At 35.9% G+C, this 72089-nt stretch overlaps 1 protein-coding gene across 2 annotated transcripts; it reads left to right on the top strand.

The window, feature by feature from the left end:
- The first annotated feature begins 25770 nt into the window (after positions 1 to 25770).
- LOC129754744 (mucin-2-like) lies at positions 25771 to 48275 on the top strand. Of its 2 annotated transcripts, none has more exons than XM_055750962.1 (2): positions 25771 to 26027; positions 47042 to 48275. In XM_055750962.1, the coding sequence occupies exons 1-2, from the start codon at positions 26025 to 26027 to the stop codon at positions 48152 to 48154; spliced, it is 1116 nt and encodes a 371-aa protein (XP_055606937.1). In that variant the 5' UTR covers positions 25771 to 26024; the 3' UTR covers positions 48155 to 48275. The 2 variants fall into 2 exon arrangements, with proteins under 2 accessions (XP_055606937.1, XP_055606936.1); XM_055750961.1 differs by lacking the exon at positions 47042 to 48275 and adding an exon at positions 39937 to 41261.
- The last annotated feature ends 23814 nt before the right edge of the window (positions 48276 to 72089 follow it).

Here is a 72089-nt window from a genome sequence, read left to right as displayed (position 1 = left end):
TTCGTACGGTTCCTACGGTTCCTACGGCTCTTACGGTTCCTACGGTTCGTAAGGTTCCTACGGTTCCTACGGTTCGAACGGTTCCTACGATTTGTACGGTTCCTACGGTTCGTACGGTTCCTACGGTTCGTACGGTTTCTACGGTTCGTACGGCTCGTACGGTTCAGACGGTTTCTACGGTTCGAACGGTTCCTATGGTTCGCACGGTTCCTACGCTTCGTTCGGTTCCTACGGTTCGAACGGTTCCTTCGGCTCGAACGGTTCCTACGGTTCGTACTGTTCCTACGGTTCCTACGGCTCCTACGGTTCCTACGGTTCGTACGGTTCCTACGGTTCCTACGGTTCGAACGGTTCCTACGATTCGTACGGTTCCTACGGTTCGTACGGTTCCTACGTTTCGAACGGTTCCTACGGCTCGAACGGTTCCTACGGTTCGTACGGTTCCTACGGTTCCTACGGCTCTTACGGTTCCTACGGTTCGTACGGTTCCTTCGGTTCCTACGGTTCGAACGGTTCCTACGATTCGTACGGTTCCTACGGTTCGTACGTTTCCTACGGTTCGTACGGTTCCTACGGTTCGAACGGTTCCTACGGCTCGAACGATTCCTACGTTTCGTACGGTTCCTACGGTTCCTACGGCTTTTACGGTTCCTATGGTTTGTACGGTTCCTACGGTTTCTACGGTTCCTACGGTTCCTACGGTTCGTACGGTTCGAACGGTTCGTACGGTTCGAACGGTTCCTACGGTTCGTACGGTTCCTACGGTTCGAACGGTTCCTACGGTTCCTACGGTTCGAACGGTTCCTACGGTTCTTACGGCTCTTACGGTTCTTACAGTTCGTACGGTTCCTACGGTTCCTACGGTTCGAACGGTTCCTACGGTTCCTACGGTTCGAACGGTTTCTACGGTCCCTACGGTTCGAACGGTTCCTACGGTTCGAACGGTTCCTACGGTTACTACGGTTCGAACGGTTCGTACGGTTCGTACGGATCCTACGGTTCTAAAATTTCCCACGGTTCGTACGGTTCGAACGTTTCCTACGATTCGAACGGTTCCTACAGTTCGTACGGTTCCTACGGTTCGTACGGTTCCTACGGTTCGTATGTTTCGAACGGTTCCTACGGTTCATACGGTTCGGACGGTTCCTACGGTTCGTACGGTTCGTACGGTTCCTACGGTTCGAACGGTTCGTACGGTTCGTACGGTTCCTACGGTTCCTACGGTTCGAACGGTTGATACGGTTCGTACGGTTCGTACGGTTCCTACGGTTCGTACGGTTCCTACGGTTCGTACGGTTCCTACGGTTCGTACGGTTCCTACGGTTCGTACGGTTCCTACGGTTCGAACGGTTCCTACGGTTCGTACGGTTCGAACGGTTCCTACGGTTCGTTCGGTTCCTACGGTACGTACGGTTCCTACGGATCGAACGGTTCCTACGGTTTCTACGGTTCGAAAGGTTCCTACGGTTCGAACGGTTCCTACGGTTCGTACAGTTCGAACGGTTCCTAGAGTTCGAATGGTTCCTACGGTTCGTACGATTCTTATGGTTCGTACGGTTCCTACGCTTCGTTCGGTTCCTACGGTTCGTACGGTTCCTACGGTTCGTACGGTTCGTTCAGTTCCTACGGTTCCTACGGTTCGAAAGGTTCCTACGGTTCGAACGGTTCCTACGGTTCGTACAGTTCGAACGGTTCCTACGGTTCGAATGGTTGCTACGGTTCGTACGGTTCCTATGGTTCGTACGGTTTCTACGCTTCGTTCGGTTCCTACGGTTCGTACGGTTCCTACGGTTCGTAAGGTTCCTACGGTTCGTACGGTTCGAACGGTTCGTACGGTTCCTACGGTTCGCACGGTTCCTACGGTTCGTACGGTTCCTACTGTTCGAACGGTTCCTACGGTTCGTACGGTTCCTACGGTTCGAACGGTTCCTACGGTTCGTACTGTTCCTACGGTTCGTACGGTTCCTACGGTTCGTTCAGTTCCTACGGTTCCTACGGTTCGAAAGGTTCCTACGGTTCGAACGGTTCCTACGGTTCGTACAGTTCGAACGGTTCCTACGGTTCGAATGGTTCCTACGGTTCGTACGGTTCCTATGGTTCGTACGGTTTCTACGCTTCGTTCGGTTCCTACGGTTCGTATGGTTCCTACGGTTCGTTCAGTTCCTACGGTTCCTACGGTTCGAAAGGTTTCACGGTTCGAACGGTTCCTACGGTTCGTACAGTTCGAACGGTTCCTACGGTTCGAATGGTTCCTACGGTTCGTACGGTTCCTATGGTTCGTACGGTTTCTACGCTTCGTTCGGTTCCTACGGTTCGTACGGTTCGTACGGTTCCTACGGTTCGTTCAGTTCCTACGGTTCGTGCGGTTCGAAAGGTTCCTACGGTTCGAACGGTTCCTACGGTTCGTACGGTTCGTACGGTTCCTACGGTTCGTACGGTTCCTACGGTTCGTACGGTTCCTACGGTTCGAACGGTTCCTACGGTTCGTACGGTTCGATCGGTTCCTACGGTTCGTTCGGTTCCTACGGTACGTACGGTTCCTACGGATCGAACGGTTCCTACGGTTCCTACGGTTCGAAAGGTTCCTACGGTTCGAACGGTTCCTACGGTTCGTACAGTTCGAACGGTTCCTAGAGTTCGAATGGTTCCTACGGTTCGTACGTTTCTTATGGTTCGTACGGTTCCTACGCTTCGTTCGGTTCCTACGGTTCGTACGGTTCCTACGGTTCGTACGGTTCGTTCAGTTCCTACGGTTCCTACGGTTCGAAAGGTTCCTACGGTTCGAACGGTTCCTACGGTTCGTACAGTTCGAACGGTTCCTACGGTTCGAATGGTTGCTACGGTTCGTACGGTTCCTATGGTTCGTACGGTTTCTACGCTTCGTTCGGTTCCTACGGTTCGTACGGTTCCTACGGTTCGTAAGGTTCCTACGGTTCGTACGGTTCGAACGGTTCGTACGGTTCCTATGGTTCGCACGGTTCCTACGGTTCGTACGGTTCCTACTGTTCGAACGGTTCCTACGGTTCGTACGGTTCCTACGGTTCGAACGGTTCCTACGGTTCGTACGGTTCCTACGGTTCGTACGGTTCCTACGGTTCGTTCAGTTCCTACGGTTCCTACGGTTCGAAAGGTTCCTACGGTTCGAACGGTTCCTACGGTTCGTACAGTTCGAACGGTTCCTACGGTTCGAATGGTTACTACGGTTCGTACGGTTCCTATGGTTCGTACGGTTTCTACGCTTCGTTCGGTTCCTACGGTTCGTATGGTTCCTACGGTTCGTTCAGTTCCTACGGTTCCTACGGTTCGAAAGGTTTCACGGTTCGAACGGTTCCTACGGTTCGTACAGTTCGAACGGTTCCTACGGTTCGAATGGTTCCTACGGTTCGTACGGTTCTTATGGTTCGTACGGTTTCTACGCTTCGTTCGGTTCCTACGGTTCGTACGGTTCGTACGGTTCCTACGGTTCGTTCAGTTCCTACGGTTCGTACGGTTCGAAAGGTTCCTACGGTTCGAACGGTTCCTACGGTTCGTACAGTTCGAACGGTTCCTACGGTTCGAATGGTTCCTACGGTTCGTACGGTTCCTATGGTTCGTACGGTTTCTACGCTTCGTTCGGTTCCTACGGTTCGTACGGTTCCTACGGTTCGTAAGGTTCCTACGGTTCGTACGGTTCGAACGGTTCGTACGGTTCGAACGGTTCCTTCTGTTCCTACGGTTCATACGGTTCCTACGGTTCGCACGGTTCCTACGGTTCGTACGGTTCCTACTGTTCCTACGGTTCGAACGGTTGCTATGGTTCGTACGGTTCGAACGGTTCCTACGGTTCGTACAGTTCGAACGGTTCCTACGGTTCGAATGGTTCCTACGGTTCGTACGGTTCCTATGGTTCGTACGGTTTCTACGCTTCGTTCGGTTCCTACGGTTCGTACGGTTCCTACGGTTCGTAAGGTTCCTACGGTTCGTACGGTTCGAACGGTTCGTACGGTTCGAACGGTTCCTTCTGTTCCTACGGTTCATACGGTTCCTACGGTTCGCACGGTTCCTACGGTTCGTACGGTTCCTACTGTTCCTACGGTTCGAACGGTTGCTATGGTTCGTACGGTTCGAACGGTTCCTACGGTTCGTACGGTTCCTACGGTTCGTACGGTTCCTACGGTTCGTACGGTTCCTACGGTTCGAACGGTTCGTACGGTTCCTACGGTTCCTACGGTTCGAACGGTTGCTACGGTTCGTACGGTTCCTACGGTTCCTACGGCTCTTACGGTTCCTACGGTTCGTGCGGTTCCTACGGTTCCTACGGTTCGAACGGTTCCTACGGTTCGATCAGTTCCTACGGTTCGTAGGGTTCCTACGGTTCGTAAGGTTCCTACGGTTCGTACGGTTCGAACGGTTCGTACGGTTCCAACGGTTCCTACGGTTCGTACGGTTCATACGGTTCCTACGGTTCGCACGGATCCTACGGTTCGTACGGTTCGTACGGTTCGTACGGTTCGAACGGTTCCTACGGTTCGAACGGTTCCTACGGTTCGAACGGTTCCTACGGTTCGAACGGTTCCTACGGTTCGTACGGTTCCTACGGTTCGAACGGTTCATACGGTTCGTAAGGTTCCTACGGTTCCTTCGGTTCGAACGGTTGCTACGGTTCGAACGGTTCCTTCGGTTCGTGAGGTTCCTACGGTTCGTACGGTTCGTACGGTTCGTCCGGTTCCTATGGCTCCAACGGTTCCTAAGGTTCCTACGGTTCGTACGATTTCTATGGTTTTTGCGGTTCCTACGGTTCGAATGGTTACTACGGTTCCTACGGTTCGAACGTTTTCTACGGTTCCTACTGTTCGAACGATTCCTACGGTTCCTACGGTTTCTACGGTTCGAACGGTTACTACGGTTCGAACGGTTAGTACGGTTCCTACGGTTCGAACGGTTCCTACGGGTCGTACGGTTAAAACGGTTTGTATGGTTCCTACGGTTCCTACTGTTCGTACGGTTCCAACGGTTCGTTTGGTTCGTACAGTTTGTACGATTCGTATGGTTTCTACGGTTCGAACGGTTCCTACGGTTCGTACAGTTCCTACGGTTCCTATGGTTCGTACGGTTCCAACGGTTCGTACGGTTCGTACGATTCCTACGGTTCCTACGGTTCGTACGGTTCCTACGGTTCCTACGGTTCGAACGGTTCCTACGGTTCGTACGGTTCTTACGGTTTCTACGGTTCCTTCGGTTGGTACGTTTCGTATGGTTCCTACGGTTTCTACGGTTTCTATGGTTCGTACGGTTCGTAGGGTTCTTTCGGTTCCTACGGTTCGAACTGTTCCTATGGTTCGTACGGTTCCTACTGTTCGTACAGTTCGTACGGTTCCTACGGTTTGCACGGTTCCTACGTTTTCTACGGTTCGTACGGTTCCTACGGTTCGTACAGTTTCTACGGTTCGTACGGTTCGTACGGTTCGAACGGTTCGTACGGTTCTTATGGTTTCTACGATTCGTACGGTTCCTACGGTTGGTTCGGTTCGAACGGTTCTTATGGTTCCTACGTTTTCTACGCTTCGTACGTCTACTACGGTTCGAATGGTTCGTACACAGCAAATTTTTTTTTTCTGGAATCCAGCAAAATTTTGCTGGTTTTTTTCCCGCTCACCCTTGACTTATGTCTGGTTGCTAGAATATAGACGAAAATAAAAATTATTATATAAGTCTCCAAAATTCGTAAAATAGAGTCTCACCTTTCTTCAGCGTACGAAAACAAACAAACTCCAATGTGACAACTCGATTGCTGATTTTCCAGCAAACTTAATCAATTGCTGGAAAGTCCAGCAAATTGAAAACCGATTGCTGATTTTTCAGCAAAAATGCCAAGAACACAACCGATTGCTGAAAAATCCAGCAATTTGAAAACCGATTGCTGGTTTCCAGCAAAAATTTGGATTGCTGAACGTTTCAAGCAATTTGTTTTGGATCGAGGCAAAAATTTACTGTGTACAGTTCGTACGGTTCCTACGGTTCCTACGGTTTCTACGGTTCCTACGGTTCGTACGGTTCCTACGGTTCGTACGGTTGTACGGTGTCTACGGTTCCTACGGTTCGTACGGTTCCTTCGGTTTGAACGGTTCCAACGGGTCCTACGGTTCTTACGGTTCGTACGGTTCGAACGGTTCCTACAGTTCGTACTGTTCCTACGGTTCGTACGGTTCCTATGCACAGTGGTTTAAAACTCGAAAAACGTGATCATGGGCTTTTTGATGCCTTAGATGTCAAAATAGCTTAATGACATGTTCTACAATGTTTCATTATTTTTAATTGCGCATATTTTGCCATTATTATTTTTCTGATCGATTCACCTAAAAGTGAGATATTTTTTTTTATTTTTTGAATTTGTCATCCAATCAAAATGACGTGTTCAGAAAACTTGTAGACAATACAATTTTAAAAAACTTTGTAAAAGACTTTGAAGTTCTATCTCTCAAAACAACAGATTTATAAACATTTTTCTAAAAACTAACCTCAAAAAACGAAATTTTCGTTTAACTTTTTTCAAAGCGACTTTCGAGTCTTACTTTATATGAGAGAGTTGTAACAATTGTAAAAATACACAACTTTATTGAAGGTGTCAAGTTTCTATCTTGACGTTAAATGGTACTTTTTGTGTAATTACGTTTTAAAATTGCATATTTTCATTGATCCATATCTCTAAAAGTTGCAAACTTATGAAAACATAATTATATGCATTTGAAAGGCACATTCTTGAGCTTTAATGAACATATAATTTCATTTGTATGTATCAGGTTTTACTACTAAAATCATTTATCTGAAAGATGGTAGTTTTGAAGTTTTTGTTAAGCCAACCTGGCAAACTCTTGCTTTTTAGCAAAAGGAAGGATGAAATCTTCTTTTTTTTCTATTCCTAGCGTTGACAAGTGAAGATAGTTCTTAATTGGTTAAGATTGAAGAGTTGGCCCTGTCTAGAAGCGTTAGTTCCATTATAGTTAGTAAATCATTTATCTGAAAGAAGGTAGTTTCGAAATAATGGGCATTTTGCGTATTTTATCAACACACATCTTTAAAAAATGTTGCCCCTTTAACACGAAAGTGGCATAGATGCATGATTTTGTAACCTTTAATTTTCATGGCTATCTTTAAAGTTTTTGACGTAGAATTACGTCTTACGGGAACACTATAGGGGTACAAATTGAAATTCTCGAACGGATCTCGCGTCACGAAAACTTTCCAACTCAAGGACATCTTTTCCGGATAATAATTCGGATCGATTGTGTGTTGGTACACTAATACTAATAAAGCGCAAATAAAAATCGGAGCGCAAAACACCCGAGCAAAAAACCCCGACCGTCGACCCAAACTGCACTAGATCTAAAGTTATAAAAGGGCAAGCATTGCGCCGTCCCGGTTTCATTTGGTTTTTGGGCATTCTCCCGTGTGGTCGGCTAGAGCGACCAAACTGTCGTGAGCGCTGCTGTTTTCTATGTTGATGCTAAGTATGTGCGACCAATCTTGCCGATTGCTACCCATGGGCGCGACTTAAGGTGCTTCTCACACAGTCGAGAACAAGAATCAAAAGGCTCTCACGGAGATAGGGAACCTGGTGCTGGTGGTCAAAAAAAATATGCTGAAGGAGCCCAACGAGTCATGTTGATGTATGACGTTATTTCCAGAATTTTTACTCGTCCCCCGATTCAAGTTTTGACGGGGCCATTTCTTTCATTTAGAAAGCTTTGAAGCCAGCCGATCTACTCTGGGCAAAGAAACCTAGGGGTGTGGTACGGCAAAAGGCCACCACACAAATTTCTAGGCAAAAGGCCACAAAAATTAAAACCAATTCTTCTCAGGACAAGACGAAAAACAAATACAAAAAGCTACAAGTATCATTTTCTTTAGTACATTTTTACCACGGTAAATGGCGACACCAGCTACAGTTTTGTTTTCAAATAATTTCATGACAACTTTGTTCCAATGGGCGATGGAAGCGAAAAGTTATTCTTTCTCTCCTTAAGAAAAACGCCTTTAGAACTGTCAAAAGTTGGGTGAAATTATAGCTGCATCCCACTTGCACTAATGCAAATCCATCACCCAAATTCGTCAGCGCTTCCGTCGCCTATTAAAGCTGGTATTTGTTCCCAAAACTAACCACATGATAGTTATTCTTCTCTAGAATAGTTGGTGTACCTACACTGCCGACCGAAAGTTTGGAAACAAATTTTGCTGGCTATCTCAGCAAATTTATGACACTTGGCATATCGTTTCTTCGTGTGTATTTAGCTAAAATCATATATTAAGCCCAACAGATTTGCAAGAACTTGTAAGTTGACAGAGCTTTAGGCGAAAAAAAATTCCAGGCAATTTTTAAGTCTTGGTAAGAATGATTGGGAAATAATCAATCTTCACTTGAAGTTTTCATGAAGCAGAAAGAATTTAACTGAATCAATATAGGTTTAACAGATTAGCGATATGTTGTTTGATATCAGGGATAAATATGAAATAAAGTAACATATTACACATTACATAGAGACTCTGAAAAATTTGTGATATTTGCATATTTTTTATATACAGATAGATAGATTCCGGGAAATGTTCTCTATCTAAGGGCTTTCATTTTATGTTTAAACAACGAAAATTTCAACATGACACTAAAAGTGTCGAATATTTATGTCCTTCAGCAGCTGTTTTGATAATTTGAAGAAAACTTAACAAATATGTTTTGATTAGTATGTTTTCTCGCTTTAGAGGGGGTGATCCCAAACTTTTGGCCAGCAGTGTACTTTCAATTGATCCAGAAGAAAAACCAATGGATCAAAGCAAGCTTTTGTTCGTCCATACTCGCTCTACCCATTTTCGTTATTATTCTTTAAACTTAACCTTCATTTTGCGTGCGCTAAGATATTTTTGGCATATAAAATAAAAATTTTAGCGAATTCGATTAGTTGCTTAGCAACTTTTGAACTAAACACTTGCAAGTTCAACAAGGGCTTCGCTATATCGCCTTTGCGATAGTGCTTAGGGAGCCGGCGCTAGAGCTGCAGTGTTAAGGGGTTTGGGATGACTGCACTAGCAATAACAAGAAAAATTTAAAAGTCAAATTTATTCAAATTCAACAAATTCGTAATAAAGTTCGTAGAAAGTTTATTAAATTTTTGAGAAATGTTAAAAAAAAAGCCGTAATTCTACGTCAACCTTGTGGTTGTGTCTAATATACAACCTCTTAAACTTTTTCTTTATTTATAAAGTTTTATTTTTGGTTAAATAGTTGTGTAGGAGAGTAAATTAGAATGAAATATTAAAACTAATATTCATGATCTTCTTCTTCTGATTGTTCTAAATCAAGCTTTTTTTTGAATCGGCAACAACAGAAAAATGTGGTCTTGGTTTAGATTTTCTTAGGCTCGTTATAAGAGGGTCCAAAGATTCGAGCATCCGATGCATAAGGTCGATGTTTGTTGCTTGCCTTGAAAATTTTCGAGTGTGATGTTCTCTAAAATTTCAAATATCCTTATTCCTAGACTCTTGATCGTCTTCGGATAATTGCCCAAAGGTTATTAAAAAGTGTATCACGATTTGTGAACTGCTGCGGGTATATATGTAAAACCACGGATACAAATTGACTAGTTTCATGACCGTTTCCTTAGAAAACTTATCGAATTTTTCCACATTTATTTTCTGGCCAAAACTAGCAGAATAGCACCGCATCGTTGGATGACTTCCAAATCTATACCTTAAATATTAAAAGTTAGTACAGAAAAAACAAATCGTACTCTATTAGTACCATTGATTTCTGCAGATTTTTCAGATTCTTGAAAAAAATGCCTTGCTGTATTGCCATCAGGTCTTTCGGATAAATGATTTACTAACTATAATGGAACTAACGCTTCTAGACAGGGCCAACTCTTCAATCTTAACCAATTAAGAACTGTCGTCTTCACTTGTCAACGCTAGGAATAGAAAAAAAGAAGATTTCATCCTTCCTTTTGCTAAAAAGCAAGAGTTTGCCAGGCTGGCTTAACAAAAACTTCAAAACTACCATCTTTCAGATAAATGATTTTAGTAGTAAAACCTGATACATACAAATGAAATTATATGTTCATTAAAGCTCAAGAATGTGCCTTTCAAATGCATATAATTATGTTTTCATAAGTTTGCAACTTTTAGAGATATGGATCAATGAAAATATGCAATTTTAAAACGTAATTACACAAAAAGTACCATTTAACGTCAAGATAGAAACTTGACACCTTCAATAAAGTTGTGTATTTTTACAATTGTTACAACTCTCTCATATAAAGTAAGACTCGAAAGTCGCTTTGAAAAAAGTTAAACGAAAATTTCGTTTTTTGAGGTTAGTTTTTAGAAAAATGTTTATAAATCTGTTGTTTTGAGAGATAGAACTTCAAAGTCTTTTACAAAGTTTTTTAAAATTGTATTGTCTACAAGTTTTCTGAACACGTCATTTTGATTGGATGACAAATTCAAAAAATAAAAAAAATATCTCACTTTTAGGTGAATCGATCAGAAAAATAATAATGGCAAAATATGCGCAATTAAAAATAATGAAACATTGTAGAAAATGTCATTAAGCTATTTTGACATCTAAGGCATCAAAAAGCCCATGATCACGTTTTTCGAGTTTTAAACCACTGTGCTATGGTACGTACGGTTCCTACGGTTCCTACTGTTCACACGGGTCCTACGGATTCTACGGTTCGAACGGTTTCTACGGTTTCTACGCTTCGTATGGTTCCTACGGTTCGTACAGTTCCTACGGTTCCTACGATTTGTACGGTTTTCACGAATTTTAAATTGTTCCGGGAGGCTGGAACACTAAAAACGCAAATGTTTTAATAATTGAACGTTCAATCTCGCAGTACATGTTTTGTAATAAGAATCGTTTGTACCAATTAGAATTGTTAGACCTTCAGGAAAAGATCATTCTCTTAAGAAAAAGAACCAGATCTTGAAAGCCTTGAAAATAAAAATAAAAATTAAAAGATAATATCAAAAATGAACCGATCTGATCGATTTAAGTTTAAGGATGATCCTTGAAATAGCCGATTTTGAAAATGGGATCTTATTTATAGTGCTCTTATTCTAATTTTAGATGATTATTTATTTAAAATTAATTGAAAAAAGGAAAAAAATTAGGTGTTAATTCTTAGAATTTTAGTTTTTTCTTCCAATTCTTATATGCTTCATACTTACTTCGTCCTGTCTCAATCAATTCAGTTCAGTGACTAAACTAGCTTATCATCTTTAGGTTAACGTCCACCTCCAGATATATTGTAGCCACGCTGATAAACTTCTAGTTTCGGAGTTTGTTTTTATTTGAATAAACACCTATTGGGAAACTGACTTCAACTTTGTTCTAATGGCAGTGAATATGTTATCTACTCCAAAAGCTATATGCAAATTAACCTTCGAACTACTGTATTCGCTATAGATAGTGCCAATCCCATTAGTTTTCGGCATAAATCCGTTTTAAATACTAGAACATCCTTTGAATTCGTTTATTTTATTGATTTCCCCTAAAGTAGATCTTTTTTGTTTATTTCTCTGGTTTTTTCTTCTCCAGTGATACATCAGAAACCTCCGAAGCGCCCCAACTTGATAGTCTTCACGCGTCGCGGTTTGTTGTTCGAAAATCCGGGTTCAAATTTATGAAATAAAACAAAATTAAGAGCATGTCTAGATTTAGTTTTAATGACGGTGGAAAAATGTTCCTTTTCCAAACTGAAGATAAGAGACAAACATAAGTTTTCAAGCAAGTATGAAGAAGCGATATCTTCCAAACAGGTTTCACTCTCAGTTTTCTGCGTCTGGATTCTGGCTTATGCTAATTTAGTCGCTCAGATCGATAGGTTTTCTTCAGCTATATTTCAGTTGGCAAAACAATCAACAGAATCAATAACTTTCCACCAAAGTCAGTAAACTAAAGAAAGTGAAGCTATACGATCAACAATTAAAGATTTTTTTTTCTTTTGAAGACTGATTCGATCACAATAAGCATCGAACTGAAAGATTGTTCGTTCTTTTTTATATTACCTAGAAATTGTGATCAAACACCGGCGTCAGAATTTAAGAAAAAATCAATTCAGAAAACCTCCGAAAGATGATTCAACCATTCGGAGCGTCCCGCGTTGGTATTTCGGGGGTGCTTCAGAAAAAAGTCACGTAGGTTTTTTCATTCGAATGCGGAACCGAAATAATCATTGCCCCCTTGACATTTGGCGCAGATTCTTGTCGTTAACGGCGAAAAGATTCACTCGCGTGGACGCAGATTTAGCGGTTTGATCTGACCCCAAATGGGGTGATAATTTTTGAAAGTGGACGTTATTTCCCTGCATTTTGGAGGATTTACGAACGAGGAAGCTCACCGGATTCTAACAGAATTTTAAAATGTCGCTGGAATATTTTGGCGTTTAGGAAAAATGCGGATGCTGATTTTCAATTTAACAACCTTTGGAAGATCAAGAAAAGTAATACGGTATTTTGAAAGTTTTTAAAATAAAAAATAAGTTGCAAAGGGGCAGATGAAAATAAAAAGCTATGTTTCTTTTTTCGGTTCGGTCTTGAGTTATTTATGGTTGAATTGAAATAAATTCTACATAGTTATGTCGTAGAACAAAAAACAAAAAAAAAACTTAGACGCATTTGTTTCATGACTTCAGTAACTTTGACGTTATAAGAAATAATAAGCTACAGACAAAAATCCACAGCGTAAACTAACAAGAAATCTTCTCACATTCGTAACCGGGTGTGTTGAATTCAAAACTTTAGTTACGAGGTTTTGGTTAGAAGTGAGATATTCATACCAGTTTGTCAAGTCCTTACAAGCTATCAAAGTACAATTGCGATTACAATGTTAACGGTTATTCTGACTGATTGCCAAACCCAAGATCATTCCTTCTGACACGAATGCCAAAACGTTGGTATAGTGTCACAAATAAAACGAAAAACAAATACCGTTATCAAGTACATTTAGTATATGCTCTTAAGGGGGGGGGGTAGGGTCTAACACTTTCAAAAAATCGATTTTTTTATTTTTTTATTTTCCTATTGTAAAACATTTCAGGAATGTTGTGTCAAATTTTCAAGTCAATTGAAGCAAAACTGTAGAAGTTATAGACCTTTATCTCCTGCTATCTAATACTGCAAGAAGCAAGAGCAGAAACTTCAAACGCGTTTTTCTCGAAAGCACATTTTTAAAGTCCGTGGACATCGTCATTTGAAAACTACTTATCCGATTCTTTTCAAATTTGGAACATATTTTCTACATATAAAATACCAGACCCCAACGTTTTTCTTTTTTGATTTTTTTTACTTTGGGGAGATTTTACAGGTGAAAAATGGCGGATTTTTTCGTGAAAAATCGTAGTTTTTACTTCAAACAGCCACAAAAATTTCATAAAAATATTTTTTAAGTTAAATAAAAACGTTGGGGTCCAGAAAAACATCTATTAAAAATATTTTGCTCTGATTTTTTGACTTCAGATGATTCTGTGCTGAGATACAGTGTCCACCGCAAATCCTGTTTTCTAAAAGGCATCCTCGAAAGTGCTCCGTCACCGGCTCATTTTTCAATATTTTTCCACGAAAAAATTACTAAATGTTCTTTTAACAATGCTTTGTATAATGCAAAAAATTTGAATACATTTGTTTGAACGATAGCTCTAGAAAAAAATCGAGAAAATGGTGTTTTTTTATAACCGTTAGACCCTACCCCCCCTTAAGATAAATCCTAAAATAAACGACCAACATGAGTTTAGGTTTTTCTTCCAAGTTGGTAGCAATCCGGAATAAGTCAATTTGGACGGACTGGTCAAAATAAACGATCTTTTGAAGGATCTAAATACAAAAATCTAAACAAATCTTAAGTCGAATTTCGCGATAAGACGCCATCTTGAAATCCGAGATGGTGAATTTCGTTGAACCTTAAAATGCTGTAAGTAACTTAAAATCGCATGAAATTCCAACAATATGGGTATTGGCTATAGGGCTAAACCAGAGGAAGTCAAATTTCGCTATACATGTGGGCGTTAAGAACATGATATAAACGGTTCAACAATTTGAAAGAACCAGATTTTTTTTTTATTTTGTCACTTATTTCGGAATTTTGCAAATCATGCCAAACTGCTCTTTGAATTTCGGTTTAAAAATAACCAATTTTCGACTTCTCTGGGATTTGCAATTATGGTTGAAAAATAACCTTATTTGAACTTCACCCGGAGAAGTCATTTTATGGGTTACCGTGGAGAAGTCATAAAAACATAATGCGGGAAAAGGTCGATTATGGATATTTTTGAACTAGAGTGGCTCAGTAAAACGAATTCCACATCGTCAATGGTTGCTACTCCGTGATTGACCGAGTCCATCAATTTTGGTCAATGGTCAAAGGAATGGTGTCTGGGATTGACATCACAATGTCCAAAACTGATGCTCTCTCTTTATACATCAATAACGGTGCCGGCAACGTCCTAGTAGTCAATAGCTTAAGTGAAAAATAAGAGAAAGGGATGACAGATAATAAATTAATGCTTTTCGACCGAGGTTACCTCTGCATCCTAGCAAAATAATTTTGGTGTGGATGGGTAGAAAAAAGATATGATCAGGAAACAGTTTTGACAAGTGTTAAGATCTTAGTTTTGAAACCTATATCCCTATGCTTCTATTATTTACTATCGAGATCCTAAACTTTCTAGAATAATGTAAAAATATTGCTTTGGTTCACATTGGTTTTCAAACTAAACCACATAATGAATTTTCTTAACCAGTTATGTGTAGTGTAGTGTAGTGAGAAAATGTAGGACATCGCCAATAAGGTGCAATATTGGGTAAGTGACATATTATATATTATCAAAACGAATTTAATTTCAAAACTTAATATTGGAAATAATAATTTTAAATTCTCATCCTCAACTCCCACAATCGTTTTCAAATTGCCATGTAGAACATTTTTTTCCGATGTGAGAATTCAAATTCAGAATTTCGAATTTGAAGTTATTGTGTTAGAATTCGAAATTCTTGATTTAAAAATCTGAGTTTGGGATTCAGAAGTGTGTTCCAGGGATGGAAAACAGAATAAAAAAAACAAAAAAAGTGCTCAAATTTCAAATTGATCTGATTAAATCACTGATCATCAAATTTTGTTTCATGAGAATGATTATTCTTAAAACTTTTTTTAAGTCATTGAGAGAGTTTTGCAATGGATAAGTTTACAAGATTCACCAAACTGAGCATGCCTCATCTATGAAACAATAGCTTTGTTGATTTTGTTTGGTACCGGCACGAATTTTTATCATAAATTATTACAAAGATAAGCCCCAACCTAAAAAAATTTCAATCAAAAACACACAAAGAATGCCATTTGAAAAATCCTAGAATATTCCAAAATATAAATCTGCGTATGTTATGGTAAAATACAAATAACCACTCTGCATAAGAATGTGAATTCTGAATCTTAAATCTGAATACGAATTTTGCTTCTAAATAAATTCTAAATCTGAATCTATGAATCTTAAATCTGAATTTAATTCTGAATCTGAATCGGAATTCTGCAATCTGAATCTGAATTGTAAATTTGAATTCTAAATCAGAAATCTAAGTAAAAAATCTGAATTCAACTGAATCTGAAATCTGAAGCTGAATCTCATTTTCAAATCTGAAATCAGAATTTGATACCTGAATCTGAAATCTCAATAATACTGAATCTACGTAATCGTGTAATCAGGTGTAATCAGACACCGAAATCTATATTCGAAATCTGAATCAAAAATCTGATAAAGCTGAATTTTAAATCTAAATCTGAAAACTGAATTTGTAATCTGACTTCTGGATTTGAAATTGGAATCTGAATTCTGGATTTGAAATTTTGAATATAAATCTGAATCTAAATTTTGAAAAATAAATCTGAAATCTGAATCTGAATTCTAAATTTGAAATCTGGCATGGAATCCTTTATCTAAAATTTGAATTTGAAAGCTGAATCTGAACTCTGAATCTGAATTCTAAATCTTAATTCTGAATCTGGATACCTACAATGATATTTGATGTTTTGGTTGTTGGATAGCAAACTCAGTCCTAAAGACCATCTAACAACCAAAACATCAAATAAGAATCACAGTCGATATCTCCGAACAAGAATCTGGATTCTGAATCTGAATCTGAATTAAAATCCTGTATCTGAGTCAAAAGTTTGACATGTAGAAAGTATGAATAAAAATTCCATATTTTTAAGCTTGATTGTATTGTTATGATTATATCTATTTGCATTTTAACAATTCTTAGCCGGGTATTAAAAATACAAGAAGATTTTGAAAAATAAATTTGAAATTTCCAATTTTATAATTTGGAAAAAGGAATATAGTATAAAAAAATAAATTAAACACTGTTGCCCTAAGTTTTCTGAAAACTACGGATTAGATCAGTAAATATAAATTTAATTGTTTTTTTTATATGTATCTGTTTTTGTACGCTGCGGGAAAAAAGTATGAAGCATACAAACGAAAAAAAAAATGCGGGTAACGGTTTCTGAAAGGATAAATCCAATAAAGCATTAATTTGGGAAATTGCGTTTTTATGCCCTTTATCAAATCAACACCACTGTTTAGCGGAAATCATTCGGCAAGCGTTGGCAGATCTGAGCCGAACACACACCACGATAGGAACACTCGAGCGCAATTCGGATCGTGCTCTCTTGGGGCGGGGCATTTCTACTCAGATCTCGTAGCACTCACCCGAGACACGCATATGGTGTGTTCCTCTCTGCCGATGTGATGATGCAAAATCGCCACAGAGATCGTTACCATCCCTCTGGCGATTTGAGTTACCTCTCTGCCGATTCTTTGCTACTGGGCTCTTGCACCGCCCAGTAAACATGAATCGGCAGAGAGGTTACTCAAATCGACAGAGGGATCGTAACGATCTCTCTTGCGATTTTGCATCATCTAATCGGCAGTGAGGAACACACCATACGCGTGCCTTTAGTGAGTGCCAAGATTAATCTAAGACACGCCCTCCAGAGAAACACACGAAAACAATCCGAATCGTGTTTGTTTTTTTTTTTTTTTTTAAATATGTCTTTATTTGTATCAAATCATGATTACACTTATATTACATTATTGCATTAAACTAGGTGTTCAGCTCAATAATGAACTGTTCATAGCCCTATCAGTAACTAGATTATAAAAATTTATTTATAAGATTTAAATTTGCTGAGCGCAATCAAGTTTTTAATGTAGGAGAACATCCTGTAATAGCAAAAATATTTTATACTTAAAACTAAACACTATCTTAAAATTAAACTAAACATAAAGAGAACGAATCTCTGCGATGGAAGACTGCATCGATTTGCCTCTGAAGTTGGAGATGATTTTGTTGGCCATCTCTTCGATAGATTCAATGCCTGCAATCCGATGAAGATCTTCGGTGCTGTGCCAAGGTGGAAGCCGCAAAATCATTTTCAGAACTTTGTTCTGAATCCTCTGGATGACTTTCTTCCTCGTCGCGCAGCAGCTAGACCAAATCGGAACTGCATACATGATCGCTGGTCGGAAAACTTGTTTGTAGATGAGCATCTTATTTCGCAGACACAACCGGGATTTCCTGTTGATGAGAGAATAAAGAGATTTAGTGTATTTATTACATTTAGATTGAATATCTTCAATGTGATTTTTAAAAGTAAGATTCCGATCAAGTGTAAGTCCCAAGTACTTCACGTGATCAGACCATTCTAATGAAACCCCATTAAAAGTTATGGAATGATTTTCATTAGGTTTTAAAAAATTTGCTCTTGGCTTATGGGGAAATAAAATAAGTTGAGTTTTGGAAGCGTTAGGAGAAATTTTCCACATTTTCAAGTAATTCAAAAAGGAATTTAAATTTTGTTGCAATCTACTGCGTACCACCCGTAAATTTCGACCTTTTGCTGAAAGCAAAGTATCATCAGCAAATAATCTTCTACCTTTTCCTGCTGGTACATCAGGAAGATCAGAAGTAAAAATATTGTATAAAATTGGCCCAAGTATACTGCCTTGAGGGACACCAGCTCTAATGGGTGTCCTTTCAGAGCATGAATTTTGATAGCTTACTTGCAAAGTTCGGCTAGTCAAATAATTTTGAATAATTTTGGTGAGATATACAGGAAAATCAAATCGAGCTAATTTAGCTACTAAACCTTTGTGCCAAACACTGTCAAAAGCTTTTTCAATATCAAGAAGAGCAACACCAGTTGAATAACCTTCAGATTTGCTAGCGTTAATCATATTAGTTACACTCAAAAGTTGATGTGTAGTAGAATGTCCATGACGAAAACCAAATTGTTCATCAGGGAAAATGGAATTCTGATTAATGTGAATCATCATTCTATTCAAAATAACTCTCTCAAATAGTTTACTTAAAGATGGAAGCAAACTAATTGGTCGATAACTTGAAGGCTCTGAAGCACTTTTTCCAGGTTTCAAAATTGGAGTTACTTTGGCATTTTTCCATTTATTGGGAAAATAGGCCAAGTGAAAACATTTGTTGAAAATTTTAACTAAAAAATTTAAAGTGCTTTCAGGCAACTTTTTAATAAGAATATAGAAAATCCCATCTTCCCCTGGAGCTTTCATATTTTTAAATTTTTTGAAAATCAATTTAAGTTCATCAATATTTGTCTCACAAGAACTTTCAAACACATTTTGCTTTGAAAGAATATCATCAAATTCTAAGGAAATTTGAGCATCAATTGGACTTACAACGTTTAAATTAAAATCATGAGCAGACTCAAATTGTTGGGCTAATTTTTGAGCTTTTTCTGAATTAGTTAAAAGAAGTTTATCCCCATCTTTCAAAGTAGGAATTGGCTTCTGGGGCTTTTTCAAAATTTTAGTTAATTTCCAAAATGGCTTTGAGTAGGGTTTTATGTCCTCTAGTGCTTTGGCAAAATTTTCATTACGAATGAAATTTAAACGACGTTTGATCTCTTTTTGAAGGTCGCAATAAATAAATTTTAAATAAGGATCCCTAGTACGTTGATATTGGCGTCGACGAATGTTTTTCAGTCGTATCAAAAACTGAAGATCATTAAGGGTTGATTAAATTTATGTTTAACTTTAGGTATTGAAGCGGCTTTAGCATTGACTATTGAAGTTGTCAAATTTTCTATAGCCAAATCAATATCTTCTATTGAATTCAGTGGAACGTTTACATCTAAATTACGTTCAATAAAATTCATATATCGCTCCCAGTTAGCCTTTTGAAAGTTAAAAGTTGATTTTAAAGGGTTTTCAATGGGACTTTGGGATAAAGAAAATGTTACTGGAAGGTGGTCTGAATCGAGGTCCGCATGAGTAACTAATTGACTACAATGCTCGCCTAAATCCGTTAGAACCAAATCAATTGCGGAGGGATTTCTAATTGAAGAAAAACAAGTATGCCCATTAGGATATTCAACAGTATAATAACCTGCAGAGCAGTCATTAAACAAAATATTCCCATTAGAATTTGATGCAATATTATTCCAAGATCGGTGTTTTGCATTAAAGTCACCAATAATAAAAAATTTAGATTTATTTCTGGTGAGTTTTTGTAAATCTCCCTTCAAAAAATTTTTCTGTTCACCGCTGCATTGAAAAGGCAAGTATGCGGCAACAATTATAATTTTCCCCATAGAAGTTTCTAATTCAATTCCAATTGTTTCTAAGACTTTTGTATTGAAAGAAGGAAGAAGTCTAAATTTGAGACGACTATTGATGACAATAGCTACACCCCCACCTTGTCGATCAAGTCGATCATTTCGTAAAATTTTAAAGAAAGCATTACTTTTCAAGTTATTGTCTGGCTTTAAAAAAGTTTCAGTGATGGCAGCAATATGTATGTTTTGAGTTTTCAAAAATAAAAAGAACTCGTCTTGGTTAGCCAGCAAAGATCTAGCGTTCCAATTCATAATATTTAAACATCTATTTGGATCCATGAGGGAATCGTAAAGTCATAATAATTTTGTTAGCATAATTAAAAGAAGTTTGGAAAGCTTCAAACATTGAATTTGCTTTCAACATAAGTTGCATCATTTCCATTAAATTTTGATGCAAAAATTTTAATTTTTCCTCAGTAATCTCACCCAAATCAACAAAATTGTTAGAATCAGTAGAGGAAGGAGAAGAAAAAGTATTTGAATTTCGGGGATTTTCCCAAGCCTTCGCATGAACGTTGAGACTTGGTTTTTTCCCATTTTTATTAGTTAAACCTGAAGAGGGCAACCCATTTTCAACCACCTCTGAGAACGATAAACAACGAGTCTGGGGCGCAGAATCAGCCCAGGTAACATTAAAATCACTTCGGGTATTACCCAGCCGTGATTCCAATGTAGACCGAGGCTGAATGCGAACAGGCAGGTTGTTTGCCGGCCCGACGTGTGAAGACGAAAAAGAGGAAGGAGGAGAAGAAACTTTTCTGGAAACTTTGGGATTTTTCCTAGAAGCAATAATTTTTGCCCTGATGGGACAGTCTAGCGAATTCGAGGAATGATTACCTGCGCAATTTGCACACTTAAAAAATTCTGTTTTTGGCTTATCACCACCAAAAAGGCATTTAGATTTTTCATGATCGAATGAGCCGCAAAACATGCATCTGGCATTCATTCTACAATTTTTAGTGCCATGACAAAAAGCTTGACAACGACGACATTGCGTAATATTTTGAAGAAAATTGGTAGAAGATTTACGAAAAGGTTCGAATTTGACTCGACAATGAAACATAAGACGAGCCTTTTCAAGAATTTGCAAATTATTAACCTGATCCTTTTTAAAATGGATCAAATAAAGTTCAGGAGCAAAACCAACACTACTGATATTATTCGTGTTGGTTCTTTTCATCATTTGAATTACTTGAATTGGAGAAAAACCTAACAAAGAATTTAATTCAGCTGTGATCTCATCCGGTGTCTGATCGCCAGTGAGACCACGAAGTACAACTTTAAATGGACGATCACTTCTAGTGTCGTACGTAAAAAATTGGTGTTTTTTATTATTCAAATAATTTAAAACCTTTTGAAAATCATTAAAAGATTCCGCCAATATACGAGCAGTTCCCCTTCGACCGATCTGAAAAGAAATCTTCACATCCTTGACGGAAGTGACGATTTCTTTTCGAAAGGCATTGAAGTTAGGAATCGTGACCGTTATTGGTGGAATCTTTTCGTTTTTAAGAGTATAAGAAGAAGAAGAAGGTTTCTTAGTACTCTTATCAGAATTAAATATGAATATTTCCTCATCACCGATGTTATGAAGGACATCGAATGAATTGGAAATTTCAACTTTTTTGGCAGATGGCCCTGGATTAGGTTCAGCAATCCGTTTTCTTCCGGCCCTTGAGCCGGCCGAAGACTTCCCCATGCTGGAAAGAAAAGAGAAAATATGAATAAAAGAAAATGAAAATAATTTTAGCACTGAAAAGTGCTGATTGAAATACAGGTAAGGAAAAAATAAATAATGTAAAATGTTCCTGCAGGTACACAGCAACGATACGATGCTCCGGCGTACGTGTTGACGGCTCAACGGTACAGATGGAAGTGAGAATCGTGTTTGTATATTTCCTTTCGATACGCGTGTTTGCCTGCCTGAGAAGTCGACTGCAACGACTGCACCGTACGAGTGTACGATTCAAACTGATTTCGCATGTACGAATTCGTATTCGTTGCCTCTAGGTATCTCAGCAGGACAAACCGAATGAGATTATTTGCGTTCTTGGAGTGTCGCCGAAATTAACCGTTTTATTCTAAGTTCAGTGACTCAACTCTCAATTTTTTACATGCTCTGTCGATTTTTGAGAGGACGCGCTTACCCAGTAAACGCGTCCTCTCAAAAATTGACAGAGAATTCACAAAATTGAGTACTGGGTATCAATGTTCGGAAAATCGCTCAAGAAAAGCAATCAGGATTCGTTTCAGGCAAGAATACTTACACCTCCGAGTGCTGTGATACGCACATGGTGAACGTATACGTTGAATGCTTGTCGAACATCAACACTAACTAGATACATAAAAATATACAATGACCCATCGGCGGCTACAGTTGATATTCGTCACGTGGATTATCAACGGTGATCGACATATTTGATGATAAATTTTGAACGTCGTTCCCACAATCATTCAATATCGCCTATCCTCGCATCATTGTTGATAATGTTCGTTATTGATAGACGATCATGAATGTCTCTGAAGGAAAATCTGAAGAAATACCAGGACCAAATGTTGAAAAAAGTCGTAGCACATGCTGGACAGTTCATTGCGGTTACTCAGTAATGATTTTGTTGTTCTACGCAAAGCGAAAAATTAAAAATCATATTGTAACCTTTACGCATCGCTCAGAACTGAAACATATCAGTTGTGATCCTAGAAGGTTGAAAACCATCAAGTAAGGCAATCACCATCGAGACGTTCGTTGCTGATAGTCTGCGTCAGACTTGTAAACCATCGACATTTTCTCTGACAGTCGCACAGCCTGCTTTTATCAGTTTCATTGTTCGTGCCATCAAACGAATGCGACCGAAAACTTGCCGAACAGTCGACCACCATCAAACGAAACGACATTCATTCTTCTTTGTGTGATTGTCGAACGAAATTTCGTGTCTTGGTACACGAGAGGGATAATATGATGGTCAAACGACCATTATTCCCGACAGTTTACGACATCGCCTATCTCTTTAACGCAGCAGAACTTACAGACTCAATAAGCAAATGCAATCTTTTCTATTCACTCCCTCCTGTTGAAAAAAAATTCGCAACTCTGCAGCGCCGGGTGATGTTTGGATGTGTTGGTCGAGCAATGTGGAACGATTATCTCGATTATCTACGCAAGAGGGATGACAGTCACACGACTAACCACAAAAAAGATCAAAATTTCATTTGACATTTTTTTGCTCTCCGATCAAACGATTGCGCTCTCCACGATTGTCACGAACGATGTGTGATGGTAGTCTCCGGAAAAATTCAAACGATGGTGACCACTTACAAGCCTGGTCTGCGTCCTTCTTTACCACATCATGTTTTGCGGGAATGTTTCAAATACAGAAGCGTCGTTGTCATGCATGATTGTTTATATAATTTGGTTGAAGAAGGAAAAATTGACTGCTTCGATTTTTTGACTCTGAATGCAGTAAAGCATGGCTGATAGAAAATGATTGATTTTCGGAACATTGCTGGGTATCTCGACTTAGGAAAAAACGGTTATTTTTCGGCGACACTCGCGGTGTTGATTTGATAAAGGGCATAAAAACGCAATTTCCCAAATTAATGCTTTATTGGATTAATCCTTTCAGAAACCGTTACCCGCATTTTTTTTCGTTACGATACCTCTGGCGATTTGAGTTACCTCTCTGCCGATTCATGTTTACTGGGTACTGGGCGCCGGCGCAAACCAACACAAACGAACACGAGCCAGTCAGATTCCCAGTACATAAAGTTTGCCTCAAAGGCGTTCTCCTAGGGAGCTACTCCCGCAGAGCGCTCATCTCTCTATTCAGAGCAGAGTAAGAGGCAAAAAGAGCTCCCTAGGAGCATTGCATCTTCGGGCCAAATGGTAACTCCTTCTCATTCCTTCATGGGAGCAGATTTTAGCTTCGTAAGTGTTTGTTCTCAAATGAATCTAATGGGTGTTTGCTCTCAAATGAATCCGAAAATGTTTTACAGTAGGATTCTCCTCTGACTTTCAATACGGGGGGTCCCGTACAAGCTCAATATGAAAAAAAAGTTTTAATGTTCGTCCTCCGATGTTGAATGTTTTTAGTTGCGTGTATTTACAGCAAAAGAACGATTCAGCTTACTGACAACTTAGATCTTTTTTACAAAGAGATTTTATAACCACACACTTGAGATAATCAAAAAAAAATTCTAACCCACTGGGATCCAATATGGAAGTACAGTAGCTACTACAAAGCACACGCATCGTTGTGATGCACCAAAGCTTAGGTAATGTGAAAAATCCTGTACATTTAAAAATTAATTTTCGTGTGCAGCTACCGCATCATTTAACATGTTCGTCAGGGAAGAGTTACATAACACATAAAGACTCTCGCGAAAGTCTGGTTGACAACAAACTTAATCACCACTCCACGTGTTAGTCATATGTTCTATCACAGCAAAGGTATCATATTGATATTCAACTGTTATACGATCTCATAAAACTGTAGGAGCTCCAATTAAAAACTTTTTTTGTTATGACTAGTTATTGATTTTTGTTTTTACTTAAATACAAGCAAACAACATCGAAAATGTTTATGGGAAATTGAATATTTTTCCCCAAACTATTCCAAATCCAATAAAATTGATTCAAATCGAGAGTTTAGCTTTTCAATTCTAAAGAGAGAAAAAAACCAACAAGCCCGGCGTCATTAGTTTCCACTAAAAATAGCGAACCACCACAGCTTCCTCCGCAAATCGAAGGTCGAATTCCAGCGGCGATCGACCAACCCAATATTATCACGGGGAATCCAACGAAATGTGAAGCCAAAAAAAAAATGATTCCGAGACTCGTCTCCCCCGATCCGGATCCATCCAATTGAACTCGATTTGCATTAATAAAAGCGGAAAAATAAATATACATATCGACGACGGCGACGCAAAGACATTGTCACTAACCCCAGCCACGCCACGCGAAACTCCCCGAAAAAAAATTAAAACGGCGATGATCGTTCTTTTTTTTTTGTTTAAATTCTTGGAGAAATCTTACCTCACGAGATCTTGCGATGGGGTCAGATTAAGAATCGATCCGCTGAAGATGTGATCTGGCTGAACCGAATGTTGACCATTTTTCTAGTCTAGTTTTCCGCACACTTCAACGGTGTTTTAAGAATGTTTAGAAGCCGACGACCAATGAACTCTCTTTCTCTGCTTAGGCGTAACTAGTTTTGGATGTTTGTTGGCTGATGTTCTGCCCAAAAGAGGATTCTAGTTTGCTCGTCTTTCGAGGAAGATGTTCCCAAAGGGATCTAAAATTTTGAAAAGGACAAAATTAGCATATTTTTCCGCTCGTGGGTTCGATTCTGGTTTGTCAAGTTTTCGGAGGAAAGCCAAGCCAAGCCAAGAGTGCCGGTGCCGAGTAAATTCTCCGCCATGGAAAAACATTCCATTTCGAGCCTCGTAAATTAGTATCAACCACACTGGTTGGCTTAGAATCTTCCTTCTATCGGATCAGTTTCATTAGAAGGGGGAGCCACTTGTGTTTTTTTGGTTTCCCATCAGCTCTTGGGGAGTTGGGTTTTTAGAGCGAAGGGTGGTTTGGGGGGGATTCGGAGGTTTGGATCTTCATGCGATCTACGGATGGTTCTGAGATCTGAAGCTGTTGGAAGTGGGCGTTCTGGCGAAGTGCGATAATGCGCAGCCAAGAAGTCGAAAGTGATAAGTCCTTTCTGCGTTTACTATTCTTGGTGGCAATGAACATGAACCAGAGCTGTTATCTTGTCGATATTGTAACAATGCCCAGCTGATTAATGGTCATGAGCGGCTACTGACGCCTCAAGAACTCCTCCTCAAGTCTTACTCCGGAATGAATTGTTATCGCTCGACGACGTTCGAGCACATTTGCATATCGCGATGTCAATAGAGATTGACGGTCTTAGAATATCCGAGGCAGGTTCGTTTGGCACTGCTAAGCAAACTGGATCAGTTTATTGCCCAAAATTTCGGTTGATGATCTGAATCGGTTGGCATCTCCGTCTGGTGGCTTAAGCTTCTAGAACGATTAGATATAAATAAGACCGCACCACTTTGGGGAGTTTTAGTATAGATTTGAAAGTTAGTCTCTGGCGTATCGATGGCAAGAACGCCGACGCCGACGCCGTCAACCGCAATCAGAACAACCGCGACATCATCCACGACTCATCGGCGCACCTGAAGGATATCGGGTCCGACCGTAGTGATCTGTTTCTAGACTTTTTGCTCAAGAAAAGGAAAAGTGTGATCCGTGAAAAAGCACCCGCTGTTGGTGTCAGTTGAACAGAACGATTCTAGTGATTGGCGATTAAAGACTGTTGAAATATAGTGTGTTTGCAAAATGGTGAGTGAATTGTAGTATAAAAAATATGCTGAAACATGTGTACTTGTTGGTTGATCTTATATGCTGATATCATTACAAAAATGGATACTGCAAACTGATTCTGCATTTTGCTGACCCAAGGAAATAGATCGAGTCTGGTCAGAAGAGCGCTCAACTGAAGAAGATTATATTCAAATATATGTTTATGTAAATCTGTGTGAACATGTTAAAAAGGTTCAAATGGGACAGTTGAAATAACTCGAAAAATTATTTCAACGAAGTTTGTGATGTTTAGCGATTCAAAAGACTGTGAAAATTTTTTTGAAATATGTGCTACTGAATTCAATTACTGGTGAATGAAGCAGTTAAAATGTCTTCGTGAAAAAAACAATTTTTGGATCATCACCTTAACACATTACGGACCAATAACGAGATTTCTTGTTCTTTCGCTCGGCGTTAGTGCACTGTACTTAACTAAATTTCTAGAAATATAATAATGAAACTAAAATAAACACAGCACTTTTGGTTGGTAACCCAAAGATGCTAAATTAGTACAATTTGGTTCGGAAGTTTCTGAGATATACATACTTTTTGAATTACAGTGTTTCCCTGCTTAGATTTTATCGCAATTCTTAATGTGTTAACACAAGGCACAGGTAAAGAAATCAGTGGAAATAATAAAAGCGTCGATATCGTCTTTTTGATAGTTATACAGTTAAATTTTGTGAATTTTGATTTTGCAATGTTAAAGTAAATTTAACATCCGTAAATTTGAGTTTGATGATTCCATGAATGTATTATATTAAGTAGGGTGAGTGATCCTACTTCGGACCTAGAGCCTACTTTAGTCCTAAAATGCCGAAAAATTAAGAATACTCCTGTGCACACAATGAACTCTTATAATTTCTGAATCCCACCATACCGCTTTTTGCAAAAAAAAAATTTCTGATAAAATTTTCAACATTTTTTGAAAATGTATCTCCTCATCAGAAGTAAATCAGACAGCTAAATTAGTAGCTTGCGTTTTGACAAATATGAATAATATGAAAATCACGATTTTTTACTATCCAAGCCAAAGTTTAAAAGGAAATAACTACCTATTTTTCTTAAAATAAATGAAAATAAATGATACACCCGGAAAATTTGTAAAGGGTCCAAATAAATATAGGAGACTTTCGAATTTGATGTTCCATTTTTAGACTTGACATCACCATAACTTTATTTCAGTACTAACAAATCAACAAAGGTGTGAATTTTTAATTGGGGCATAATTCAGAACGAATATTGGACATTCCTAACATTTTTGTCATCCTTACGCAAATAATCTACAAGTAACTAAACACAGTAAAATTTCAGCTATTTTTCTGCTGATAGAGCTGGCGGGGAGTGAAAGTATTTTAAATATTCAGATCAAAAATTTAAGTGTTTTTCAAATTTTTCAAATATGTTGCAAATCTTTCAATAACGGCGAAACCTGTGTTGAAAACTCTCATAGAAACTTGCAAATAAGATCATGAACTATAAATAAGTTTCCTGAAAGGTATCAACCTCCCGTCCGAACTCGGTAATTTTCGTTTACTGTGTATGTATTAAATTATTCCCATGCTTTGGTATAACATGTGAAACAAAAAGTATAAGTTTTTCCCAAAATCATAAACTTTTATAATTCTTTTAAAAATTTGTCATGAGTGTCAAAATCCATGCAAGTATGATGTTTTTCATCCAAAATTTTAACTAAAGCCGCCGACTGTGGCCTAGAGGATAGCGTTCAAGTCTTTTTAGCCATCGGTCATGAGATCGAATTTTGGTCACGGAAAACGTAGTGCTCCTGGCATATATTGTTCAAAAGATTTTGACGGGTCAAGTTAAAAAGAAAAATAAAATTAATTAGGGAATGCAGTTAAGTTAAACGAAAAGAGTTGCAAGGATACGTAAGCACATAGGGGGGGGGGGGGGGGGGGGGTTGGTGGGTGGGGTTAAACATTTGCTTACGATCTGTTACAAGGGGGTAGGGGGGGTTTCCAAAAATCTTATGTAAGAAATATTATATTAAAAATTCATCACAGCCACAGCCATATTACTCAGGTTTTTTATTCACTACCCATTTGTTGGTTAATTTTGATGTTATGATGTTATTTCTTTTTAAAAGTCTTTGAATTAATAAAAAAAAATTGGAGGTTGCCATCAAAAACACTTAATCTCATTATCAAAAAAGATCGTCGCTTTACGCTTTCCATCTAACGCTAACAATCATTTTAATAAAGAAATTTTTAGAAACAACAAGGAAAATAACGCGTTGTTACACCACGATTTGAATCCATCATATTTCGAAAATGACTTCATCCAGAAAAAAATCTTTAGAAATCAATAAAAGGCGCTTTAAATAATGAATTTTGAGACAGTTTTTTCAATGATAGACATTACCATCTTTAAATTTCCAAAATCGTGCTTACGTAATAAGTGAACGGTCCCTAACATGCTGTTGGTTTAATGACGATTTAGTATCGGTGTTTATCGATTTTTTTTTACTTTGAGTTTTTATTATTTCGATGAATTTATTGGCGCTGTGAAAATTTTGTTTACGCATTCTTTAATGAATGCTTTTCATAGTAGTATGGCCTCGGTTCAGCGCAAACATAATCCACTAATAGAAGTTATTCACTCTTTAGAAAATCTTGTAGGTCCTTTGGAAAATCGTCTTCACGATCGGTTTCTGCTAATGAAAGTTAAGGCCCTTCTGGAAGAAATTCATAACCCATCGGAAACGGAAAAAGTGAAAGAGGAGTTCTGTTAAGTCTACAAGTATTCTTTTGATTATATAAGTTTCTTTGCTTTAAAAGTTGGAACGATACCTACATGCACCCGTAGAAAAACTAGAAGCATTTTCGAGGAAATAATAAAATTGCGATATTTTTTAAGTTAGGGGGACTTGATCCTTTATTGAGGGAGACTTGATCCTTCATTCCGGGGACCCTAGTCCTAAGAAAAACTCAAACAAAATTTCAAAATAGAAAGTCAATTGACTATTTTGGTTATGTATTGTTCTCATCTCATTATTTATAAATGTCAGAAGAAGGAAATTCTAAAACGATTTCTCAATCCTAGCTTTAAGGCGCGATTTTCTAAACTTTAGAGAAGATCAATTTTCTTAGCATTTTTAGCAGACGATTATTGAATAAATATCAGTTATTAGATAAAAAAAAAGCAGTAAGCTCGTTATCAGCTATGATCACGCTATGATACATTTTTGTTATATTTTTTTCATATCAGATACATTTTAAAGTGATTAAAAGATCTTCAAGTCTTATTTAGAGAAATTTTTCAAATAAAGTTCAATAATTCAAATATTTTTGAAGCTATAATTTATTGAGCGTAGAGCATAGTTGTTTTGCTCCATTTGGCATATTTTTCTAGAACATTTGATCCTTGTAAGTCATACCAGTTATAGCTAAGATATAGCTAAGAAATCAAGTATCCCCAGAGATCAAGTATCCTCATTCTCCTCTATGGGGCAATGCGGGGCTTTTTTTGACAAGGGTTTAAAGTTTTTGACTTCTGAAAAATTGTTTTTTCACTCATTTTTATCATAGATTAATTTTGTGTGTAAAAATTTAAAACGGTTCAAATGTAACCTTTTAATATAAGCTTTCATATGATGTACTTAAATAAAAAAAAAAAAGTTTTCCATAGATATGGATGCAATTTAAATTTTTTTCTTCATCTTAAGGAATTTTCAATTTTTCAAAGTTTGATGGCTGTGGTACGTTTAGTATCTAAAATGATGAGTTCAAAAATTGGGGATATCTTTATCAAATTTTAAATTATTAACTAGTAAAAATAAAAAAAGCGATCCGATAAAGTTCAGCTTTTGACTTTTTTGCTGCCTCAATCCCCCTCTGAGAATCATACCGATTTTACGTCAAAACCCAAGTAGCACAGATTAAGCCAATTAGCATTTGAAAGTTTTTTTTATGGTTTTATTATTTATGACATTTTATATGCAGCTAGCTTTAATACCTTTTTTATGGTCATGAAAAATGCTTATATTCTTGATTCAACGATTTTTTTCAGGTAGTTCTGATAACGCTAAAAAGCTTTACTTTAAGTTGCCTTCTTCTTCTTCTTCTTCTTCTTCTTCTTCTTACATCAACATGGCCAAAACATGTAGGCATCCTGGAAAATGAGAGACTTGCGTCTATCATTTTTCTTTTCAGTGTATTACCTGTTACATATTCCTATGCATTGCAGATATTACTACGGCCAGGCCAACCATGTGATAAAAACCGCGAAAGATACAGGATACAGGGGCGGAATGAAGCGTGGAGATCCCTACCAAACGCTTCATATAATATTTTGAATATGGAAAGACCTAAATATGAATTTATGTTATTTGGGAGAGTGTATATGGAATATTGATTCATTAAATGCTATTAAGGAATTAGGAACTTACGATACTTACCAAACATTATACTCACCGCAATAATATTTAGAATATAGAATATTACATTTGAGTTGTTCACACATACTTATCAAAATTATTTAAATTTCAATGCATAGTTTATGAAGCAACTTAAATGCTTATTTTATAACTGCTAGAAGACTGTCGTTCAGTAACGCATTATTTTACTAACAATAACAGCAATCAATACAGTGAGCACACTCAAGCGCACGCAGTCCTCACAAAAGAAATTAAAATGAAAATTGTTATCATTAAAAAAGGTGGTGTGAAATTATGATAAGTTTAAACTCTTAAATGCTTAACTATGTATTTCGGATTTCTGCATTGAGCATTTTTAAGATCAAAGCAATCGATGGCTGTTACGACCACCTGCTGGAAAAAAAAAACCAAAATTCCTCGGTCGTGGAAACCGAACTTCTGACACATCTTGAATAAATTCATTCACCAAATAAAAACAGATACTTATCTTATTGTTCCGAATCAGTCAAGAGTTTCTGGATGTCTTCTAAGAATGGTCCTGGACCGGTCCGGAAAGCGTAGTACCAGCCACTTTGATTCGGCCACTTTCAACAACTTCACAAACCATTACGAAAAGCATTTATTTCACTCCATTTAAGGTTTCAAATTTATAACCCACTTAATATCTATGAATTGAATGACATATATAAAAGACTTTACCGCTGTTTTACTTATTGAAAAATGGTAAAGGAAATATAAATTTAAAGAAATCACGAAGTAAAACGCGACCGCGGAAAAAAATGTGACCGCCTAAAAAGCTTTACTTTAAGTTGTTTAGAAAAAGTTGGGAATGCTCTATTAAAACTCCAATAAGGCTGGAAAAAATTTCAAATCCTTCTTTTGTCTCTCGAAGTTGTAACATCACGAGGGGGGATAGTAAAAATAATGCAAAAAACTTATAAATTGGAATAAATTGCGCGAAAGCATATATGCAACCAAAATGCATACTTATCATTGCACAAAACCTATAATTTGAAAAAAGGAATAGAAAAGGTGATGAAACTCCCACCTTCCACAATTTGTTTTTTGCTCTTGTAATCTTTCGAATATTGGATGAATTTTTCGAAATTTTCATAAAATATCTCAAACTTTCTTTATCCCTCCCCCTTCGGGTTTTTTGGAAGCTGATATTTGTTCCAGCCTAAAACATAAACTGGTGTGTTTTAAGCCTTTTTTGCATGTTTTATAAAGGCACGTAGTGATTGGTTTTAAAGCCATGATATATTATGGTGACTGTTCTCGATCAAGATGTCAAAACAGGACACGCTCAGGCTAGATTGCACATATTTGGAGTTTACAATTTTACACATTTTAGATAAACCATGTGTGTTGTATTTGAGTTAAAAAAAAAAATATTTAAAAATCTTCAAATACTTCAAATCACCGGAAATACTATGAATATCTCTACAATTATTAGTGAAAGAGCCCAACTAGTAGGAGAAAAAATTTGTTTCTTGGCGGAATCAATAATCCAAGATGGCGGCTTCGCATTTTTTTTTGAATGCTTTAAATGATTGACTATCTCATGAAACATCCACAATATGGGTATTGACTCAAAAACCATATTTCGGGGGTTTCATGCGATTTTCAGCCATTTACAACATTTTCAAGAAAATAATTTTGGATTTCAAGATGGCGTAGGATAACGAAATTCGACTTCTACTCGTTAAGCCCTTTCACCAGATATCCATAATGTGGGGGTTTCATGCGATATTAATCCCTTTAGAACATTTTAAAGTTAGGCGAAAATTCAATTTCAACTATCATCAACTATCAAGTATCATTCCACCGGAAATTCACAACCAATCCCTTATTTATTTCATTTAAAAAATCTGTCCTCATTTACTGTACCAATGATTAAGAATTGAAAAATGAGGAACTCATCCTACGCGTGTTATTGGTTTGCTTACAAGAGAAACGTAAAATTTTAGCTCTTATAAACGGTTACTAAACTAATAAGCCATTTATCTGACCATAATAAAGCTATTAAGCATTGAATTGACTAATGCCATGTTGGTTGCAAAATCGAAGGGCACAAAATGACGCCATGTTGATGGATACACCATCTTAAGTATTTCAAAATATTTCCATTCAATATTCCATTATGTTTGCGATATCATTATGTCATGTTTTAAAGTTATATTTATTGAATAATGTTTTTCACGAAAAATTTTTTATAAAGTTTTTCCCATTACAATGAATATTTCATTAAAATTTCTTAATTCTATAGGTTTGAAGAGTCGCATTTATTTTGAGATACTATTTCATACACATTTTAACTAAAATCTTGACTGGCAGTACAACAGATGCTCATAATCATATATTTTTTATATATTAATTTTACCAGATCATATCTCAATAATGCAATTATTATTACCATCATGGTTGCTGAAAAAAAAAACTCGGAGATCTCACGGAATCGAAATAACAAAAAGTGCTTAGATGTTTAACAAAAGCTTTTAGCTTTGGTGATCCTAATTTTACGGCATAATGTTTTGATCGAAGTTTAAAAAATTAGTCATGTAGACCAAATAGTCAGATTTAAGCAATAGCTCTAACGAATTTGTGCTGACCATAATAAAGCTAAAATGGTCACAAGTTTTAGGGTTGACGCAGTCAGAAAAATTGTTAGTTTCACCATTTATTTTAAAACTAGCTGACCCGGAGGGCTTTGCTACACCTTTCAAAATCGAATGATATTTTCAAAATTCACTAAAATTTTTATTGCTTTGTTCGCATTATTTTAAATCAAATTATAACATAGTTCATAAGCAACCGCTATAAAATGAGAGCTGCAGCTGGAGTATCGGATTGCAATCCAAAAATAACTTAAACTAATATTCTGAATCTTGATCTATAAATTTGGGTTAAAGATCTGATAATTTTAATCTGTTTCTTTAAGCTTCGCTCTTAAAAAGGAGGGTCTCAAATAAATCGTACGCAAACAATCCAACTGATAAAATATGGTTGTTTTTGCTTGATATATTCTGGATTTATGCTAAAAAAACTGATAAGAGAGCCCCCCCCTGTCCTTCCCTTCCAACCCTGCTGAATGGTGGGTGATATTTAATAATCATATCATACCCATTTTATTCATTCCCAAAAATCTTCTTGTATCAAATATACATTGGTTGATAAGTTTTTAAGCTTTACAACAAAATTTATATGGAACCCCCTCTTTTCTTCTCCTCTCTACACTGTAAAGCTAGATGGTCTATAACAATCGTAGAAACATATCTCGTAACCAAGTACCTTTCCATGCCATATTTGTTTCCATTTGTTGGCTTCGTTTGCATAAATTGAGAACTAATGCTAACAAAATTGTATATGGCTCACCTCCCTCCTTCTATGTACTAACTCACTGAAAGCAGGATGGTGTGTCAGATAATCATAGAATCATACCAAAATGGTTTTCCATGTTAAGTTTAGTCCATTTCTTGGAAAAAAAAGTTAAGTGTAAGCTTTTCTCTTCCCTTCCTTTATTCCCAATTCTATCATCCCACTGCAAGAAACTAATTGTTTGACATCAAAAAGTTTCTCGTATTAAAATACCAACCCCTGGCAAATTTGGTTTTATTTGCATAGTAAATTCTTGAGTTATGCATAAACTTGAAAGGAAGTACCATCCGCCTTCCGTTCTCCCCATTGAATGGAGGGCTGAGAACTTAATATTCATAAAAGTATTTTTTGTTCTCAAATACTTTTTGATACCAAATTTTATTTCATTTGCTCTATTAATTCTCGAGTTATGCAAAAAAAATGTATGGAAGCCCCCTTTCCCCCTTTATATCTTTCCGTTGAAAAAAGGCGGGGCTTCTATTTATAATAGAAACATTTCTCGTATCCAAATACCCTCACATGCCAAATATGGTTCAATTTGCTCGATCAGCTCTCCAGTTATACTGAAAATTGTAAAGGAGGCCTCTTCTCCCCTTTTTCATCCACCTTTTCGAAGGAGTGAGGTATACGAAATATTCATAGAAGCATTTCTCGTACCCAAATATCATTCCATGCCAAATTTGGTTCCATTTGTTGTTGTAGTTTTTATGCTACGCAATAAAAATTGTATGAAACTTCCCTCCCTCTTTCTATTCTCCCCGCTTGGAGAAGGAAGGGGTCTCAAACAATTATTAGAACATGTCACGTTCCCAAATATCCGCCCATGCCAAATTTGGTTCCATTTGCTTGATTAGTTTTTGAGTTATGTAAAAAATTAAAAAGAGGGCCCCTCTCCCCTTTACATCTCCCTACTGGAAATAGGGAGGGGTCTCAAATAATCATAGAAATAGTTTTCGTATCCAAAAACCTTCCCATGCCAAATTTGGTTCCATTTGCTTTATAAATTTTTGAGGTATGTAAAAATATATGAAGAGGTCCCTCCCCCTTTCAACTGTAAAGAGGGAGGGGTCTCAAATAATCATTGACATATTTTGCGTATCAAAATACCTTCCCATGCCAAATTTGGTTCCAATATCTTGAATAGTTTTCGAGTTATATGAAAAATTGTAAGGTAGCCCCCCTCCTCCCTTCCTATCACCCCACTAAGAGGAGGGAGGGGTACCTTATGTTCATTGAAATATTCCCCGTTCCCAAATACCACCCCATGCCAAATTTGATACCATTTGTTTGATTGGTTCTCGAGTTATGCAAAAAATTGTCTTTTGTTTGGGAAGCCCCTCCCCCCCTTCCTGTTAGGGGGAGGGGTCCCAAACCATAATAGGAACCTTCCCCGGCCTTCAATACCCCCACCTGCCAAGTTTCACGAAAATCGGTTCAGTAGTTTCTGAGTCTATAGGGAACAGACAGAAAGACAGACAGACAGACAGACAGACAGACAGACAGACAGACAGACAGACAGAAATTCATTTTTATATGTATAGATTTACAAAAACATGCGATTTTTAATCTTTTTAGAAAATGGAGCAAGTTGCAACAAGCTTTATTTTGAACTAGCTGATTTTACCCAGTTTTGCTCGGGTTTACATTAAATATAAATAAAAATGAGTCATTGACTTTTTGAAATTTTGAAAGCTTTTTATTTATCATTATAACAAATTGACCATGTTAGGTCATGTAAGTTTTGTAAGTTTTGTTAGCTTTTTCAAAGTTTTTATGCCCAAAATGAAATTTTTAATGGCAAGTTTTATTCAAATATCATGACTTATAACTTGTGACTGGTGTGAATTGAAATACAATCAAAAATCTGCTTATGATGAAAAAAAAAAAATAAATATTTCAAGTGTATTTTTCTTGATTTTTACTGAAAAAACTGGTTTTAGACCAAATTTTCCCGAATAGTGCCTGGATTTAGGGTTGAACATTTTGAAATAAAATATCCGGATTTTTTTCAGGTTTTTTGATAAAATTCCACGGATTTGTCCGGTCCGCATACTTCCGAAAAAAATCTGGCAACCCTATTTTATACCCACCATTTTTTAAGGGGGGGGGGGGTAGGGTCTAACACTTTCAAAAAATCGATTTTTTTATTTTTTTATTTTCTTATTGTAAAACATTTCAAGAATGTTGTGTCAAATTTTCAAGTCAATTGATGCAAAACTGTAGAAGTTATAGGCCTTTATCTCCTCCTATCTAATACTGCAAGAAAGCAAGAGCAGAAACTTCAAACGCGTTTTTCTCGAAAGCACATTTTTAAAGTCCGTGGACATCGCCATTTGAAAACTACTTATCCGATTCTTTTCAAATTTGGAACATATTTTCTACATATAAAATACCAGACCCCAACGTTTTTCTTTTTTGATTTTTTTTACTTTGGGGAGATTTTAGAGGTGAAAAATGGCGGATTTTTAAGTGAAAAATCGTAGTTTTAACTTCAAACAGCCACAAAAATTTCATAAAAATATTTTAAAGTTAAATAAAAACGTTGGGGTCCAGAAAAACATCTATTAAAAATATTTTGCTCTGATTTTTTGACTTCAGATGATTCTGTGCTGAGATACAGTGTCCACCGCAAATCCTGTTTTCTAAAAGGCATCCTCGAAAATGCTCCGTCACCGGCTCATTTTTCAATATTTTTCTACGAAAAAATTACTAAATGTTCTTTTAACAATGCTTTGTATAATGCAAAAAATTTGAATACATTTGTTTGAACGATAGCTCTAGAAAAAAATCGTGAAAATGGTGTTTTTTTTATACCCGTTAGACCCTACCCCCCCCTTAAGGAAGCTTATATACGTTTATCTTATATTTTTATCTTTTCCTAATTTCGTTTTCACTAAATGATAAGTTCAATACATTGTAATAAAATGAAAATTGGATGAGTTTTGTGGTATACGAATGTTTCATCTAACGATCTAACCCTGCTGTCGCATGATGCCCCGTTTAACGGTAACTTTCAGCTTGCTGGAAAGAAACAGCAACCTTTTAATAACCATCTTCAAACCATACACTGTTTGTTTTAAATTAATAACTAATGTATGACTCGCCGTTTTTCTATCGAAACTGATTATTAACATTTTTTGTTGTGACAAAAATGCTGCATCTTCAAAAAAAAAACCCGATTTAATACACTTAACAGTGGATTTGAGCCTTTCTTTCAGATTCAAAACATATTTGTTTTGCGTGTTTTAATCCATAACGGTAGAATGTTAACAAAAATCACTTTTGTAAATGATTTTCGTTAAATGAAGCTCTCAAACGGAATAAACTATAGGGGATGAAAAAAAAACTATAGGAGATAAAATTTGTCAAATTTGTCAAAAATGTCAAATTTGCCAATTTTGTCGATTTAATCAATATTGTCAATTTTATGGATTTTGCTAGTTTTGATAATTTTGTCGATTTTATAAGTTTTGTAATTTTTGTTTATTTGATTCAGTTTTGTCAATTTGTTCAATCTTGTCAATTTTGTCAATTCTGTAAATTTTGTCAAATTTTTCAATTTGATAAATTTTGTCAATTATAATAATTTTGTAAAATTTGTCAATTTGGTCTATTTTGTCAATCTTGTCAATTTTGTCAATTTTGTCAGTTTTGTCAATTTGGTCAAATTTTTCAATTTCGTCGATTCAATCAATATTGTGATTTTGCGATTTCTGTAAATTTTGACGATTTTGTCGATTTAATCAATTTTGTCATTTTTGTCAATTTTAACAATTTCTTCAAATTTGTTCAGATTTGTCAATTTTGCCAATCTTGTCAATGTTTACAATTTTCTAAATTTTGTCAATTTGGTCAATTTTGTCAATCTTCTCAATTTTGACAAACTTGTCAATTTTGTCAATATTGGCAATTTTGCCAATCATGTCAATTTTGTCAATTCTGTCAGTTTTGTAAATTTTGTCAATTGTGTCAATATTGTCGATTTTGTCGAAATAGTCAATCTTGTCAATTTTGTCAGTCTTGTCAATCTTGTTAGTTTTGTCTATTCTGTGAATTTTGTCAATCTTGACAGTTTTGTCAATTTGGTGAATTTTGTCAGTTTTGCTAATTCGGTCAATTTTGTAAATCTTGTCTTTTTTGTCAAATTGGTGAATGTTGTCAGTTTTCACATATTGGTCAATTTTGTCAATTTTGTTAATTTTATCACTTTTTTCAATCTTGTCAATTTTGTAAGTTTGTCAATTAAGTCAATCTTGTGAATGTTGTCAATTTTGTCAATTGTGTCAATATTGTCGATTTTGTCGAAATTGTCGATATTGTCAATTTTGTCAGTTTTGTCAATTTGGTGAAGTTTGTCAGTTTTGTCAATTCGGGCAATTTTGTCATTTTGTCGATTTTGTCAATTTTGTTAATCTTGTCAATTTTGTCAATCTCATCAATTTTGTCAACTTTTTCAGTTTTGGCGATTTTGTCAATCTTGTCAATTTTGTCAGTTTTGTTAATTTTGTCAATTTAGTTAAATTTGTTCTTGGCCAGCCTGGCTAAAATGGTTAATTCGTATTTATGTGCCTTTTCCAAAAAAAAAAATCCGAAATGCTTCAAACACTACTATGGAGGACTTGGTGGCGCCACTGTTTGGATTGACTCCCAAGCCGTTTTCGTCAGACACCAACCCCAACAACAAAACGCAACAATTGCACAGGTTTTTCTATGCGAACGAAAAGCTTTCATTGCGCAACGTTAGATCTGAAGAGAAAAGGGAACGAAAAGGGAATTTGCCCGAGAGCTTAAAGCTCGAGAGGATTGAGTAGCATTTGTCTAATTAGATTTGCTTCCACGGGCGAAATTCTCTCCTGTCGTTCGTGCCTAGGAAGAAGCTTCCTGAGCACGAACGGCACGTGAGAAGATGAGAGGATGTGCATACATCGTCCGCGTACCCGTGTTGTTTTCCCCTTCTCAGAGCAATCTGTTTCTGAATATAATGTTGGCCGAAGTTACTATCGCTTTCGTACCATGCAGTGTGGGCATGACCTACTCATCAACGACTTCATTACTTTGGGGTCGTATTCCTTGGTGAAAACCAATTTTAAGTTTAATATTTCGGAGCTTCGGTTCCGAAATTTTTTGAAATGGTTCGGTTTCAATCTGAACCATTAAAATGAAAAAAATAAAACCATTGGCCGGGAAAATTTGAACTGTCGTCTTCCTCCCACACGGTTTCTGTCACGATGACATCAAACCTGAGTGGGAGTGAAGCCTATTTGTTCTCCCTTCCACACATCGACAGGATCATAGTTTTAGCTAGCAAGCGCGTATCTATGACGTCACGTATAATTTGACGTCATATATACGATAATCTTGATTTTAGTGATTGCTGGTTGTGGCTAGCAAGGCCATTTGACACGTTTTTTGGAGTGATGATTTGATGATAATTACTATGAAAATTTAATTTTCAAACTATTTTGTTATTTTTTCTTTCTTTTATAGACCGAAGAAGAAAAAAAAACAAATTTTTTAAGATAAAAATCATTTTTATTGTACTGCCCAGTTTCGCAAAAAACATGCAAAAAAGTTTACAAAAAATCACACCAATACACACAAATACACAGACATCGTCTGAACTCGACGAGCTGATTCGATAGGTACCTATAAAGGTATATCTAAGATCCATAATTAATCATCTCCCAAATCGACCGATAACTATACCTTTCTGAAAGAAAGGCAAAAAAGGTTTTAGAACAAATCAGTTTTGTTTTCCCCAAGAAGCTTTCTACATCCTTGTGCAAGTTGATGGCAACTCTTAACTATTGCGAAGTGTTTTAACTTGAATAAATTGGTTGTTATTAAAAAATACTTTCTAAGTATATCAAAACAAAATAATTCCAATGTCTTCACTGAAAACATAACGTTTTAGAGTTACTTTTGCTCTGAACTATTTTCCCAATTGTTTTTGCAATGGTACATCATTTGCCCATTGACGTAGACAAGCTTGCAGAAACAAATTCTGGTCAAATAAAAATAATTGAGTTCAAGTTATTACACGAAGCAAATGGTTGTAGTTGCTATTGATTTAAACAAGTATGTAATTTGTTTCTTATCTCTCTTTTGTTCCAGAAACTGTTTTTGCTAACACTTGCCATCTTGGCATCCTCCGCACGAGCAGAGTTTGATGGATATGAATACCCAAAACCAAGCTGCCCCTTCCAATCTTCGATAAGTGTGGTCACCGAGTACTCAACAACGTACAAAACAAGCACCGTTGTTCGAGAACAACCACCAAGAACGCAAACTGTGACTTCATCTCTGGTTGTAACGACTGCAATCCCTCAGCCCGTTCCTGTTATCTCAACAGTCACCAAATTGGTTGAACGAACTGTGACTGTCCAGGCTCCTCCGCCTCGTCCGCAGATTGTCACAACAACCTTGCCTGGTCAAGTTATTGCTACAACTCGAACAACAACCGTCATTCAGCCAACTCCAGTCTACACGACTGTAACAAGCACTGAAGTCAGAAATCCACCACCAGTTACTCTTACCCCGAGAGTAGTCACAGTAACGGCTCCTGGACAAACTGTAACCAGGAAGGACGTCACAACCGTAACCCGAACGAATGCTGTTGTGTCCCGTGCCACCGAATATGTTTCCATTCCTGGACCAACTGTGACACTTCCCCCTCAGACAACTACCGTGATCAGAACGCAGCCTCCAGTTACTCGAACGCAAACTAACGTTCAAACAAAGACCACTCCAGTTGTCCAGTTCGTGACACAAACTGTTCCACCAAAGACTACAACTCTCGCTGTCCGAACCGAAATTCGTACGACAACACTGCCACCAGTCACTGTGACGACGACTTCGACAATCGCCACGCCCACCCCAGTTTACAGTACTGTGGTTCAAGCCACCACAATCAGTGCACCACCACCACCACCAGTGACCAAGTTCATTACTAGCACCGTGACTCAACCTCCGGTGACTCGCACCGTCCCCGTTACCACGACCTTGACCCAACGGGACGTGCAGACCCAGACACGTATCGTAACCAGCACCATTGCTAAACCGGTTTACCAGACGGCCACCACAACCATTCAGCCACCTCCGGTCATTGCCACCGTATGCACTCCGACCAATGCCTACCTACCAATCGAAGCAAGCCGAGCTTACACGGGACCACAACAGTTTGGGCAGCAACAGCAGCAGTACGAGGATTACCAGCTTCGATACAACGACATCTATCCGTACGGCAACTAAACCACCAAACACCATGGGAGAGGTGTCGTAAAGAAAGGGACCTCAAAGTCATCAACGTCGAAATTAGTCAACAACATCAAAAAGTCTCGGCTATTCATACAAAGTGATTGTTCGTTATGATAATGAAGATTGAGCTATTTCCAGCGGGCAGCTAAAGAAAGTGATAGAATAAAAGAACAATTTTTCATAAAGAATACAAGGGTGGACGTGGTTTTGAAAGATTTCCGTGCTTCAGCAGTTGATAAGGAATACGTTTCAACATGACTCTTTTAAGGCAATAATTTAATATTATTGAGTCAAGATCTCAGACGAAAAATTCTTGGAAATAATAGCTCCGAGATCAACCAAACTTTAGAGTGTTTTGCTGAAGAGTTTTGCTCGACAACCTTTTGTAACAAAATAATCTGACTTAATTCTCCACATCTATTTACTGCCTTTAACTTAAAGCACGCTTGCTTTGATACATTCACCTATGTAGATTTTGGGTAAACCAATATTACTTGATAAGAAGTGACCGACTTGTACCAATGCCTATTGCAAAACTCGTCACAATAATCAATTAACTAGGACGATTAAGATGTACATTTGAACGACAACAAATCAACATATTCAAGAGTTGTCGTTTTTGACGCAAAATGGGAACAAATGTGTAGAGATCTGGATTGGTTAAGATTTAATTGCACAATGGAATATCTAAGGTGACCGAAATTCTGTAAGTGTGCACGCACATGCAAAAGGTTCGTATCAAACGGATAAGCTGTTGTCTTCGATGCCAAAAATTTTGAGTGTGTTCAATTGGTTTCAGGGGCATCGTATTTGAGTTAGTTTGAATGTATGAAGTGTGCTTTTCAATTCTGTGCAGCTCGTAAAATTTAAAAGAAAGAAAATGTCTGGAGAAAGGACGTCTGATCACTACAACATGTATTTGCTTTTTTTCTTTCATAACTCGCATATGAGCACTTTCGAAACTTTTTAAAGATTTTTCATGATGAACTTTACAACCCAGGGGATGTGTTTCGGACCACTTTTTTCTTTTGTTCTATAACTTTTAAAGAAAATAAGTCAAAACAAAAATGTCAAATGGTATTGAATTAAATGGGGGAAATCACTTAAATATCTAGTGAATAAACGTTCATTCTGAAAGAGTGATGGAGAGAAGCAGGATGCTGCTCACTGCCCGATTTCCTTCAATTTGATATCATTGAAAAATATTTCAGAATAAAAGATAATTTTTAAACATATTTCCCACTTCCTATTTAAACTTTTTTCCATGCGAGAAAATGTTGATAAAAGATTATTTTCGTATTATATACCAGGAAGATGAAATAAATTTATTTGAGCCCATTAAGGAATCTCTTGTTATAAATGTCATTTTATAAATTAAAATAATGCACTTGTGTTATAAACAAGAAAATTTGAAGAAAAATTTTAACAACTTGCTTCCTGAATTCTGTTCTTGAAATTCTTCATATCAGTTCAAGGTTATTCCTCTCGATTTTTTATAGATTATCATTTTGTAATTAATCGTTCAATACCAAATATTTGAGAAGTTTTTTTACTATAAATGCTATGAACTTAAAACTGATTTTGGAACACTGTAATCCGAAACGAATGAAGATTGATCAATCGTTTGTTGAGGAAAGTAACACAATAGCAACACGGAGGGTATGAATAATTTTTTTTAAAATTCATAATATTAATAATTTTTAAAGCGATTTTTAAAGAAATTATTTTTAAAAAATATGAAAAAATGATCAATTTCTGATACTATAAGGCCACAAAAATCACGTTGAGGAATAAATTTAAGAGCTGTTTGACTGATTCGGGAGTGTTGAAAAATTTGAACATTTTTTTAAACTGTAAAATGTTGCAAAGACATTGCAAGGTTTTGGTTAAAAGATCAACTTTCTCAATGACTGCGAGTAATTTTGACATCTGAAAAAAGTTAGGTAAGCTTTCTTTTTGTTTTTTTTACATTTCTACGGAAATACAGGAATTTGAACAAATTTAGATGGAATTTTAAACCAAAATAAATCTTAGATATTTTTGAAAACAAATCGTTTTGCAGTCTTTCACATAGGTTATAAATATATTAAAAAATTTAATTAAAAAAAATTAAACGCCCTTTTGTTATATTATTTTATTTTCAATTGAATTTCTTGGATTGTAGAATTACATTTTTTTGACGTAGAATTACGTCTTACGGCAACACTATAGGGGTTCAAATTGAAATTCTCAAACGATACTCGCGTCACGAAAAACGCCTCTTTCACGGACATCTTTTCCGAACAATATTTTGTTTCGGCTGTGTGTTGGTACACTAATACCAATGAATTGCTGCTGGAATTGAGCTTGGAAAGTTATAAATAAAACTGCCGAGCTTCATTTGTTAAAATTTCTGTGATGCTGCCGTTCGTGTCTACAGTCCCGGCGCTATAGCTGCCGCTCACCTAACAAACGCCAAGCAACCGGGAGCTCCCTCCGAGGCCCCAGCAAAGTCAGCAGTAAAAAGGTGAAAATGAAAGCTGCAAGATGCATGATTCAGCTGATGAGACTCGCTGTCTGACTGTCTGAGGACAAGCAGCCAAAGCGGCTACGAAAGCTGCTGCTGCTGCTCCTAAGTCAGTTCGTCAGCCAAATGACAACCAAAAATTGTCCTTCTCAGGACTACAAATCAACTTAGAGTTCAAGCATTGAATCGAATTTGTTTCCAAATATTTTCATGACAACTTTAGTTCATTATATCCGGTATACGTTCGTGCACTGCCGGCCAAAAGATTGGGATCTCCTTCCCAAAGCATGAAAATTTTGTTCAGTTTTATCCCAGCCAACTTATGAACATTTCATATCTTTTGATATCATTCAATAGATCATGAGCAAAAAGTATATGTTAAGGCAAACAGATCCTAAACACCTCGTAAGTACAACTCATAAACTTTCAAATAAGTGTACTTTTGATTGACCCGGGAGAAAAACCAACGGATCAAAGCAAGCTTTTGTTCGTAGATACTGTGCGTCACGTGTGTTCCAGCCTTTTTTCGGTATTCTGCTTTGCGCTAAAAAATTTGAGCGAATCCGATTAGTTGCCCAACCACTTTCGAACTAAACACATACAATTTTTACTCGGGCTTGGCTTTATCACTTTTGCGATAGTATAACAATGCTTAGGGGGGTGGCGCTGGAGCTTTTGACTATTTGGTTAACATATTGCAGTGTTAATTGGTTAAGGTTTTCAAACACCGGCTAGTTCACATCTGCGTGAGCCAGAATAAGAATAACTAACAATTTACTTGTTGTTGAACCTTTGAGTTCTCGTTGATACAAACTTTCGGAAATTGTATATGAATGGCAATATTATTCAATAATGACAAATTTGAAATAAAACTATAATCAAATTCTCGCAAAATCCATAGAAAAAAAAGATGTCGTAATTCTACGTAAATCTTGTGGCTGTGTCTAATATACAACCTCTCCAACTTTTCTAACTAAAGCATTGTATGTCTGAAATAAGAAAATCAAGGCAAAATATTGATCCTTGATTAAATGAAGGATACTAAATAGATTTGAAATCAGTCTAAATTCAGCTGTTGTCTTATATATGTTGGTAATAATATTCTTTAATGTAGAGTCTGAATCAATTGCAATTAGAATAATCAACTCTTTTTGTCAAATCTGAAACTGGATCACACCTTTTAATTCTAATTCATTGTGTGAATGACCTGGAAACAATTTTGACGATATGATTGTTGAGGATCTTGAAACTTATTCGAGTTCGGAAACGTTATTCAAAAATGGATTATTTAAATTATGATTAGTGGCATTGTGAATTGTGATATTCAAATTTAAAACCATCACACACATATAAATTTCATGATACCTAGTAATCATTTTCAAGTTTCATAACTAATTGTTCAATAATGGCTAATGAATTCAAAATCTGACTTATGATACTAAAATCAAAATTCTATTCTTTTTTTTAATTCATTCCCTCGCATGTATTCTGAAATCAAAGATTTGTTAACATATTTTGATTTTGATTTTGGATTCATGATATACCTTCAACCATAAAAGTATTGAAAACTACAGAAAGCCGTTTAGACAATATACGATAAAAAAATAAGCAGCAATGATATTTTTTTTAATTGTATGATTTGATTCACTTTATATGTAAGGTACACCAGATCAATCAACGTCAATTGCAATCGAAGTTCTTATTCTCCATCGTCTTTTATTCCCGTTGAATATGAGATATTTTTTTATTCCTTTGAGTGAATTTTTTCGGATGATTTTTTTTTATTCTTTTATTTATTTATTTTTTTGTTTCGATTATCAACGTTACAGTTGGCGGATCGTTATTGAAAAACTTATCCGGTACAACTGTGTTCGATGTTTACTCTTGGCTCAGGAGACAACAGACTTGCCAACTGAGCTATATCACAAACCCATTCTTTTATTTAGTTTTTGGCATTTTGAGAGTATGATGAAATTATGATGAATGTTTAGGACTAGGATTGATCGATCTTAGATCGATCTATGACAGACCGATCTTTTCATCTCAGATTTTTGATTTCGAGGATCTTTTTTTTTTGGCATGAAAAAATCGATTAGATCGGTTCATTTTCGATTCAATCATTCAATCTTTTGGACTCCTTTTTTCACTGAGCTGAGCTTCTTAGATCCAAATTTTAATTACCGATTCAATGTAAAAGAGTGCCGTTTGTTGGGCAAATAGTCGATTTCGATACTTAAAATTAGATTGGCTTTTTTGGAATTTTCATATGAAATTTTCCAAAATATTGAGGACCTCAATTAAAGTGTTTATAAGCGTTTATTTCTACCAAAGATATATGGTATAAAACTTCGTGTTCCTTTTTAACCTTTTTATAAAATACAGTTCAACAAAATGGATAAGATCGATCTATCCGAGATCGATCCTCAAGCCTCATTTTTTTCAGGTGGATCGATCCTACGACCATCCATCTGAATCGATCTTAGATATCAATCTTTTCCTGAAGATCGAACAATCCTAGTCAGGACCCAATCCAGGCATTCCCAGCATTTCTGCAGTTCTTGTTTTTCATTGTTTACGGAAAAATAAATTAAACTTATTTGGAAGTAATTTCTAAAGATTTTGCATTTAATAATTACTTATTTCGTTATATCGCTTATTGAGAGCATACGAATCGTAAATGTTAAATTTGCAGAATTAAAAAAATAAAAAGGGACGCGATGGAACGTCATGACTTCAATCACCCACATATCAATAGCTATTTTATCGAGAGATAAATTTCTAGTATAAAATTGTAATGCTTTATATTTTGAATCTTATTTTTATATCTTTTATTTTAACGCAATTAAAAGAACTTTTGTAAACGATTTACTGAAAAATAATACTGGAAAACGGAAAGAAATCGATTTCCTTAAAAAAAAAACTATAAGCCTTTGGTAGAAAAGATTGAACAAAAAACACATCTAAAGGCGGGTTGTTACCCATGTGATTTTTCAATTTTCGGAGGAAGAAAAATTATACATTATTCCCTAAACGATAAAGTTATTCGTAGAAGTTAAGTGGTAAATATGTAATCATAAGACTAAACCTCTATAATTTTGTAAAGAAAGAAAAAAGGGGTTTAAAAATAATTACTATAGCTATAATGTTATAAGAAAGATAAGAAAGTTATCAGTCATTAGTTTTCTGATTTGAAAACGAACACAAACACATATTGGAAGTGCCCTTAGGTCATGAGTACTTCTCTGTCATAGTTTTGCATAATAATAACGAAACTTCCATGGATATGTTTATAAATGCTGTAGATTTTTAAAAGAATTTAAATTTTGTCTTCTCGTATATTTTTTCTATAATATTTAAACAGATTTCAGCATATTTAAAGAACGAAAAATCAGCAAAGTATAACACCCATTTCTCTTCAAAAGATTATACTTTTTTGATTCACTTTCTCTTTTTCAGAAATTTTTAGTCCTTATAATCGCCGCACTGGCGATCAGCTCGCGAGCTGAAGAGTTCAGTGGCTATGAATATGCCAGACCAGATTGTCCATTTGGATCAGCGATCAGCATCTCCACGACCGTTGCCACTTCATATCAAACGACCACAGTTTACAGAGATGGACCTGTAAGAGTACAAACAACGACAGCTCAGGTTTACGTAACATCCACGGTTGCCCAACCGGTCCCGGTTTATCAGACCGTAGTTGTTCCCGTCGAACGTGTTGTAACCGTCCAAGCTCCTCCTCCACCACCCCAAGTGATAACCACCACTGTGCAAGGTCCTCCGGTGGTTTCCACTCGGGTTTCGACGGTAATCCAACCAACACCGGTCTACAAAACCACAACACTCACGACAACTGTCAACGGACCAGCTGTTACCATTCCACCAAACGTGATCACAACCACCGTTCAAGGACCACCGGTGACAAGGAGAGATGTTTCCACCGTAACCACAACAGTTCCAGTTGTGACTCGTGTAACCGATACTATCACCGTTCCCGGACCAGCTGTCACAATACCACCCCAGATCGTTGTTCAAACAAGAACACAGCCTCCAGAAACCCGTATCAGCACTGCGGTCGTAACTACAACCGTACCCGTTGTTCAAGTCTCCACGACAACTCTTCCTCCGGCAACAATCACCATCACTCCTAGACCAGAAGTTCGAACCACAACTCTGCCACCAGTTACTAGCACCGCTACCTCCATAATCGCTACCCCATCCCCAGTGTACCGTACCATCACCCAAACGACAACTATCTCTCTACCGCCTCCACAACCGGAAACACGAGTGATCTCCACAACCGTCACTAGACCTCCGGAAACCCGCACTGTTCAGGTTACCTCTACGCTAACCTCCCGAGATGTTCAGACCTCTATCCGAACTGTTACAAGCACGGTTGTGAACCCAGTGGTTCAATACACCACCACCACAGTTCGTCTTCCGGCGGTCACTTCAACCGTTTGCACTCCAACTAACGCTTACCTTCCTATCGATCCGGTGCGGACCTATGTGCCCCAGGAGCAAACCGCTGCCAACTATCAGCTGCGGTACAACGATGTGTATGGTTAAATTGTTGGGTGATTTAATAAGCCACTTTTCATAACAACAATTCATTGGCAGTCAGTTTGTTTATAAGGTCGTCCTAAAATAATGAAGAAAAGTGGGTTGTCGGTGGCACCATTTTGCAAAAGTGATAAAGAAAAATAAATACATTGATTAAATTGGGTTGTTGTTTTATTTACGTTTCGGAACAAGTGTAAAAAATAATAAGAGGGCTCACCGAACTAATGTTTACTAAACGGATATAATAATCGACACATTTGGAAACCGTTTACCTGAATATGTAATGGGGTGTAAAAAAATCAATTAATTTATTGGCATACTAGTTGTCCCGTTGTGCGCTACACCTTGTGTTTGGAAATGAAAATAACGAATTCCAACCTTGTGGTTGGAAATGAAAATAACGAATTCAATTTTGATTTGTTAAAACATTATTTTACACTTTAATTTCAACATTTACCCCTTTGAAATAGCACCTTGAGTTTCGAATTGCAATACCAATGAGATAAATTTCAAGTTTTACAATATTTTTTTGTGTTATTATATTTTATGATATTTTTCGGTGAGTGTCGAATCAAATAACAACAATTCTTTTACGTTTCGGCCTACTGGATAATTTCAGCCATCTTCAGAAAAACTGTATTTAGATAAAAAAAATATAAAAAAAACTTTTTTTTTTAAATATTTTTTTTTATCTAAATACAGTTTTTGAATTGATATTATTTAATTCGACACTCACCGAAAAATATCAATTTAAAAAGATAACATCGTTGTTTTATAGAGTAGGTGCAAGATAGGTAGAGAAAAAGGTATTACAATTGAGGTGAAGCAATCGACAGAGCCGTGTAAACGCAGGGTAAAAAATAGTTGTGAAATTTCAAACAGTATGTATTACAATTTATGCAAAATTGAGGGGCCTTATTGTTCAAATAAGTATACAGCCGCATTCTATAAAATAATATGTGTGGCAGTTAGTAAAATCTATGTCCGAATGCTTTCAATATTCTGACAACGAGGCAGTTTTTCTTTGGAAATTTAGCAGGATTTCTGCAAAATATTCGAATTTCGGAAAGCATTTTTTCAAATATAGTTGTAAAAATATGCTTATAAAATGACTTGTTGTCACCTGTAAAGAATGCTACTTTATTTTAGATTCTACAAAAGAAAAAAAACAGTTATAAAGAATTTAACATAAAGCAATTTTTTGTAGCTCAATAAAAAATTCATAATTTCGTTATATTTTGTCAGGGTTTTTTTTTATTCGATAAGGGTAGGCCAAATCTTCAATTGTGAGACATAAAATTTGTTGGTAACTAACTTCAAAATTCTTTTATGCACTCAGTGCAAGTTTGAAATAATCATTTTAAGTTTTAGATTTCGAAAACTAATATGATTTTTAAAGTACATCGATGTCCTCAATTTGGCACTAATTGTTCCTAATTATTAACATACCTATGTGTTCCAAATTATGGACATATAAAGGAAAAGTGTATCGGCGTGCCCAATATAATATTATTTGTTCCCCATTCTGCATATATGTAGTTATGTTTCTTATAAGTTTAATGAGAAAATTCTAAAAACTCACCTTTTATGATAAATTTTATAATATTTTTTGGAATATACACAAAGAAAGCAGGCCTAATGAAATTCTTCACGAAACTCGTTTATGCCCGTTTTGAAGAAAGTAGTGGATGTTGAGCTTATTAAAAATGAAACTTTTCATTTTTCAATGAAAACTTTATAACCTTGTTTTTTTTCTTCTCAACAGTTTTTTTTTTTCATTTAACATGTTTAATATTTAAACAAGTAGAAAATTCAAAGTAATGGATACAAATAAGTTTTTAAATCATTTTATTCAGCCTGTTTTTTCAATTTTCATATCGATTCTGTTGTCTTGAAGAAGCTTGATAGATAACTTTTCTAATTTTTTTGTTAGTCTTTTTTTAAACGTTTGTTTTTTCATAAAGACCTTTTATTTGCTGTAGGTACTTTTAATGTTCAACTGAATGAGAAGCCCAACTTTTTTGTTTTGAGGTTCTATACGGAAAATTTTTAAAGATAAAAGTATTACATCAAGAGTCGTGTTGAACCATATATGATTTTTTTGAATTATTAGTTTGTATATTCATGCAACTCTTTCATTCGTTGTTTTCAAAGCGTATCTATAACCCTCAAAATGCATTGAATAGATTTGTTGTTTTTTCAGCCATTTTATGAAACGGCTATAGGCGCTTTTAAGTCAATAGGCACATACAGGATCACTTTCTCCTACTGTAGTAATTTAAACATCATTATTTGTTATTTCAAAATCAACCGGTTATTCTCTCTAACAAATGGTTCAATAAGTTCCTCATTCGCATAGCAGAGAATGCGTTCATATCAATGTAGTGCATAAAGATTTTCTTTGAACTTTTCTGTAATGCTCATGCCAATCAAGTCATGAATATGAATAAGCTTTTCTTTCTAAATAGGCATATGGCCAGGCTTCCGAAAAGTACTTGCGAACGACAGTATTCTTGCGAAAGTCGCACATGCACCTCGGTGAAAGCTTCCCGAATATTTCTTCCCCGACAGTTTTAAAAGGAGCGGTCGTGCGATGTACAGCGAGGCCTCGTCTTACCCCATGCGAGAGTTTGTTCGTGGGTATGAAAATTTTTTAAGCTTCGTGACAGTTTTGGGAATATCTTCGTGACAGTTTTCAATGCGTTGAATTTCGCATGACAGTACTACTTACTCCGTCCGACTGTAGCCGAGATTCGCTCGGGCCGAGTTAATTTCGAACGAACGTATGAATTTTCCTTTTGCTTGAAGCTACTGCGGGTGGTGATCACCCCAATCACCCTCCCCTTCCCTTTTCGCCTAACCTGCACCGGCACACCACATCGCGTAACGCGCCGATCGTATGCTGCTGCTCGGTGCGAATAGAAGGCTCGTTCGATCTATTCGAAACCGAGCAGCAGCGCATACGATCAGGCATGGGTACGGTATGGGCACGACAGTCACCCGTGACAGTCCTGCCCAAACTGTCACGCCCTGCAGCCGTCAGTTAGGATGAAATTATTTTCGAAACAGGAGGCATGAAGGGATGAAAACCGAACTGTCGGTTGGGTTCGCTACAGCTTAAAGCACAACACTTTCGGCAACGCATGCTTTGAGCAGATTGTTCAGATACAGCCTGGGTTCTCGCACGTGTGCGATGTAGCCGAAGCATTACAATTCGTTACCGACGGTACAGCAGCGAACCGAGTGGTAAGGAAAACCGAGACAGTTTGTTTGGCAAGAAAAAGGCTGTCATAGCAAAGCTGTACTTTTCGGAAGCCTGCATATGGCTGTTATAAAAAGTTCCATAAATTCAATTGTAGCCATGGTTTCTTCAAGCTGTGAAGCTTCAGGTCTTTTACCAGGTTTCATTGAGTTTCTTATATAGCGTTCTATGAAACCTTCAAAAAATATTTTTTTGACATATAGGGGAGATAAGAGCATAATGGCCACCTTAAGGAAAAGGCTTATTTAACCGCTTCACTCGACGAAGTCAGGTTAGTCGTAGATTTATCAAACAAAGCAATAACAAAATAATCTAGGTCTGTTTGTACACGCAGAAAAAAGATTTTTTATTTCAAAGGAAAGTGCCGCAAAAACAAAGGATTTTTTCCTTCGATTTTGGGATAAATAAAAATTCCATTGGTTCAAGGACATTTTCCTTTGATTCAAAGAATTTTTCTTTTGAAAAATCTTTGAGTCAAAATCTTAATGCTTTGAAACAAAAAACAGTTTCATTTGATGCAAAGTTGTTTTCGTTTGCTACAATGTAATTTAGATTTAGATTTAAAAGGATTGGTTCATTGAAATATTTTCCTTTTATTCCAATTGGAAAAAATATTTTCTGTTGTTCAGAAGTTCCAATTAGGAATTTTGAACAATAAAAAGAAACAATTTACATCTTAAATTCATTTTTATTACAAACTTAACACAAACACTGGTTCACTATAATGGAATTAACCGGTCCTAAATTTTGACCTGAGGGCATTCTTCTTGGACCGCTCAATAAACTTCCGGAAGCAACTCCGGTCATCCAACTGGTGATTGCCGCTGAAGATCGGCCCGAAGATAATCAGACCGCTGGATTTTTGGCGGAATCAGCCGTGGTCCTGTAACAATGCAAAAGTTTATATAAAATCTTAAATATTCACTTTTTGACTAATGGATTAACACGCACTTACCATGGTATGCATTCCTCATCCTGAATCCTCCTAAATAGTTATCTCTGATTCACTAGTTTTGATTTTTAACACGACCGGCGAAACTTAATTCGAAATTCGGTACTTGCTCAATCCAAATTATCTTCTAAGTTTGAAGTTTTAACTTAAAGAAATTATTCCTTTCTGTTGAAAACATTTTTCTTTGGTTGAAAGAAAATTCACTTTGTTTTAAAAGACATATGCAATTGAAAAAATGTCTTTTGAATCAAAGAATTTGTTTAAAATCAAATTCCAAAATTATTCGGTTCAAAAAATTAATTCTTTCTTTAAAAAATTATTCATTTGAATCAGAACGAGAATTCATTGATTCAAAGAAAACAGGAGTTTGATTAAAAAAACTGAGTGTTTTGAATCAAAGTCAGTTTTGTTTTGTTTCAAAATCCAAGTTTTCTCTGCGTGTAGAATACAAACAATTCACACGCGCTCATACATTATGTTTCTGGTGCTTTGTTTGACGGATGACGCCACTAGCTGCATAATGTAAAATTAAAAAAAATCGATCATGAATTGTAAATGGAAAAAATTACCTCGAACAAAAATCGAACTCTAGTCTTTTGATTATTTTTCCGACACCTTACCAATAGGCAAAATCGTCGGATGTAAACTAATCAAGTCACGGCTCTATAAATCAATTTTAATTCGCTGCTAGATTCTACGGCAGAGAATGCTCATCGTGCCTCGATCAGTGGTGCTCTATATGCCTCGTGTCAAGAAATTTAAGTAAAACCGTGTTTTAAAATTGATAAAAGTGAAAAATCAAAAATTTTATGATGGTTAAAAATTGAGAAACAATGTGTACATCAGATCGTACATTATAGATCAAGGTTATTTTAAGATCATAAGAGCTTATTTCGTGATGCTCAAAAATTATAATATTTTCGTTACTTGAGAACCTAGCTGATTTTTTTCTAAATATCTCTGTAAAGATGATAAGGAGATTCCTGTTTTTGTGAAAAATTAGTGCTATAGGAAGTACGAAACAAATCCTCGGGAAAATTTATTTAAGAAAATACTTAAATTTGTAGAAAAGAGTAGAGCTTATTATGCCCTGGGTGCTCGTTATGCCCTTATCTCCCCTAGATATAGCTATATATGCTATAACTTCGATACAGTCAAAGTGCTCCAGAGTATGTCCAAAATTAGGAACACACTGAAAAAAGTGTTCCTAATTGTGGGCATAGCATTTTTTAGTTTTTACTCAAAAAAATTGTTTTTACATTGTAATTACAAAAATCATGGTGACAAACAATCCGACAGAAAATTAAAAACAAATTGGTTGAAAATTCAGCTCTTCCATTTCTAAATATATTTTTTAAGAAACATCCCGATGAATTTGGACATACTTTGAAAAAATCCGGTTGTTGCTAAAAATCTTGGGAGTTGGAAAAATAAATTTTATGTATGATTAAAGTTCAGATGATCCGTTATATAATCAATTGTTTTTTAGTTGTGATAAGTCGAAGATAACGTCACAAAGTGTCAAAATCGAACGGTATGTTAACATTATTCTCTCATGCCAAATAAGGAACACCAATCCTACTTATCTGAAATTATAACTCTGTATTTTTTTTATTGATAAGTTCCTATATTCTGCCAGCATACATGTTTAACTTGTAAAGATTTTTTTGTCATTTTACAATTTGCGCCTTGGGTATTTAGATCTTCTCCAAAATGAAAATTTTATTCATTTTTACGACTAAAACATTCATGTATTTTTTTTTTCAGAATTCTAACATTTTTATTTTACATTAACTTTAACTCTGCTATTTTACAACGGAAATTATAAAATAGCTCATCAAAATGCATTGAAATTTTATCAGCTTTCCTAATATGTTAAAAAAATAATAACCTTCAACTTCAACATGAAAAATTCTAAATAAACTTTAAATGGCGTCTAAAAGTACTGTTTGTATCACCGAATTCTTTGCATAAAATACCATTGTACAATGGATTCTTTTTTTTTAAACGATCTTATTTTACACGGTTTTATTTTGAACGATTTTTTTTAAACGATTTTCTCGAAATAAGACGATTTTCGAACATGTCAAAAACAGGTTCTAGACATTCCCGATTTTTTCCAAACTACTCTTGGGCAGGGAAGCAAATCGAACTGATCTGATACTGATAACTGATTTATCCCTTGTGTTACACTTCGCGATAAATATGAGAAAGCGATAACTCCTCATCTGTTTCCATTGACGATCAAGATAACTCGCTACATATTATTTTGTCTCCGACAGTCCACCAACAGATGAAAAAATTTCAAAATGCTCACACTGAAGTAAACCGACTATATCGATTGTCACATCAGCAGTATAGGCTAACTGAAATAGTTAAATACATAGTAAATTTTGGAATTCTCGGGCGAAACGTCTAAAGAAAGCGCTCGTCGCGATGATTATTAAAATCAATTTTTGAGGGTTCTGGTAACTAGTAATAGTTAAAACAAATTAGTGATGATTAACGGCACAAGTACCGCGAGAAGAGATGATTTGCTCCGATTAAGACTTGCGACCCCTCTAGTGAAAGGGTTTAACTTGTAGATGACGAAAAAAAAAGTGTCGCGAGATCGCTAGTACCAGCAAGAAATTAGTTTAGCTCCGATTTCAACTTGCGACCCCTCTAATTAAAGGGTTTGACTTGTCCGGTCAAGTGAAAGGGTTTGACTTGTAGATGACGAAAAATAGTGTCACGAGATCGCTAGTATAAGCTACTAGTGTTAGTACCGCGAGAAATCAGTTTAGCTCCAATTTCAACTTTCGACCGGTCAAGTGAAAGGGTTTGACTTGTAGATGACGGAAAAAAGTGTCGCAAGATCGCTAGTCCAAGCTACTAGTTTCATTACTGGTAGAAATAATCTTCTTCTTCTTATTTTTTCTTCTTCTTCTTCTTCTTACATTAACATGGCCAAAACATGTAGGCATCCTGGAAAATGGAAGACTTGCGTCTTTCATTTTTTTTTCAGCGCATTACCTGTTACATATTCCTATGCATTGCAGATATTACTACGGTCAGGCCAACCATGTAATGAAAACCGCGAAAGATACAGGATACAGGGGCGGAATGAAGCGTGGAGATCCATACCAAACGCTTTATAAAATTTTTTGAATATGAAAAGTAATAAATATGAATTTATGTCATTTGGGAAAGTATATATGGAATATTGATACAATAAATGCTGTTAAGGAGTTAAGAAATTACGATACTTACCAAAATTATACTCACCGCAATAATAATGAGAATATAGAATATTACGTTTGGGTTTCTGTAGATCAGCTATTTTGCCTTCGTATCTATCCGTCTACTGTGTGGATAGTATGGGGGGTTAATATTCATCCATAGATTTCTACCAATCACATCATAGTTTGGCATGTAATTAAAAAAAATACAAAACCCTATGCTAAAGCCAAATTGTTTTAAAATTTTCAATAATTTCTTTTTTCAAATAATATTGTTCCAGGCATGGAATATCGTTGAAGTTTCCTTCCTGTAGTGCTGTTACATATTTTTGAATGATACAGCTTTTAGACTCAAAAGAAATTCTATCAAAATTAAACTTTTATGTACCTTCTCGGCAACTCCGAAATCGAAATTTATTTTTCAGTAATCACTATCGCACAAACTACGCGAAAAACGGGCCAATAATCGCATGATGGCCTCTTACAATCAACACTGCGAAACCATTGACTTTACAATGTCTTGGCAAAAACTCAAACTATATTTTAATCGAAGAAATCTAAACTCTTAAGGAGAAATTGTAGAGCGGACACTGCTTAAACCTATTCTTAAGGAAATGCACATGTATCAAACTAGTCTACGTTACGGTTGACGAAATAAATAAAAAATAAGTAAATTGAACAACACTGGCTTACAAATGAAAAAAGTCGAACCAGCAAAGCCGACTCTCATTTTTCCTTATGGATCCTGACCTTTGAAATTTAATGGTGTTCTCGGATTATGCAGATCACGTCAAGTTTGAAGTCTTGTTTGCGTTTATGTTTTATTCACTTTCCCTTTCGAAATAGCATTTTTAAATATGTTCACCATTTTTAAGTATGGTATAAAACCATAAGTTTAATTTTTTAATGAAAATTCGAGCTTAACACCATTGCATTTCTGAGAACAAAATCCATAAACATAATATAATTTGACTCTGCTTGAAACCTAACGTTGTGATTGATTAGAGTTTAATATAGTGATTTAAGAATGTAAATATTCTATCAAAAAACTAGAACAGGCTCACCAAACCGGGGTAACGGGATTAACTTTCAGCGATGATTCATCTAGTCCGTCATGTCCAATCTAATGGATGACGCTTCGTTTGCCGGGAGCCAGTTCCATAAAACTGCTTAGCGCCATGGATCAAATATTGAAAGCAAGTACACTTTTTTGAGAGAATGTTTTGAAATCTTCATATCCGGATTGATAATATATTTCGGTTTTCGCGAAGCTGTCAAAAACACGACCGGTTACACTTTTTACTCATGGCCAACTCCCATTACTGGTAGAAATAATCTACTTGCACTAAATTGTACAAGCTTGTATCAAGTAACTGCTTAAATAAATTCTCATCAATTTCTACCCTTTTAATAATCGGGTCGCAAATTGAAATCGAGCTAACCTATTTTCTGTCGGTTTTTTAATCTAGTAGCTTGTACTAGCGGATTCACGACACTAGTTGTCGTCCCTACAAGTCAAACCCTTTCACAAGAGGGTTCGCAAGTTGAGATCGGAGCTAAACTGATTTCTTGCGGTACTACCACTAGTAGCTTGTACTAGCGAACTCGCGACACTATTTCTCGTCATTTACAAGTCAAACACTTCCACTTGACCGGTCGAAAGTTGAAATCGGAGTTCAACTAATTTCTCGCGGTACTAACACTAGTAGCTTGTACTAGCGATCTCGTGACACTATTTTTCATCTCCTACAAGTCAAACCCTTTCACTAGAGGGGTTGCAAGTTGAAATCGGAGCTAACCTGATTTCTCGCGGTGCTAGCATTTGTAACTTTTACTAGCGATCTGCTAACACTAATTTTGTCATCTACAAGCAAAACCCTTTCACTAGACTGGTCGCAAGTTACAATCGGAGGTTAAATAAACGAAACCATCTGTTGAATTAAACAAACAAATCTGAATGCAAGAAAGTGACCAATCTTGTTACTACTTGCGAGGAAAGGAGAACTTATCCTTAACGTTACACTTACCGATAAGATTGAATCGGAATGCAAAACTAATCGAGAGCAAATTTGTTAATGATGAGTATGAGTACAGTACACTGCACAGTGGTGCAGAACATCAATCTAGCTGTACGAAATTAATAGCGCCCAGGGATGAAGAGGTAGACATTTGATGTCTTCAGCAGCATTGTTCAGTTTTACAAGGAGCATATTCTAGTATTAAAATTTTTACCGAGGGGTCCACCGATAGCGAGATAAAAATGCTAACTTTTTTGTTTTTCAAATTAGGGCTTTGATGTCTTCGACAAAGTTGTTTATCTGATCAAAATACATAAGTTTGTTGAATATGTCAAAGTCCTATCACATCACCCTCAGGAGTTACAGTCAAAGTAAAAAAAATCTATTGAAAAAACAGTTTTTTGAACCTGACACGTTGTATGTTGGATAAAATTGTTCGCTGTCTTTGAAACAAAGTTGTAACAAGCCACGATCTACATTTGTCTCATACATTATGATGGGTTTAGAAGTTGCTGAAGCTCTATAGAAAGTATTTAGTGTATTTTTTTGGCAATTTTGGAAGGCTCGTCAATCGAAAAGTGCACATTTTCGCAACACCCCCTTTTTTGTGATTATTTTTGATGATAAGTGGAACCATTTCCATTAGAAATTAGTGCGGAAATCGGTGGAACTAGTAGAGTTTTGAATGATTGAAAATAGACATTTTATGAAAAAGTTACCTATTTTATTTATAGAAAAAAAAAACGTTAAGACATTTAATTGATTAATAAAGTGTTGCAGTTTTCTTTTATATAGTTGGTTTGATTAAAGACATTGAAATTTGATTTTTTAAATCATTTAAACCTAAAAAAACAAATGGAACTTATCTGTTAAATTTGGTAGAGCACTAAATTAGTATTTGATATTATTTAAATGAATAATAGAATTTTCTCATTACAATATAACTGCTTCAACTGGTTCCAAGTAACTGTATCCAAGTAACCAATCTTACAAGCAATTCGCTTTTGTCTTTTCGTTGAGTCATAAATTTGAATAGAATTTAAATGCTTTTTAATAAAACAAAACATATTAAAGAAAACTGCAACATATAATTAATCAATTAAATGTTTTAACGTTTTTTTCTATAAGTAAAATAGGTAACTTTTTCATAAAATGCGTATTTTCAATAATTCAAATCTCTATTAGTTCCACCGATTTCCGCACTAATTTCTAATGGAAATGGTTCCACTTATCATCAAAAATAATCACAAAAAAAGGGGGTGTTGCGAAAATGTGCACTTTTCGATGGACGAGCCTTCCAAAATTGCCAATAAAATACACTAAATGCTTTCTATAGAGCTTCAGCAACTTCTAAACCCATCATAATGTATGAGACAAATGTAGATCGTGGCTCGTTACAACTTTGTTTCAAAGACAGCGAACAATTTTATCCAACCTACAACGTGTCAGGTTCAAAAAACTGTTTTTTCAATAGATTTTTTTTACTTTGACTGTAACTCCTGAGGGTGATGTGATAGGACTTTGACATATTCAACAAACTTATGTATTTTGATCAGATAAACAACTTTGTCGAAGACATCAAAGCCCTAATTTGAAAAACAAAAAAGTTAGCATTTTTATCTCGCTATCGGTGGACCCCTCGGTAAAAATTTTAATATTAGAATATGCTCCTTGTAAAACTGAACAATGTTGCTGAAGACATCAAATGTCTACCTCTTCATCCCTGGGCGCTATTAATTTCGTACAGCTAGATTGATGTTCTGCACCACTGTGCACTGGTGGATGAAAATCTCCTTCACGGGTGCTTTCATTCTCAAGTTCTAACGAAAGATAACGATTTTTTGATTCCCTGCTCTTGGGTGGTAAATTGATTCGAACGTTGCTTCTCGACAGGAACATGGGCCGGAATGGCCACTTAGAGACTCTTTTGGAAGTTCCGAAACAATCGTGGCTTAAAACCAAAAACTAATCAATTCTAAACAAATCTTTGAGCTTCCCGATTTCACTCAAATCACCTCAGAATAGACCACCTGGTTTAGAATGATTTTTTTCATCGAAAACAAAGAATTTTTTCTACAAAAATAAAACTCTTTTATTGCATCGAAAACAAACAATAGTCGAACAACTATACTCACATATGGAGGTAGCGCGCACTTCTAACAACATGGAAACAAAAGAACTTATCAAAGCAGGTAAAAAAAACACTATTGTTTCGTGCTTTGTTGAGTGTTTTCAACAAAACTGACTTTTAATTTTTTTTTTCCAATAATATAATAACGTATTCTCTTATACCTAGTTTTGCACCAGGTCACAACCAGTTTTGCACATTTTTCTGTCATGGCAAGATGCGCCACCTTCAATATTTCACTAATAAAAATTTTTTGAACATTTCTGAGAATGCCAGTTTGTGCTATCTACACTTTTATGCGTTCATAAACATTTCAGGATATTTTTAGTTTTTTATAACACGTAAATTTGACAAAAAAAGAAAAAAAAAATTAGGGATTCTTGCCATTTTTCAACTTTTTTCGTAAGAAATAACGTCATCTAAAAGCAAAAAAAACACCTGTCATCTGTTATAATGATCAACACGGGTCTTTACATTCATCAAAAACCAAAATATTTCCTAATTCAATAATTATTTATATAATTTGAGCGATTTAAAATAATAGTCGAGGCGGGGCAAAGCGCACCATGTCCGCTTATCTTTAAGTATGTTTCATATTTGTTTAAACTTATGTACAATTTCTATGTTAAATTGGAAAACATTACTTTAATATAAAAGGAAATATTTGAAATTTCAAGGACAATGTTCCGATAACTGTGATGGGACAAGGTATGTTTTATTGTATCAAGTTGATCGACAAAAATTCAACGGAAACTTTAATCACGTTCGTATCACAGAATTCGAAAAAAATAGATATCTTCTTACTTGAAACGAATCCTAATTGCTTTTCTTCAACAATTTCAGATACATTGGCAAAGGATTTATGCTGTTTGCTGAGTCCACTGATGTTATTTAGAAAAATTGAACTAAATTTTGAACTAAAAAGCAATTTTAGACCTCGTTAGATTTTAGCAACACTCCCGTACATTTTGAGTTGCCAAAATTAAATGTAGCTAACGGTTTTGTTTCTCATCTTTTGTTTTCACTTATTACTACAAAAACTAATTTTTTATTATTATAAACGTTATTTTTAATCAATTTCCGACCATTTTTAGTCAAAAAAAAATTATCATGTTTTTATACATTTAGAACTTTTCTTGTTTTGTTTATTATGTTTGTTTTTTTTTTTGTCATATTTGCTTTTTTACATTACCCATTATTTTTAAGTTTTTTATGATAATTCTATTGATTGTATTTGTTTTCTAGTTTTTTTTTTTTAAATTTAATTTTTTTTTTCACTTTATTGTCATAGTCTTTCGCACGCACGCACGCACGCACGCACTAACTGTGTTTGATTGGAATGAGATGGGAATGTGAATGGAATCTGTTTTCTATTACCGGTTTACATACTCACAGAGCCTTCGGTACATCATTCGACATTATCCTTGCTGGCTTATTGTGTCTTGTGATGGGATATGGGATATGTTTTATTTGGTGTCTTTCGGAAATGCGGTTGCGCTGGAGGGAGAATGCCAGCGACAAGGAAGTTTTTTAGTGCCAGTTCGACATAGAATCTCATGCCGTTAATTCCAACTCAAAGGCAGGTCTTCATTAAAGTAGAGTCTGATTTGTGGGTATAGTTGTTTAAAATCTATAAATATAAAAAAAGGAGAAATCTTTGAAATAATAATTGTTGAATGATAGCAAATATTCCAAATAAGTTACGCTAAAAACTGTATCGAATTTATTTTAAATGTTAAATAATAGTAACAGGTAGTATAAAATTCAATTTTTTCAATCAAAAAGCAAACTAAATTCTTAACAAAACATAAACAGGCTCAACTTTAATCACTACATTAGAGGCAATAAACACTTTGTTTAGCATCTTGAAATCCACAAACACTGCCAATTCTTGTACCGCAACAGAGCTTAGCTTGTTTGTCGGGAATTTTGTTGGCAACGCGTTTTCAGCAGCAGCCCGAACAAACCGAATTACAATTTTATTACTTTATTGCAGCCCCGTGTTTGCCCTTCGCATCGCTAGACCACCTTCAGTTCTATAACGGTACGCAAATTCCAAAAACATCAACTCGAACAAGATTGTAAATTGGCGGCATTGGCTTTCAGCTGATGAAGTTTTTTTTTGTCTAATATAAAAAAAATCTTCCATAGAATAGAGAAATTATGAATTACTTGTTTATTTGCGATTATCTGTTTTTCTTGGAACATTTTGGTTTCATTAGCTAAAGAAAGGATGAACTTGGCTTATTTACCTACAAAGTCAACATTCAAAAGCTTGATACTAACAAACATTCAATTTTTTTTTATCGATGCTAATGGTTAATGCGTTTTTGATGGATGGTTAGTCGAAACATACAAGATCAAGATCACGCAAACGTTGCGGTCAGTTTGCCTAACACAGAGAAGTGTGAATTTTGGACGAAAGATCCAAGATCCACGATACGGATTTTTCCAGCTCTTCATCACTTGAGCACGTTTATTGTGGCAAATGACGCTGCTGCTACTGCATGACAGCGTCGATCTGTGCCTTTTGATGAATGATGCACAATGGGTTTGGATTATCTTGGACTACCAAATAGAAACCGGAATCAGATTTTTCTCAGCGATAACGGACGTTCAAGAACATGGCATAGCTAAATGCTAATTTATAGATAGTGAATCAGCTAAAATAGTCTATAGAAACTATATAAACAGAATAAAAAGTATTATAAAAAAAATCATCAAAACACAAACATGTTAAATTTAGTTTTCAACTCGCTCGTCCCAAGTCTATGTCATTTCATTCAGCTGTCGTGGGTTCGAGCTTCGTTGCACTATTTTATATGGCGCTTGCTTGGGAGTGCTTCTTTTAGTTCATTCATCGTTTTTTTTTACCTCTTTACCTAATATGATATTTTTGACGAATTGGTCACAGCATAGTGACAACAATGTCAGCAAGATTTTATCCAAAACTGGTCAACTGCAAATAAAGGTAGGTATTTGTAGGGAGCTGATGCTGGCTGGTGGCCTTTGAATGTAAGCTGCAAGATCCTTGGTAGGGTTTATGGCTCTCTACGGTAATTAGCCGTGTGCCGCAGAAAAACGTTGCCCAGCGGAAGCATTTTTGGGCGATGGACGCATGCGCCTAAGTATGTGCAGACACGTGCTAATCTTCGTTTTTTATATAGCACCGATAATATCATACAAAATCATGCTGTTATTATTGTTCTTAGATTTGTAGATCTTCACACTACTTGGATGGATTTGAAAAAATGTAAAAAGCTAGAAGAGGGAACTAGAAGTGAGAAGACTGTTTATTGATATTTATTTGTCTGCAGCTCTGGTGAGCACAAGTAAGCTCTCCGTGTATGCAGCATTAGTACACATTGTTTTTTTATATATATTTTTGTATATATGAACTAATATTAAAGGTACCGTATTTGTCGATGTATACTAGGTTGTCTGATGCCCTGATTTGTCAATGAAACAACAATCAAAAATAAAACTAACCACCAGCCGCTAACCAAGTCTACACATAGCGGCTACCTGAAAAGCTTCATCAATTTTTTCAAGTTCAGCTCATTTCTCCTGACACGTTTTAATTTTTTAATATATTTTGTATTCATTTTCCAAATAAGAACTAATTTAACATGGTAATTCCATGTAACTTGGTATTGTTGGTATATACATAAGTAATCGAGCTTATTTCAAAAATAAAACGCTGCAATATTTTGGCGAAATTCTGGATTGGTTTACTGCTTAAGCCAAACTATACTAAAGGGTGATACGGTCAAAATTTGGTCAATATCAACTTGACGTATTTCTTTCAATTTTACACTTCAAAAACTTGAACACCCCTTTGATTTTGGAATTCACTCTTAAGTTGTCAAAATGTCGGCCAAGGAAGCAGAGCAGCGTATCAAAATTTTGCTCGCGCATCGTGAAAATCCGAACTACTCGCACGCAAAGCTGGCGAAATCGCTAAAAGTTGCCAAATCAACCGTTACAAATGTAATTAAAGTGTTTGGGGAACGTTTGTCGACAGCCAGGAAGTCTGGATCGCGGGGAAATCGAAAACCGGAAGCCGCTGAGACGACAAAGAGAGTTGCCGGTAGTTTCAAGCGAAACCCTAACCTCTTTCCGAGATGCCGCAAATAAGCTGGGTGTATCGTTTACAACCGTGCATCGAGCCAAAAAACGAGCCGGACTATCGACTTACAAGAAGGTAGTGACTCCAAATCGCGATGATAAACAAAATACGAAGGCCAAAGCGCGATCCCGGAGGCTGTACACGACGATGCTGATGAAGTTTGACTGCGTGGTAATGGACGACGAAACCTACGTCAAAGCCGACTACAAGCAGCTTCCGGGACAGGAGTTTTATACGGCAAAAGGAAGAGGAAAGGTAGCAGATATTTTCAAGCACATGAAACTGTCATAGTTCGCCAAGAAATATCTGGTTTGGCAAGCCATCTGTACCTGTGGCTTGAAAAGCAGCATTTTCATAGCTTCCGGGACTGTCAACCAAGAAATTTACGTGAAAGAATGTTTAAATAAACTTCTGCTGCCTTTCCTGAAGAAACTGTTTTGGCTAGATTTGGCATCTTGCCATTACGGTACAAAGGCTATGGAGTGCAACGTGCAACGTGCAACCTGCAGGTGGTTCCAAGGACAAGAACCCTCCCAGCACGCCAGAGCTCCGCCCAATTGAGAAATACTGGGCTATTGTCAAGCGGAACCTAAAGAAAACCAAAAAAACAGCTAAGGACGAGCAGCAGTTCAAGGCAAACTGGCTTTCTGCGGCGAAGAAGGTGGACAAGGTGGCTGTACAAAATCTGATGGCAGGGGTTAAGCGTAAGGCCCTGCAGTTCGGATTTGGAAAAGCGGAAGCCTAACTGAATATTTTTCCTGAATTTTAAACTAATTAAACTTGAAAAAGAAATTTAATTTGATGTTTTAAATTAACGATTTTACCGATTTACACGCGTTTTCCCTTGACCAAATTTTGACCGTATCACCCTTTTTACGGATACTCACATAAGACTTGTTCGAACTTTCGAAGGAGACTTGGCAAAATGTGTGAAACTAAATTCTCGTTGGCTTGAATGTTTAAAAAAAAACAATTCATACAAAAAGAGTTTTAAGAGTTATTTGGTTGATGTTGTGTGCCGTTTGACAGAATGGGGAGGAGTAAGCCATGACTTTTGGGCAACGCACGCGTTTTTGTTTTTGTCCCGCAAAAATTTTAATAAAATTTAATAAAAGTCAAAATTTAGAACGAATTAGTGATAAATGTTGGGATAAGTGACCGGTGCAAGTTCCCGAAGTGGTTTTTGGTCTGTTTAGAACGCTGAACCTGGTACGGGAGAGTGATGAGCATGCATACATCCTGATCCATTTGATGTTACGGGAAGGCAGGTTGTTTTTTTTCCAAATTATTGGGTGGTTTGATAAGTGATGTGATTGAGTGAAGGTTCCCAATATGTTTAGAAAAGAATGAGAAGTGAAAATATTGGGAAAATACATTTTCAAGCATGGAATTCCCTTAAATTCAACTATGTCTGCGGAGAAAGGGGCTAGTACTATGCCCTTCAGGACCATCCAACGAAAGCAGTGATGAGCCAAAACAAGTGGTTTGATCAAGAGATGTTCAAGATAAGTCATTTTTGTTTATTTATACATTTAATTAACTAATTATACAATTCTATTAATGACAAGTAGTTACCGTGCCAATTTTGAAAATTCTAATGTTTTGAATATTCGGAGCAAGGATCGAAAATGACGTTGGAAAATTTCACCGTCAATTTGTGTTAGAACTTCTACACAAGTCAGGTTGCATGTCGAAAGGTGTGTTTCCCCACTACTCAAAGCCCAAGAAGCTTCCAATTGTTACCACATACTATCATTTACAAAGCGGCGTTAGTGTGACATCTCATTCTAAAATTTTTAAAACTGTTTTTTATATGAAGGCAATTTACAGTCCTAAAATAAGTTAAAATTCTTCGTTAAAATACTTCAACACAAATAATCAAATATTCCAACACAAACATTCAAATTTCAAAGTACAGGAATATTTGTGTTGGAATATCCTGATTTGTTACAGTGGTAATATTTCAATAGTAGTTTGAGATCGATTCGGGCTCATTGGCAGTTGAAGTGAAAGCAGATGATTAATGGGGCGCTTTGAAGATAATATAATATATATATCACAATTATAAGGATTAATTTTTGAAAAAAATCTTTCGAGCTGTAAATAAACCTCGAAAGATTTTATGTTCGATTAATGTTTTTCGTTTCTCTTTTTATTTTCAAGAGCGAGTAAAGGCGCTTTATCCTTGGTCGATGACCAGAAATGATTTTACACTGAAATCCAAAACAACCAAGAAAAATAATTCTTGGAATTTCTAAATCCTTTAATTGATCACTTAATATTTTTTAAATGAATTTATTCGTAAGTTTTGTGATTTCTGTGTATAAAATAAATCATTTCCAGCCGCAGGAGAAAGGTTCTAGTTATTGGTGAAGTTGCTTCACATTATGCATGGATTTTTCATCAAGAAGCATTTTTCTTAGCATGCTTCCAACGATACTGCCCATTTGAAACGTATGGTACTGGTGGTCCACGTTTCTTCTGTTCCTGTGTTCCAGATGTCTCTGCGTTCTCTGCTCCATGGTAGGCCCAACCATTTTATGTTTTTGATCATTTTAATGTTGTTATGTTAAAATGATGAAAGGCATAAACAAAGACAAGAAGAATAATAACGTACTTTTATTATTCTTTGGGACTCAGACATAAGTTCTGGCTGTGGAAGTACGATTAGTGATTAGTGATGTTGTGTGCAGTTTGACAAAGTAAGGATTTTGAAACTACATTGTTGAGCTAAATTAGTCAGTAATACAGACTCCGTACGGTTTTGGCAACATTCGATTTTTGCAACATCCGATTTTGACAAATGTACCAAAATCGAACAGTTTTTTGAAACGACATTGCCTTATAGTTTTCGTTATAACAGAATAAATATAATTTAGACAAAAACCACAAATACGTTTTTACTTTCTTAAATGGTGATAGAATTCAACAACAAAATTTAAAAAAATTAAGAACTCAAAAAAGACAAAAATGAAAAATTCATATAATCAAAAAAAAAACGAATACAAACAAAACATTTAAAATGACTAAAAATAACAAAAACATGATGAAGAATGACAATAATAGCAAATATGCCAAAAAAAAACATATCTCACGTGAGCTTTCATTACGTCGAATGGAACAAAGTTTAAACAAACAGTTTTATTACGGAAAAATACAAATGCTGACATAAAGTAGTTGGAATTCCTTTCCATTTAGAATATTTGTAGCCTGGACAACATATTCTATATGTGTAACACAAATTTTAAATGATGATAATAACGATTTTTTGGTAGTAATAAGTGAAAAAATAGTTGAGAAAAAAATCGTTAGATTTTGGCAACACAAAATGTTCGGGCGTGTTGCTAAAATCGAACGGGGTCTGTAGTTGATAGTCAAACAAACCTATATATCAACAAAAAAAACTGAAATTGTTTAGTTTTTAGAAAAATGAAAATTAAAATTCATAAAAATCTCTGGTATCACTTTAAAACGTTTCAAAGCTTTTGATTATGAAGACTTGAATTCATAAAACTATTTATTCTATTGATACCCGCCGAAATAACAAGGTTCTAGTTGTGATTAAAAATTCTTTCAAAATAACACACATTGATATTTTAATACATTACCGTACAAGAATTAAAAACCAACAACCTTATTCGCTATTTTGTTTATATCCTTAATTTTAAAATTCAAAATGTATTTTTCAAAAATACCAAATATATTAAAAACAAATCCCCGAACCCCTCATCCTGTTTTAAAAAAAAACCTTTATGATCTGAAAAACAGGAACTGATATAAAGAAAAATTAAATGCATATTTGGATCACCACTCCCAAGTCAGCCAAAATTAGTAATTTAGTATTATTACATACCTTGTTTTGTTATATTTCTTTTTAATTTTAGTTTAAACATGATTTAAACTAATTATATTACACTACAGACTTCGTTCAATTTCGGCAACATTCGATTAAGGCAACATTCGTTTTCGGCAACATTGGATTTAGGTACGGTTTTAAGAAATAATACCTGTTTTTTTTCCTTGTAGGAGAGAGCCCACTGCGACCAGTAATTGATCTATTGTGGTAATTACCCCGCGTTACTGTATGCTATCAGGCTCACCTGCACTATGGGTTGAAGTGACAGTTGATTGCTGACTAAGCATTTTATCCCAATCGGGTATGATATCAAAGATGTATGATATAACCTTCTTAGGGCTGATATGCAACCATATTTCTTGTGCGCTTATTAACTTTGCCCCAAGTACACGCTCTCTCCTATTTAGGAGGGCGCAGCAGTTGCATAGAAGATGCTCTGCAGTTTCTTTTTCGAACCCGCAGAACCGACAGTCATCGTATTGAATAATGTTTATCCGTTTTAGATGTTGTTTTGTTGGACAATGTCCGGTCAAGAGACCTGTGTAAGTACTTAACTCGTGCTTACTTAGTTTCAACATGTTTTTGGAGAGTCGTGCGCTTGGTTCAATGAATCTTTTCGCCTGAGCTGCTCCCTCTGCTGTTCTCCAGTTGGAGACAATAGTGGTGCTTTCCCAGTTCTTGAGTTCCATATTCAAGGCACTCCTCGATACTCCGCAGAAAGGTTCAGGTCCAATAAACAGGCCCTGAGACCCTTCCCTAGCTAGCTGGTCTGCTTCTTCGTTCCCTAGGATACCGCAGTGGCCTGGAACCCAGAATAAAAATACTCTCTCTCTAATACCTGTTAGGAAAGAATGAGGATATTTGATCCATGAGGATACTTGATTCCTTTGCTATGTCTCGAAAACGAAATATCTTACAAAAATGAATTGTTCTAGACAAATAGGCTAAATTGAACAAAACAACAATTTTGTTACCTCCACAAATATTTTTTATCACTTAAAAATGATTCCCACATGAAAAATTACAAAAAAATACATATTCCAACATGTCAATCGTTAGAATTTTCCCTGCAAACATAAAATCGCATTAGAAATTATAGCTCAAATCGTTAACGATGTAAATGTGAATCGCAATTCACATTACATACCAATTACGCAATTCTTCATACCAAATAAGTATAGGCTCGTAAAAATTGGTACATGAAGTCGGTATAAGTCGGATATGATAAAAAATCCGCTATGTTTACAAATTTTTTATCCCGCGCGGGGTTTAAGTGAGAAAACAACCTTGTTGTTCTCTCTTCGATAAGCAGTGCCACCAGTTTGATAAAAATCAGAAGGTTCATTTGGAAAAATTGTCCAATGAGAGAAGCAGCAAATATTGTCACTGGCAACGTTTTTCATGCATTGAGAGCAAAACTTGTGCTCTCTCGCATACTTTCAGGATGCACGAATAAGGTCTTGAATATCATCAAATTTGAATAACTCTTATCGCTTAAGCCAGAAAATAAAAATATAAATGTATATTACCTCCACTTTGGTAGCTAAATGCTGTTTTTCGAGTTTTATGCGATATTTCTATAATGTATATGAAACGTATACCAAAGTTTGTTGCGAAACATACCTACAAAAATATTTGTCCAACAACTAATATTTATCCAGTAATAATCTGATTAAAGAACCCGAAAATGGTTGCGTCTTCGAGTATCCGATGACTATAGGGTAGTAGACAAACTTTTAGATTTTTTTCTCTGACACCTTTTATGCACCTTACACCAAGTCTTCTTTAACCATCCTCTACTGTCGAAAAAGGACAATTAGCTATGTAGGGTAAGGTTGCCAAATTTTTTTTCAGCACGTATCCGGGCTATTTTGTCTAGAAACCTGGCAAAATCCAGGCAATAGCCGGGCAAATTTGGTCAAAACCCAGGAATTACTCAACAAGAATCAAGAAAAACAAACTTGAACAAATTTTTTTATCGTCAATATTTTTCAGCAGATTTTTAATTGAACTTTAGGCTTCCATAAAACCATTCATGATTATTCTTTCAAACTTGCTAAAAAATTTTACTTTAAAGTTTGGAATTACAAAACATTTTTTTTGTTCAATTTGACAAATAAGGTGAAGCAATCCGAGTAAAACCCGGGCATTTTCAATTAAATCCGGGCAACCGGGCCTGACCGGACTTTTTCCAAATTTTCACACAATTTCAATCTTTTTTGAATGCAACTGTACTTCGCATTTGGGCCTCAATATGTTGAAATTCAATGATTTAATACTGAAACTGATCACCCTAGCAGTCTCTACAAAATAAATCTATCACTTTCGATTAGAAATGAATGTAATTGAATAGAAAAGCAGTTTTTTCAATTAAAATTCTCATGATTCTCATGAAATTATAGCTCAAATAAAAGTTTCAAAACTTTCCAGGAACTCTTCAAATAACCAGTTATGGTTTGTAAAACAAAGAACTTTACTGTTTCAATATTAGCTTATTATGTATCTGAAACTATATCAATCAATTTGTTTAAATTCGATTTCAGTTAAACGAGTTATGTTTGTTGCAAAACACCCATTTTTAAGAACTTTTTTACTTTGAGGTCAGTTTTTGAAGACCACAAAAGTCATAACCAAAATTTTCTAGAATCATCTGATAGCAGACATTTCGACAATTTGGGTATAGTTTTTGAAAACCGTTTAAGTAGTTTTGATTATCTATTCAAAACAATAATCCGGGTCTATATGACTCTTACCGGCTATTCCTCCTTTTTTTGCTGGCTGACTTTGGTAACTCCATTTAAAAAATCTAAAAATGAGAATTTTTAGCTTCTACCGATCCTGAAATATTGCATCGAGGAGGTACAGTTCGGACCATGTAGACCTTAACCGCAAAGGTTAACTTAAACAATATCAAAAAAAAGTTTCGTCCCACAAAAATGCTCAGTTTATCGACGGGATCATCTGTTAGAAAATATAAAAGACCGCAAGTTGCAATTTTTTTCCCAAAGATATGATGAAAATAAGAATTGGCATCAAGTATTCCCATTGTTCCCTACCTAATATTTTCAGCTTTGACAGGACCTATATAATTTAGCAACATCATAACTTTGTTCTAACGTTCTTGAATGTTGATGGAATATAACAACAACAAAAAAAAATATAATAATCATAAAGTACATACTAAAGCATGACGAAAATTATGAAAATTTCATAAAACTCAAAAACAAATACAAACAAAAAACTTAAAATGACAAAAAAAAATCTAAAAAAGGGTAAAAATACAAATAACAAAAATGATTGATATAACAAACATTCTAAACATTACAAAACAAAAGTTCAGAAAACGATTTTTGTTGAGTTCATTCTGGGTTTTGACAAAATTCGCTCGGATATTGCACGGATTTTTTGTCTCTAATTTTGGAATCAAATGCCCGAATTTTACAAGGGTTTTATATCGAATTGCCCGGATTTGTCCGTCCCGGTTACATGCTAAAAAAATCTGGAAACCTGCCCTTAACTCATAAAGAAAATATCCATGTACCCATGTATCCACTGATTGTCTCTTTTCAAGTTTTTTGCTGAACGATAGTATGAATTTACAAAAATAAAAACTATTGGAAACATTTACTAATACAATCAACTCTCATGTATTATATATTGATAGACAGCTTTTGAGCTAGACTTTTTTTTTTTAAATTATCAATAAAATAGTTGTTCCAGAATAACTGTCAATTTAAAAAAAATCGAGCAAAAACTTTCTTGGTTTAATAACACTAGTTTACAGCATTTTTGAACTCAGTAAACTGACAGTCATTTCCAATGTAAAATCGGGCGCTGAATCCGAAAATGAAATTCAAAAAAATCTCAGTAGAACCGTTTTTGAGTTATGCTCCCAATATGAAATTTCGGAAAAATTTAAAAAGTTCTTGTACTTAGATTAAAATATCTCGGACGGCATAACAGTAATTTGAAATCTCTCTTTTGCATATTGAAGGTGAATAAATTTTCTATCGATCATCTCAACACTGTTTTTGCGTTTGACCAACAGTATTGTTGATATTAGTGATTTTATGAGGAAAAAAATTATAAAAAAACGCATTTTTTTAGAGAAAATTTTGTTTCTACGAAAGTTTTAAACTCGATGGTAGCATTTAAAAAATCTGATTTTCTTTCGCGCTTAAATGTCAATTTAAAACGAAGATTTCAAGTGGTTATTTATTAAAATAGATTGAAATTTGAAGAAGTTATGGCTACTTTACCATAACTGTAATTTTTGCGTTTTCAATAATTTAACGAACCGCAGTACACTTATCATAGTATAGGAAGAATGAAACATGATAAATCTCACTCGCACCAAGTCAAAATTATTTATTAG

Source organism: Uranotaenia lowii, chromosome 3 (assembly GCF_029784155.1).
Source record: "Uranotaenia lowii strain MFRU-FL chromosome 3, ASM2978415v1, whole genome shotgun sequence".
NCBI lineage: Eukaryota > Metazoa > Arthropoda > Insecta > Diptera > Culicidae > Uranotaenia > Uranotaenia lowii.
The sequence above is the reverse complement of the archived record's forward strand: the minus strand, read 5'-3'. Positions and strand labels throughout refer to the sequence as shown.